This window comes from Ornithodoros turicata, chromosome 9 (assembly GCF_037126465.1).
Source record: "Ornithodoros turicata isolate Travis chromosome 9, ASM3712646v1, whole genome shotgun sequence".
Lineage (NCBI taxonomy): Eukaryota > Metazoa > Arthropoda > Arachnida > Ixodida > Argasidae > Ornithodoros > Ornithodoros turicata.
Window position 1 is genome coordinate 3540765 of NC_088209.1, and position 62686 is coordinate 3603450.

General features: G+C 51.0%; 3 protein-coding genes across 3 annotated transcripts; 2 read left to right on the forward strand and 1 right to left on the reverse strand.

Annotated features, from left to right (window-relative positions):
• The first annotated feature begins 9256 nt into the window (after positions 1-9256).
• On the forward strand, positions 9257-10180 carry LOC135369138 (uncharacterized). The gene has a single exon (XM_064602799.1). It carries the CDS (start codon positions 9257-9259, stop codon positions 10178-10180), a length of 924 nt encoding a protein of 307 aa, XP_064458869.1.
• Positions 10181-14810: 4630 nt separating this feature from the next.
• Positions 14811-17059, reverse strand: LOC135369139 (uncharacterized). Its single transcript, XM_064602800.1, has 3 exons — positions 16132-17059; positions 15703-16039; positions 14811-15552 (listed from the first exon to the last, which is right to left on the reverse strand). Exons 1-3 carry the CDS (start codon positions 17057-17059, stop codon positions 14811-14813), a joined length of 2007 nt encoding a protein of 668 aa, XP_064458870.1.
• A 12236-nt stretch (positions 17060-29295) lies between these two features.
• LOC135369141 (serum response factor homolog A-like) lies at positions 29296-54832 on the forward strand. The gene is made up of 5 exons (XM_064602801.1): positions 29296-29343; positions 29635-29693; positions 31800-32005; positions 36312-36451; positions 54536-54832. Exons 1-5 carry the CDS (start codon positions 29296-29298, stop codon positions 54830-54832), a joined length of 750 nt encoding a protein of 249 aa, XP_064458871.1.
• The last annotated feature ends 7854 nt before the right edge of the window (positions 54833-62686 follow it).

Below are 62686 nucleotides of genomic sequence, written 5' to 3' on the forward strand. Positions count from 1 at the left end.
TCCTTGTTGATATTTGGCCAGACGTAGCGGGTTGCAATGGCCTTCTGTGTAGCGCGCACGCCGGTGTGGACGAGGCTGTGGTACTCGCTGAAGATCTGGCGGCGTAGCGGCTCGGGTACGAAGGGGCGAGGATGCGCAGTGGACACGTCGCAGAAAAGAGGGTCGACGCAACCAGGGAGGTGTATCTTTTGAAGGACGAGGGAGGATTCGCCAGCGAGGTAATCCTTGATCTCAGCGTCATTAGCCTGGGCGTTGAGGAGATCACTGACACTCACCGGGTATGGTAAGTAGGGAACAGCATTGATGCGTGAAAGAGCGTCAGCTGCCGAGTTGTCAACGCCGGGGATATGGCGAACGTCGGTGCAAAACTCTGAGATAAAAGCAAGCTGGCGGATCTCACGCTCACAGTAGCCGGAGTGGTTGCCAGAGAATGCATATGACAACGGCTTGTGGTCGGTCAGAATGTGGAAGTCACGCCCTTCCAGGTGAGAGCGGAAGTGTCGCACGGCCGCGTATACAGCGAGAAGCTCGCACCCAAACGTGCTGTAGTGGGTCTCGGCGGTCTTGAGGCGGCGAGAGAAAAAACCAAGCGGCTGCCACATGCCATCAACGAACTGTGGGAAACGTAGGTGAAGTAATCCCAAAACGGTAGCGGAGAATGCTGTTTATTGCGTGGCCGTCAGAGCCAGACTGATATTAGTCTCATGGCGGCCAAAACCGTCGAAGAATTTCAAAGCTCGCGCCTTGCGATGTGCTGCTGGTGGCGCATCAACTTCGTCTTCTGCTGCGTGTCGCTACAGGGCCCCCCTGCTGGAAACGACGAAGAGCGGTCTGCCCAGGTGACGCGCTTGGTGGAGCTGGTGGAACCAGCGTAGACAGGCGATGGGCCGGGGAGCGACGAGGCGATAAGGTTAGGATTCTCCAAAAAAGCTGGTTTCAGCCTATCGACGCTGACCGTATCCTGCCTGCCGTTGATGGCTATACGGAAGGTCTTGTCCGATCTCTGAAGTACAGGATAAGGGCCGGAGTAGGGGGGGGAAAGAGATTTGTTGATGGCGTCGGAACGGAGGAGAACGTGGGTGGCGGTGGATAACTCCTGCGGAATGTAGGGCTGAGCTGAAGAGTTTGCACGCGTGGGAACTGGGCGGAGGCTATCGAAGGCATGCCGCAAGCGATCGAGCAGCACGGAAGGCTGGAGTTCTCGTTCTTGTGGTGTGAGGAACTCAGCGGGAAGGCGCAAGGGGCAGCCGTAGACGAGCTGAGCGGAGCTGCAGCTGAGGTCCGGTTTGTAGGCCGCACGGATGCCCAGAAGCACCAGTGGCAAAATGGCTGTCCAGTGAGAGCGGTGATCATGGGCCATCAAGGCGGCTTTCAGAGGACGGTGGAGCCTTTCGACCAGGCCATTCGATGCAGGATGATATGATGTTGTTCTGATGCGAGATGCGCCAAGCAGGTTAGTGAAAGCCGTGAATAGCCTGCTTTCGAACTGCGGGCCCCTGTCAGTAGATATACGAGACGGCACTCCAAAACGGGAAATCCAGGTGGAAAGGAAAGTGGAGGCAATGGTCTCAGCTGTGGTGTCCCTGATAGGTGTTGCCTCAGGCCATCGGGTATACCGATCGACGATGGTTAGCAGGTACCGGAAACCGTCGGATGGAGGCAGGGGGCCGACAATGTCCATATGAAGAGAGTCGAAACGGGCGTCTGGCAGGGCAAACTTGCCGAGCGGGGTGATGGTATGCCGCTGTATTTTGCATTGCTGGCATGGAAGGCAGGCTCGGACCCATAAACGGATGTCTGCGTTCATTGAAGGCCAGACATAACGTTCCGCTATGAGCTTCTGAGACGCTCTGGCGCCAGGATGAGAGAGGTCGTGAAGGGCGGCAAAAACTGCGCGGCGGAGCTCTGATGGGAGGAACGGTCTGGAACGGCCGGTAGAAGTGTCGCAGCAGAGGCTTAAACCCGTGCCTGGCGGGGGAAAATCTTCAAACTGGAGAGAGGTTGAATGGTTGGTGCGGAGCAGAGGAAGTTCTTTGTCTGCATTCTGCGCGACAGCTAGAGCTTCGGGAGAAATGGATGTTGACGGAGCAGACAGGGGAGCGATGCGGCTGAGGGCATCTGCGGGGCAGTTCTTGCGACCGGGCACGTATTGTATATCTGTGCAGAACTCTGCCAGGAAAGACAGATGCCGAATCTCGCGGGGAGAATAACGGCTACTGGCCGACCGGAAAGCGTAGATGAGCGGTTTGTGATCCGTCAGGATAGTGAAGTTGCGGCCTTCCAGGAAGTGTCGAAAGTGCCGGACTTCAAGATAGGCGGCTAACAGCTCCCGTCCGAATGTACTGTATTTCTGCTCAGTGGGCTTGAGAGCCTTGCTGAAGAAGGAGATTGGGTTCCAGACACCGCTGAGCTCCTGTTGCAGAGCTGCCCCAACCGCTTCGACAGACGCGTCTACCATAAGCGTAGTTGGAGCGCCATGTTTGGGATGGGAAAGGAGCGTCTGCGCAGAAAGGGCGGTCTTGATTTGGGAAAATGCATCCTGAGCCTCTGCGTTCCAAGGAAGAGGGTTGGCGCGGGTCGCCCGCTGGCTGAGGAGCGATTCCAGGGGACGGAGGATGGTGGCACAATGCGGAATGAATCGCCGGTAGAAATTCACCAGGCCGAGAAACCTGCGCAGCTGCCGGATGGATTGGGGCTGGGGATAACTGTTAATGGCGGCAACCTTGTTGGCTAGTGGGGCGATTCCGGTGCGAGAGACCAGGTGGCCGAGGAATTCAGTTGACTCAACGCCAAACTCGCACTTCTGAATGTTTACGACAATGCCATGGGCGTCCAGGCGAGTGAAGAGTTGGCGGAGATGGTCTGCGTGCTCCTCGGGGGTCGAGCTCGCGACAAGAATGTCGTCAATGTAAGCAAAGACGAAAGGAAGGCCTCTTGTGACGGAATCGATAAATCGCTGAAACGTCTGCGCCGCGTTGCGTAATCCGAAAGGCATCCTTTGGAATTCAAAAAGGCCGAATGGGGTGGTAATCGCTGTCTTTTTGACGTCTTCGGGTGCGACGGGAATTTGATGATAGGCGTTCATTAAGTCGATTTTGCTGAACAGTGTGGCGCCGTGCAGATTGACCGCAAAATCCTGCAACCGTGGTAGAGGGTAGCGGTCGGGAACGGTGGCGATGTTAAGTGCCCGATAATCGCCACATGGGCGCCAATCTCCGGTTTTCTTTGGCACCATGTGCAATGGAGATGACCAATCACTCGAAGAGGGCCGTGCGACACCGATGGCGAGCATGTGCTCAAACTCGGTGCGTGCGATTTTGAGTTTCTCGGGCGCTAGCCGTCGTGGTCGTGCGAATACGGGTGGTCCAGTAGTGGAGATATGATGGACCACATCATGAGCGACAGGCCTTGACCAATTCGGCGGCTGAGTAAGGGAAGGGAACTCCCTCAGGATGGAGGTGTGGCGCAGGAAAGGACTGACAACCGTACCCGGTGACTGGCGGAGAACAACTAGTTTAATCGCGCTCTGCGCGCTCACGTTCAAACTGAGCTGCCATCATCCGATGGCACTAGTGCTGCTACAGGCCTCCCCCCCTAGACCCTGGTGGTAACCAGGGGAGAATGCCAGGAAACATTGCGCCGAGGGACAGAGCGTGGGCGTTGAGGGCCTGCACAGTTGGGGGGAAGGTCGGGGAGATGCACAGGGGCGACGAGTGTCTCAAGATGAGCGGGCTTGACCCTGTCGAGGGAGATGGTTTCGCGGCGGCCATTAAGGTGGACTGTTACGGTCTTGTCGCTGCGGGCCAGTATCTTGTAAGGGCCAGCATATGCAGGGGTCAAGGGTGGCTTGGCATGATCCACCCGGACGAAGGCGTGAGAGGCATTGGCCAAATCCGGGTGCACGAAAATCTTCCTATGGGAAGGCTGACGAGGTAGGGCGGGTTTGACGGCCTGGAAATGCTGACGGAGTTGCGTTGCGAAGTCGTCACCGGCGAGGGGAGGCTTCGGGCTGGGATCGAGGAAGTCACCAGGCAAGCGCAAAGGGGAGCCGAAGACTAACTCCGCCGAGCTACACTTGAGATCCTGCTTTAGCGAGGAGCGTAGGCCGAGGAGCACCCATGGCAAATGGTCAACCCAGTTAGTGGGCTCAGGCTGGGAACAGAGAGCGGCTTTTAGCTGGCGGTGCAGCCGCTCCACCATCCCGTTTGCGGCGGGGTGGTAGGCCGTCGTCATCATGTGCTTGGCTCCGATAGCTTTCAGAAGAGACGTGAAGGAGCGGGATGTGAACTGGCGTCCCCTGTCGGTGGTCACAATGTCAGGGCACCCGAAACGGGCGACCCAACCGAGTAGAAACGCGCGGCCGACCGTGTCCGCCGTCGCGTCTGGGATGGGTACAGCCTCTGCCCAGCGCGTGAAGCGGTCCACGCAGGTGAAGAGATACCGGCAGCCGAGTGAAGAGGGAAGTGGGCCAACGAGGTTCAAATGAACGTGGCAGAACCGGCCTGCGGGCGTGGGGAACGCTTTGAGTGGCGTCTGGATGTGGCGTCCAACTTTGGTCCGCTGGCAAGCAAGACAGGAGCGGGTCCAGCTTCGGATGTCCTTATTGATATTTGGCCAGACGTAGCGGGTTGCAATGGCCTTCTGTGTAGCGCGCACGCCGGTGTGGGCGAGGCTGTGGTACTCGCTGAAGATCCGGCGGCGTAGCGGCTCGGGTACGAAGAGGCGAGGATGCGCAGTGGACACGTCGCAGAAAAGAGGGTCGACGCAACCAGGGAGGTGTATCTTTTGAAGGACGAGGGAGGATTCGCCAGCGAGGGAATCCTTGATCTCAGCGTCATTAGCCTGGGCGTTGAGGAGGTCAGTGACGCTCACCGGGGATGGCAAGTAGGGAACGGCATTGATGCGTGAAAGAGCGTCAGCTGCCGAGTTGTCAACGCCGGGGATATGGCGAACGTCGGTGCAAAACTCGGAGATAAAAGCAAGCTGACGGATCTCACGCTCACAGTAGCCGGAGTGGTTGCCAGAGAATGCATATGACAACGGCTTGTGGTCGGTCAGAATGTGGAAGTCACGCCCTTCCAGGTGATAGCGGAAGTGTCGCACGGCCGCGTACACAGCGAGAAGCTCACGCCCAAACGTGCTGTAGTGGGTCTCGGCGGGCTTGAGGCGGCGGGAGAAAAAACCAAGCGGCTGCCACATGCCATCAACGAACTGCTGTAGAACGGCGCCAGCAGCCGTGGTAGAGGCATCAGTCATGAGGCGGGTTGGTGCCGAAGGAAGTGGATGGACGAGCAGTGTTGCATTGGCAAGGGCGATTTTCGCTTCGACAAATGAGGCCCCGACTTCCGGCGTCCAGGACAACAGGGAGGTCGCCGACTTGGGCGCCCGGAGAAGGTCCGTGAGTGGTTGGACAATGCGTGCGCAGCCGGGGATGAACCTCCGATGAAAATTCAGCAGTCCAAGGAACTGTCGCAACTGCCGTACCGATTGCGGACGGGGAAATTCACGAATGGCCTCCACCTTGGTTTCGAGAGGACGAACGCCGTGCTGATCGATATGGTGTCCCAGAAACTTCGCTTCGCTCTGCCCGAAACTGCACTTCTTAACGTTAATGACAAGGCCGTGGTCTTGGAGACGTGCGAATACCTGCCGGAGATGCACAATATGCTCCTCCTGCGAGGCGCTTGCAATGAGGAGGTCGTCAATATAGGCGTAGACGAAAGGCAAGCCTCGCAGGACGTTGTTAATGAAGCGTTGGAAGCTCTGTGCAGCATTGCGTAACCCGAAAGGCATCTTGACGAATTCAAAGAGTCCAAAGGGTGTTATGACGGCCGTTTTAGGTATGTCAGGCGGGTGCACCGGAATCTGGTGATAGGCTTTCACCAAGTCCAGGGTCGTGAAGACGGTGCAGTCCGCAAGACTGGCAGTAAAATCGTGGATGTGAGGTAGAGGGTATCTGTCTGGAATAGTCCTGGTGTTGAGAGCCCTATAATCGCCGTCATGGCCTCCAATCGCCTGGGTCCTTCTTCGGCACCATATGTAGCGGGGATGCCCAGCTGCTGGAGGATTGCCGAATGATGCCTAAGTCCAGCATGTGGTCAAACTCGCGTTTGGCGATAGCCAGGCGGTCACCGTGGAGGCGGCGGAAGCAGGAGGAGATTGGAGGACCGGTGGTAGTAATATGATGGGTCACGTCGTGCTTGACCGGTGCCTTCAAGTTGCAGGGCTTGGTGATGTCCGGAAACTCGTCCAAGAGCGCGTCATACGGGGAAGCGGACGCAGCGCGCGGATACCAGTTGGGACTTCCGGAGAAGACAGGCCCTTCACTGCAAGCGTTGTGGTGTTGTCAAGAAGGCGTCGATGGCGGACGTTAACGGACAGGTTGAAGGCAGCCAAGAAATCGGCGCCTAGAATAGGCAGCGAGACGTCCGCAAGAGCGAAGACCCACCGAAATGTCCTCCTCAGGCCAAGGTCCAACGTCAAAGAGCGTAGGCCGTACGTTTTGATTGCGGTACCGTTGGCAGCTTGAAGGTTAAAGCCGCTGGGCGAATGGCGACGATCTGCGGCCGATGCTGGGAGCACGCTTATCTCAGCGCCGGTATCAACCAGGAGGCGGTATCCAGCAACGCGGTCACATACGACGAAAAGGCGGCTGGGGGTTGGGCCATGATCGCTTGCCACCATCAGGGATCGGCCCGCGAGTTTCCCTGCCAGGCGCAGGGCGAAATGCAGCGCTGGGCTCGATGTCGGAAGCGGTGGTGGTACCAACAAAGGGTGGCACGGGAACGAGTATCTTCTGACGGCGGAGGCGGAGGGGTGGACGATTGACGACGGGCCGGTGGAGGTCGAGAAGTGGAGCGGCGATGACGTCTTGAGCGACTTGCAGAGAGTGAGTGGAACGCGTCCGTTAGCTCTTGAAGCTTCTCTTCTATGCGGTCTAAGCGTGAAGGCTGAGCGGGTGTTGCCGCTGCCACCATCGGCGGATGCCCAGGCGCAGAATAGTCTGCGATCCGATCTGCCAAAGCAGCAAGCTTGTCAAGGCCGAGGTCTTCGGATCCTGCCAGAACCATGCGCATTGCCTGCGGCAAACGCTGAAGAAATAATTCCCGCAAGAGCGGCTGCTGGTTCTGACTGGCGGAATCTCCGAGCAGCTGCTTCATTCGGTGTAGCAGCTGTGATGGCTTACGGTCACCAAGGTCTTCTTCAGAAAGTAGCTGCTGAAACCGGGCACGTTCGGAAACTTCCAGGCGATCCAAAATGGCGCTCTTAAGAACGTCGTAGGCCTCAGTAAGCGAGACTGTGGCGAGGACATCATCCAGCTCGGCCGCAATTTCCGGAGGAAGGCCTGCAAGGACGTGGAAGTACTTCGACTGTTGGCTCTGTATGTGCCGAAGCGCAAATTGTGCCTCCACTTGCCGGAACCACGACCGAGGGTTCTGTCGCCAAAAAGGGGGAAGTCGCAGCTGTGGCGGGGCGGCGGCCGAAATGGCCGGGTCCGCTGTCGAAGTTGCGGGCAGCGGTGTGCCAGCAACGGGGACAGTTTGCGGCGGAAGAGGTTCTTGAAACCAGACGAAGGTTTGCGTATGTCCAGGTTCGGGTCACCAAATGTGGCGCAGGAAAGGACTGACAACCGTACCCGGTGACTGGCGGAGAACAACTAGTTTAATCGCGCTCTGCGCGCTCACGTTCAAACTGAGCTGCCATCATCCGATGGCACTAGTGCTGCTACAGAGGCATAAGGCGACGTCATGGCAGGAAAGGTAGAAGTGGAGGCCACGACGGGAGACGACGGGGCGCTCTTGACAAAGACTGAAAGGTTTGTTGTCGAGTCGAGAAGTCTCTTGTGTAGAACGGCAGGCAGGATACGGTCAGCGTCGATAGGCTGAAACCAGCTTTTTTGGAGAATCCTAACCTTATCGCCTCGTCGCTCCCCGGCCCATCGCCTGTCTACGCTGCTTCCACCAGCTCCACCAAGCGCGTCACCTGGGCAGACCGCTCTTCGTCGTTTCCAGCAGGGGGGCCCTGTAGCGACACGCAGCAGAAGACGAAGTTGATGCGCCACCAGCAGCACATCGCAGGGCGCGAGCGTAGAAAGGGTAGAAAAAGCGTAGAAAGGGTCGCCGCCATTAACAGTTATCCCCAGCCCCAATCCATCCGGCAGCTGCGCAGGTTTCTCGGCCTGGTGAATTTCTACCGGCGATTCATTCCGCATTGTGCCACCATCCTCCGTCCCCTGGAATCGCTCCTCAGCCAGCGGGAGACCCGCGCCAACCCTCTTCCTTGGAACGCAGAGGCTCAGGATGCATTTTCCCAAATCAAGACCGCCCTTTCTGCGCAGACGCTCCTTTCCCATCCCAAACATGGTGCTCCAACTACGCTTATGGTAGACGCGTCTGTCGAAGCGGTTGGGGCAGCTCTGCAACAGGAGCTCAGCGGTGTCTGGAACCCAATCTCCTTCTTCAGCAAGGCTCTCAAGCCCACTGAGCAGAAATACAGTACATTCGGACGGGAGCTGTTAGCCGCCTATCTTGCAGTCCGGCACTTTCGACACTTCCTGGAAGGCCGCAACTTCACTATCCTGACGGATCACAAACCGCTCATCTACGCTTTCCGGTCGGCCAGTAGCCGTTATTCTCCCCGCGAGATTCGGCATCTGTCTTTCCTGGCAGAGTTCTGCACAGATATACAATACGTGCCCGGTCGCAAGAACTGCCCCGCAGATGCCCTCAGCCGCATCGCTCCCCTGTCTGCTCCGTCAACATCCATTTCTCCCGAAGCTCTAGCTGTCGCGCAGAATGCAGACAAAGAACTTCCTCTGCTCCGCACCAACCATTCAACCTCTCTCCAGTTTGAAGATTTTCCCCTGCCAGGCACGGGTTTAAGCCTCTGCTGCGACACTTCTACCGGCCGTTCCAGACCGTTCGTCCCATCAGAGCTCCGCCGCGCAGTTTTTGCCGCCCTTCACGACCTCTCTCATCCTGGCGCCAGAGCGTCTCAGAAGCTCATAGCGGAACGTTATGTCTGGCCTTCAATGAACGCAGACATCCGTTTATGGGTCTGTGGCAGCCGACGAAGAATAAGTTGCCACCGCTACGCGCCGCGCGACATGCGCTTCCCTGGCATTCTCTGCCAGTCAGTTCAGTCCTCTGGCAGCCACTGATCGCGCTGCCCAATAAACTGTGGCTTCCTACTTTGCTGCCTGCCTTTCTTCACCACACGCCCACAGTTTTTGGTGACCCGGTACTTGCAGCGTTCCATGGCGCACGTTCCCTCCACCGATGCATCAGCAGGCCCACCGCCTCCCACTGAGCCTCCCAACGCAGGTGCCACAGCGTCGTCGATCCATCACTACGCCATTCGCTTACCACCTTTCTGGAGCCACAACCCCACCGTGTGGTTTTTACAAGTCGAATGCCAGTTTGCGTTGAGCGGCATCACCTCCCAGCTGGCCAAGTTTCGGCATGCGGTGAGCGTCCTGCCCCAGGAAGTTGCCGCCCAGCTCATCGATGTTCTCACCGCGCCCCCCGCCGCAAACCCGTACGACGCTCTCAAGGCTGCCTTGCTCGAACGGACCACCGCCTCCGAGCGAAAGCGCTTCCAGGAGCTTTTGTCAGCCGAAGATCTGGGCGACCGCCGACCAACAGAACTCCTGCGTCACATGCAGAACCTCCTCGGAGAGCGAGCAGTGACGTTCGATGCAAGCTTCCTGAAGCAGCTGTTCCTACAACGACTCCCACCAACGGTCCAGATGATCCTCACGTCCGCTTCAACACTCTCGCTTCCGGAATTGGCACTCCTGGCCGACAAAGTAATGGAGGTTGCCCCCCATTCCATCTCTGCAATTCCACCTGCGGCAATCACAAATCCTCCCATCCGTCCACACCCTCAGGCCTGTCCACCCACTGCTCTGCCGCCCGCGGACCCCATTGTCCAGCTCCGCGAGGATTTGGAGCGCCTATCTGCTATGGTGGCGTCCGCTGTTGCGCCGCGCAGCCCTCGACCGCGCCATCGTAGTCCACGGCGTTTCGGCTCCCGTTCATCCAGCCGCAGGCGTTCACCTCGACGTACTGCCGAAGACCCGCCTATCGGCCCGTGCTGGTACCACCAGCGCTTTGGTACCGAAGCCCGCCGCTGCACGAGGCCCTGTACCTGGTCGGGAAACGCGACCGGAGACCGGTAATGGCTGCGACCGTCTCCACCACGGCGAGCAGCCGCCTCTTCTACGTCGTTGACAGGGTGTCCCGTACCCGGTTTCTCGTCGACACCGGTGCCGACGTGAGCGTACTCCCTGCCTCTCCCGCAGACCGCCGCAGGCCTCCACTTTTCTACCTCACCGCTGTCAACGACACCGGCATACCAGTTTTCCGACAGCAGTCCGCCACGCTGAACCTCGGCCTTCGCCGAAATTTTCCGTGGCTGTTCCTCGTGGCTGGCGTCAAGCAGGCCATCCTGGGCGCGGATTTCCTTCACCGCTTCAACCTCGCTGTGGACGTTGCTCGCAAGCGTTTGGTCGACACCTGCACCCATCTGTCTGTCCAAGCCCTTTCCGTCGACGCCGTCTCCTGTGAACAAGGCGTGCCCATTTCTGCCTTATCCTCTCCTTACGCTGCCGTCATTAAGGAATTTCCATCTCTCACGCAACCACCCGACTGGAACCGACCCGTTATTCATGATGTCGTTCACTACATCGAAACGACAGGACCACCCATCTTCTCCCGCGCCCGTCCTCTTGCTCCTGAGAAGCTAAAGATCGCTCGATCAGAGTTCGACCATATGCTCTCCATCGGCGTCGCGAGACCATCCTCAAGCAATTGGTCCTCAGCGTTACATATGGTACCCAAAAAGACCGGCGACTGGCGGCCATGCGGGGACTACCGTGCCCTAAATCTCGTCACCGTGCCCGACCGATATCCTCTGCCCCGGTTGCAGGATTTCACGGTGAATTTGCACGGCACGCGCCTTTACAGCAAGATCGACCTCATGAAGGCGTACCACCAAATCCCCGTCGCAACCGAAGATATCCGGAAGACCGCTATAACAACCCCCTTCGGTCTATTCGAGTTCCCGCGTATGCCCTTCGGACTCCGCAACGCGGCTCAAACCTTTCAAAGGTTCATTGATTCCGTCGTCCGAGGCCTCCCATTCGTGTTCGCCTACATGGATGATTTACTGGTTGCGAGCACGAGTTCCGAAGAGCACGTTCAACACCTTCGACAGCTTTTCGCGCGCCTCGAGTCCCACGGCATCGTCGTGAACCTCCAGAAATGCGAATTCGGCGTCTCATCCATCGAGTTCCTCGGCCACACAGTCTCTCCCGCCGGCATCGCACCACTCGCCAACAAGGTCGATGCCATCACCAACTATCCGAAGCCTACATCCATCCGCCAGCTCCGCCGATTCCTGGGTCTGATTAATTTTTATCGGCGCTTCCTTCCACACTGCGCCGCCACCCTCCGCCCCCTGGAATTTCTCCTGGCCAAGACGAAAGTACAATCAAGAACTTTCTCCTGGAATGCCGAAGCTGATGAAGCCTTCGCCAAGATCAAGGCCGATCTTGCGGCATGCACCCTTTTGTTCCACCCGAAGCACGATGCTCCCACCTCACTGATGGTGGATGCTTCAGGAACAGCTGTTGGTGCAGTCCTCCAACAACGGATTGATGACTCCTGGCGCCCGATCGCTTTCTTTTCAAAAGCCCTCAAACCTCCCGAACAACGGTACAGCACTTTCGGACGAGAGCTGCTGGCCGCGTACCTTGCCGTGAAGCACTTTCGGCATTTCCTGGATGGTCGACCGTTCACTATCTTCACTGACCATAAGGCCCTCACGTATGCCTTCCGCTCTGCCAGCAGTCGCTACTCTCCCAGGGAAATTCGGCAACTGGCCTTCCTTGCGGAGATGTGTGCCGATATCCAGCACGTCAAAGGCACCCTGAACAGCCCGGCCGATGCTCTCAGCCGATTCCCGTCCCTGTCTGCCGTCTCCCAGCCCGTGTCTCACGCTGCCCTCACCGCAGCCCAGGCTGACGACGACGAGCTCAAGCAGCTACGCCTCAATCAAAACACCTCCCTCCACCTCCAGGATTTTCCTGTCCCCGGCGAACCGCATACCATCTCCTGCGACCTATCAACCTCACGCCCAAGACCTTTCGTTCCTGCCGCATTAAGGCGTCCCATCTTCGCCTCCATGCACGATCTCGCACATCCTGGGATACGCGCAACCCAGCGACTTATCGCAGACCGTTTCGTCTGGCCATCAATGAACCGCGACGTCCGCGATTGGGTCCGCGCCTGCCAATCCTGCCAGCGCTCAAAGGTCCACCGTCATACTTTCACACCCATCGGCAAGTTCGACGTACCCGACATCCGCTTCGACCATGTTCACCTTGACATCGTCGGCCCCCTACCTCCATCGTCCGGGTATCGTTACCTACTCACTGCTGTGGACAGGTACACCAGGTGGCCCGAAGCTACGCCCATGGCGGACATGTCAGCGGAAACCGTGGCATCGGTCTTCCTATCATCCTGGGTGTCCCGTTTCGGCGTCCCGTCCCAGATCACCACTGACAGAGGGCGTCAGTTTGAGAGCAGCCTCTTCAACGCCTTCACAAAGCTGCTCGGCACCACCAGGCTCCGCACCACTTCATACCATCCTGCATCAAACGGCCTCGTCGAGCGCCTTCACCGACACCTCAAGACCGCGCTCATGGCTCGCGAGGACCGTGACCATTGGGTTAACCACTTACCCCTGGTGCTCCTGGGCATCCGTGCCGCCCTGAAGCCCGACCTAGGCTGCAGCTCCGCCGAACTTGTGTACGGGTCTGCTCTTCGGCTCCCCGCGGATTTCTTCGTCCCTCCACAACACCCGCCCGCCCCCGCGGAGTATCTCCAGCGCCTCCAACGTTTCTTCGCCTCCCTTCGGCCGACCCCCACCCGTACGGACTCCTCCCGCAAGGTCCACGTCCCGCAGGAGCTCGCCCCAGCGACACACGTCTTTCTCCGCACAGACGCCGTCCGTCGGGCGCTCACGCCTCCATATTCAGGGCCACACACCATCCTCAGCAGGGGCGAGAAGACTTTCCGCATTTCCATCCGTGGAAAGCCTGAAACCGTATCCGCTGATCGAGTCAAGCCTGCCTTCGTCGAATGCCCTACCATTGCGGCCTCCTCAGCTCCGGAAGACGCCTCCGACACCCCACCACGGACACCTACACCGACGTCGCCACCCTCCACATCCGCTCCGCCTGCCCCCTCTCCTAAACGGGTGCACTGGTCGGACAGCCCTTGTCTGTCTCTAGCGGGGGGGCCTTGTGGCAGCCGACGAAGAATAAGTTGCCACCGCTACGCGCCGCGCGACATGCGCTTCCCTGGCATTCTCTGCCAGTCAGTTCAGTCCTCTGGCAGCCACTGATCGCGCTGCCCAATAAACTGTGGCTTCCTACTTTGCTGCCTGCCTTTCTTCACCACACGCCCACAGGTCCGAGCCTGCCTTCCATGCCAGCGATGCAAAATACAGCGGCATACCATCACCTCGCTCAGCAAGTTTGCCCTGCCAGACGCCCGTTTCGACTCTCTTCATATGGACATTGTCGGCCCCCTGCCTCCATCCGACGGTTTCCGGTACCTGCTAACCATCGTCGATCGGTATACCCGATGGCCTGAGGCAACACCTATCAGGGACACCACAGCTGAGACCATTGCCTCCACTTTCCTTTCCACCTGGATTTCCCGTTTTGGAGTGCCGTCTCGTATATCTACTGACAGGGGCCCGCAGTTCGAAAGCAGGCTATTCACGGCTTTCACTAACCTGCTTGGCGCATCTCGCATCAGAACAACATCATATCATCCTGCATCGAATGGCCTGGTCGAAAGGCTCCACCGTCCTCTGAAAGCCGCCTTGATGGCCCATGATCACCGCTCTCACTGGACAGCCATTTTGCCACTGGTGCTTCTGGGCATCCGTGCCGCCTACAAACCGGACCTCAGCTGCAGCTCCGCTCAGCTCGTCTACGGCTGCCCCTTGCGCCTTCCCGCTGAGTTCCTCACACCACAAGAACGAGAACTCCAGCCTTCCGTGCTGCTCGATCGCTTGCGGCATGCCTTCGATAGCCTCCGCCCAGTTCCCACGCGTGCAAACTCTTCAGCTCAGCCCTACATTCCGCAGGAGTTATCCACCGCCACCCACGTTCTCCTCCGTTCCGACGCCATCAAGAAATCTCTTCCCCCCCCCCCTACTCCGGCCCTTATCCTGTACTTCAGAGATCGGACAAGACCTTCCGTATAGCCATCAACGGCAGGCAGGATACGGTCAGCGTCGATAGGCTGAAACCAGCTTTTTTGGAGAATCCTAACCTTATCGCCTCGTCGCTCCCCGGCCCATCGCCTGTCTACGCTGCTTCCACCAGCTCCACCAAGCGCGTCACCTGGGCAGACCGCTCTTCGTCGTTTCCAGCAGGGGGGCCCTGTAGCGACACGCAGCAGAAGACGAAGTTGATGCGCCACCAGCAGCACATCGCAAGGCGCGAGCTTTGAAATTCTTCGACGGTTTTGGCCGCCATGAGACTAATCAGTCTGGCTCTGACGGCCACGCAATAAACAGCATTCTCCGCTACCGTTTTGGGATTACTTCACCTACGTTTCCCACACTGGTGACCCGGACGTGTGGGAAACGTAGGTGAAGTAATCCCAAAACGGTAGCGGAGAATGCTGTTTATTGCGTGGCCGTCAGAGCCAGACTGATTAGTCTCATGGCGGCCAAAACCGTCGAAGAATTTCAAAGCTCGCGCCTTGCGATGTGCTGCTGGTGGCGCATCAACTTCGTCTTCTGCTGCGTGTCGCTACAAACTGCTGTAGAACGGCGCCAGCAGCCGTGGTAGAGGCATCAGTCATGAGGCGGGTTGGTGCCGAAGGAAGTGGATGGACGAGCAGTGTTGCATTGGCAAGGGCGATTTTCGCTTCGACAAATGAGGCCCCCACTTCCGGCGTCCAGGACAACAGGGAGGTCGCCGACTTGGGCGCCCGGAGAAGGTCCGTGAGTGGTTGGACAATGCGTGCGCAGCCGGGGATGAACCTCCGATGAAAATTCAGCAGTCCAAGGAACTGTCGCAACTGCCGTAACGATTGCGGACGGGGAAATTCACGAATGGCCTCCACCTTGGTTTCGAGAGGACGAACGCCGTGCTGATCGATATGGTGTCCCAGAAACTTCGCTTCGCTCTGCCCGAAACTGCACTTCTTAACGTTAATGACAAGGCCGTGGTCTTGAAGACGTGCGAATACCTGCCGGAGATGCACAATATGCTCCTCCTGCGAGGCGCTTGCAATGAGGAGGTCGTCAATATAGGCGCAGACGAAAGGCAAGCCTCGCAGGACGTTGTTAATGAAGCGTTGGAAGCTCTGTGCAGCATTGCGTAACCCGAAAGGCATCTTGACGAATTCAAAGAGTCCAAAGGGTGTTATGACGGCCGTTTTAGGTATGTCAGGCGGGTGCACCGGAATCTGGTGATAGGCTTTCACCAAGTCCAGGGTCGTGAAGACGGTGCAGTCCGCAAGACTGGCAGTAAAATCGTGGATGTGAGGTAGAGGGTATCTGTCTGGAATAGTCCTGGTGTTGAGAGCCCTATAATCGCCTCATGGCCTCCAATCGCCTGGGTCCTTCTTCGGCACCATATGTAGCGGGGATGCCCAGCTGCTGGAGGATTGCCGAATGATGCCTAAGTCCAGCATGTGGTCAAACTCGCGTTTGGCGACAGCCAGGCGGTCACCGTGGAGGCGGCGGAAGCAGGAGGAGATTGGAGAGCCGGTGGTAGTAATATGATGGGTCACGTCGTGCTTGACCGGTGCCTTCAAGTTGCAGGGCTTGGTGATATCCGGAAACTCGTCCAAGAGCGCGTCATACGGGGAAGCCGGACGCAGCGCGCGGATACCAGTTGGGACTTCCGGAGAAGACAGGCCCTTCACTTCAAGCGTTGTGGTGTTGTCAAGAAGGCGTCGATGGCGGACGTTAACGGACAGGTTGCAGGCAGCCAAGAAATCGGCGCCTAGAATAGGCTGAGAGACGTCCGCAAGAGCGAAGACCCAACGAAATGTCCTCCTCAGGCCAAGGTCCAACGTCAAACAGCGTAGGCCGTACGTTTTGATTGCGGTACCGTTGGCAGCTTGAAGGTTAAAGCCGCTGGGCGAACGGCGACGATCTGCGGCAGACGCTGGGAGCACGCTGATCTCAGCGCGGTATCAACCAGGAGGCGGTATCCAGCAACGCGGTCACATACGACGAAAAGGCGGCTGGGGGTTGGGCCGGGATCGCTTGCCACCATCAGTGATCGGCCCGCGAGTTTCCCTGCCAGGCACAGGGTGAAATGCAGCGCTGGGGTCGATGTCGGAAGCGGTGGTGGTACCAACAAAGGGTGGCACGGGAACGAATATCTTCTGACGGCGGAGGCGGAGGGGTGGCCGATTGACGACGGGCCGGTGGAGGTCGAGAAGTGGAGCGGCGATGACGTCTTCAGCGACTTGCAGAGAGTGAGTGGAACGCGTCTTCGGAGGTCTTCGGATCCTGCCATAACCATGCGCATTGCCTGCGGCAAACGCTGAAGAAATAATTCCCGCAAGAGCGGCTGCTGGCTCTGACTGGCGGAATCTCCGAGCAGCTGCTTCATTCGGTGCAGCAGCTGTGATGGCTTACGGTCACCAAGGTCTTCTTCAGAAAGTAGCTGCTGAAACCGGGCACGTTCGGAAACTTCCAGGCGATCTAAAATGACGCTCTTAAGAACGTCGTAGGCCTCAGTAAGGGAGACTGGGGCGAGGACATCATCCAGCTCGGCCGCAATTTCCGGAGGAAGGCCTGCAAGGACGTGGAAGTACTTCGACTGTTGGCTCTGTATGTGCCGAAGCGCAAATTGTGCCTCCACTTGCCGGAACCACGACGGAGGGTTCTGTCGCCAAAAAGGGGGAAGTCGCAGCTGTGGCGGGGCGGCGGCCGAAATGGCCGGGTCCACTGTCGGAGTTGCGGGCAGCGGTGTGCCAGCAGCAGGGACAGTTTGCGGCGGGAGGGGTTCCATGAAACCCGACGAAGGTTTGCGCAAGGGCCCGAAACTCGCCAGTTCCTTTGCGGGATAAAGTGAGGCGCTTCATGCGTTTCACGTCATCGGACGTCAAAAAACGTCACAAATTGAACGTCATGGAGACATCCTTTGGCTAGTGATTGCTGATTGGTTCCCATGAGGATGAATCCGTTTTCTGAGCGATGATTGGCTGTTTTCAAATTTGTTCGCGAGCGCTCGAACAGGCCACAGCGCGGCGGCTGTGCCGGTTGGAACCGGCGTCCACGGAGTCGCCGGCGTCCGTTTCGGGCGGCTCGTGTTGTGTAGCGATTGTGTTGGACTATGAGTTCTGATTTTTCCTGTTTAAAAACGCAAGCTGTATCTTGTGAGCGCCCTTGAACAGTCACAGCTGCCAGGGAAGATGCCTGCGCAACATTTCTGCTCTGATTCTTGGTGTAGAAACTATTCGAGCGTCCGAACGCCTCGTACCCGATACCTGGTCAACGACTGCCGAGAGGTAAGTCATTTGTCGTTGCTTGTTGCCTTACAACACCGCATTCACTTCGTGTATTGTGAATAAGTTGCTTAACAGTTACCGGAATACGTGGTGACCGAGACAGACAGCGTAGCTTTGCAGATACGATGGTAGACTATATTTCTTTTCGTAAAACAATATCATCTAAACGTTATGATTAAATACCCGTTCACGTCGTACTGTATAAAGGTATGACGCTACTGTAAGTCTGATTCTTCGTGATTTCGCACAACAAGTTTCGTCAGAGGCGTTGGCTTAGTAGCTGTTCTGTACGTAGCGCCAAAGCCAAGATTGTCAGGCTAATCGGTCTGAATATGTAATTGTGAAGTAGCGCAATAAAAGGTATTTTTCGTACTAAGGTCGCTCATCACACCCCATGACTGCGAGCTTCTCACAACCCTACCACCGTTCTTATTTTTCGCGTTCAATAGCACATTTATTCTTTCTATTTACATTGCAACTTTCACATGCATAACCGTATATCTGATACCAATTGTTTTTATCTTGCAGCCACTGAGCTCCAGTTCCCAGTAGCAGTCCTTGCCAGAGGCAGTCCGACATCGTCAGGCTTCAAGCAAATTCTGGAGCAATATTAATGTCATCCTGTGTACGTCTTGCTTGCATAACCGTATGTCGCACAATAAAATGCTTCATGTGACAAAAACAACCAAGGCTCAGTCGTATTCCTGTAACTCTCACTGCATTCCGACAAACGCGAAAAAAAAAACAGTGCATGGAATGGCATGGAAGCACATGGAAGAAAAAAAGGAACAACAAAAGAGGACGGGAAGCAGAGCAGAGAGGAGGAAAGTAGTAAGAGAGAAACGGATGACACGTCATTTACGTCATTCGCGACATAATCAAAAAAGAAAAAAAAACAGGGTGGCTAGTCCTCAGTCATTGGTCGAGCTCCGGAGGTCACGTGAGTTTTCTGCTACAATAGATTTCTACTACAGCTTCGCACCCCTGGTTTGCGTATGTCCAGGTTCGGGTCACCAAATGTGGCGCAGGGAAGGACTGACAACCGTACCCAGTGGCTGGTGGAGAACAACTGGTTTTAATCGCGCTCTGCGCGCTCACCTTCAAACTGAGCTGCCATCCTCCGATGGCACTAGTGCTGCTACACTACATACGCGAAGACGCCGATACGGCGTTAGTACCAGACCGTTACGCACGAAATCGCTACGGGTGTCTCTGTCAGTCAAGCGAGCGCAGCGCCCTCCAGCTAGTGCACGGTGCCCGTAAGAGTAATAAACCAAAATCGCGCGGGTTTAAATGTTTAAAATGCTGCGTGCAAACAAAATGTAATATTGTGGAGAAATTGCTCAATTATTTTCTGCATACGGCAAGGGGGAAAAAGTAAGTATGAGAACGTGCAATGTTGGAACTTGGAACGACGTTGGACGATTCAATAACGTGTCGGCTGGGCTGCCCGCTGCCTTGCACGGTAACAAGTTACTTTTTTTCCCGTAACGAAGTAACGACCTAGTTCCTTTGCTAAAAATTTTAACCAAAAACGTATTCAGTTACAAATATCGGCAACTCGTTACTCACTAGTCGTTCCTTTCCTATTTGTTTTTACGCTCGGCTTGAACATATGGATGAGATACATAGTTAAATTACTGTGGGGAAATTCCCGAAATTCGGTACGCGTCTAACATGAGATGACCTGACCTGGATGTTCAGCTCCTGGGTGCCTCTGGTTGACAGTCATTCCTTTGTTGGGTCACTCCGGCGATGAAGGAAAAAATGCACAGTCCAGCCTGGTACAGAGCCGTGGGGTAGCAGCGGTCCAGGGAATGAAGCACTCATTGTAATAAAACTTTAATATCCACAAGCTATCGTGCAGAACCTGCATGAAAGCTTGTGCATGTTAAAGTTTTATTACAAAGAGTGCTTCATTCGCTTATGTTGCTATTTTTTTTAATCCTAAGGTGACCGGTATGCAGTGGCGTCGCCACACCTCCAAGGTAGAGGGAGCTCGATACGAAAACTCGCCCCGCCCCTCCCGCTGATCCTGGGTGACATACCTGTGCACACTGCGAAATGCGGACGAAAAAAAGAGTTAAAAAAATGGAACGAAAATAATTGATTTGGACGTTCACAATACGGTTACATGTATAGGCTGTCATGACCAGGGTTGGCTAACGGAAACGGAAACGAGAAAAGGTAATCACCGAAATTCAACAGGAAACAAAAATGGAAACGGAAACAAAATTGTTTCAGTTTCCACTACCAGAAACCGAAACGGAAACGAAATTCAAAAGTGGTAACGTTAACGGAAACCAAATTCGCATGACGTTTCCCTCCGTCTTTTCGCCTTAATATGAAAATTATATATATCCGCACTATTCTTCCGGTCATCATTCATTCATTCATGGACGCGAAAGTTTTGGATGACGTGTTATTTTTGCGCACGAGCGGGTACTTTTGAAACTTAAAGGCATGTATTTCCGCAACCTAGAGAGGCATCTACTTGCGGTGTATAATATTCGTTACGAACTTTGCATTAAAGTCTTTAGTGTTTGTGTTTGGTGTGGCTGTTTTTTTACATCCATTATGTAACTAGAATATCTTACATGAAAAAGCCAAAACCAGACAGTGCGAGTTCCGGATGAAGAACAGAAACCAGTACCGGAAATTACCTCGGAAACGGAAACGAAATTCTTAAAAAGAAACAGAAACCGCTACCGAAAATGAAACGGAAACAGAAACGGGAACGAAAAGCCGAGTTTTTCAGTTACCGGAAACGGAACCGGAAACAATCATATTTTCGGTAACAAACCCTGTATTTTGAAAGTATTTTGAAAAGCTAATAGTTTGCAAACTATTCAACAGTGCTGCTTAGATAGACGCCATGAACAGCAAGAACTTTCGCGATCGTCACACTGTCCCCCCCCCCCCCACACACACATATATTATATTCTCCTCGGATTTGCACGATTTGCGTCGGTCGGTTCGTGGCAGGTAGGTGTAGCGGTAGTGGCCGGTAGTGGCGTAGCCAGAGGGGGGGGTCGAGCCCCCCCCCCTCTACGTCACTGCCGGCATGACGAAAGCCTCAACGCTTTCCGGTCGTGTCATCGACCTTGAAAGCATTCCTGGAAAAAGACCCTGTATTTTTTTTAGATGTGTGCGTTTTCTCCCGGCGCCTGCCAATGGATATATGCTAGAGTAACTAAACTCGCTATATGATAATGAGATCACGGGATGTCATTGTCGTTCTCTGCTGATTCGCCGAGTTATTATAAGGTGTGTTCACCTGATCTGGAGAACGACATCCCGGGTTTATTATATGCAGCTCGTGCGTGTCATTAGGCTAGCAGCGTATCCCGGGAGGAAGTCAAAGACCCTGTATTTTCTCTCGCACTTCCACACCTGTGGGCTTCAGTGAGGATCACTCGTTGGTTATGTGTTGTAGCACGATGCCCTCTACCCAACTCCCCCGTCTTATTTCCTCCACGCCGTCTCCCCCTTGTGTCAATTGCCCCTAGGACAATTCTGATTTCAGGAAAAAAGATCCAAAGGGAAAAAAGATCCATAGGAATCCCTATGGATCTTTTTGCCGCATGGATCTTCTTTCTCGCTTGGATCTTCTTTCCTTATGGATGTTTCTTCCGTATGGATCTTTATTCCCTCTGTCACGTGACCACGTGGAACTTCTTTGTGTTGTACAGTTGCAGTTTGCATTGCGACATGGCTCACTGCGTACATGTTTTCCTCCTAAGAAGTAATGTAGTACCTATCCACGGCATTGTTTGCATTCGCCCCTGCCTCCAGCCAACCCAGCGAATCAGTTACGAGCTCTTCAAGCCCTCATCACATTTTTCAACAGCAACAGGGCTCCTGCGTGAGCTCTGAACATTCATTATCATTCACCATCACCCCTCAAGCAATGCGATAGGTTGCCGCCTCAGCACGAAGCATCCCACTACATCGCCGTCACTTAAGCATTCCGAGTAGGGTTATTCGTTTTCCGGTTTTATGATTTTTCAAATTCGGGAGGGAAACATCGCGTGCTATTTACAACCGAGAAACCGGGGACAAATTGGACGCCATGATCTCCGTTTGATATGTCACCAGGGAAGTTTCGTGTGAAACGAATGGCATATGAAGCAAGCCGCTGCTGTGACACGGGGACGTTTATACTCAAGAATGTTTATACTTCCGACCGGAAGTAGGGCAGTGAATGACAGTGGTATTCAAGCACTTGCCCGAGCTCCACAAAAGCTCGTCTTTGACTCATGCAGAAGGTGATCATAAATAGAGGACACAAATAGGTTGTCACAAATAGCTCTTAGCTGGTATTATGATTTACTTTTCCGACAGTTTACGGAGAACGACAAGTTCAAGGACCACAAGAATTTCGGCTGTATAGATATCGGGTTTTATCCGAATTCTTGAAAACTTGTTCGGGACGGAACTATCGTGAAAAATCGGGCTTAACCCGAACACGAAGTACCCTAAGCACTCGTTGTTATTGTTGTTGCTTACTGTATTTCATAAATTCTTCACAATCAATATCTTTAGAATAAGCAAATAATAATAAGTAATAATATCCTTAATATGTAAACTGCAAGAAAGATGTTATAAAAAATATGTCGCTAATACCGCCAAAAGCCGTCTGCTGGTTCCCTGTCCGAATGACAATCCATCAGTTCAGTCGAAGCGATTCCGATCACCCGGTACTTCTCCTGGTATTTCGAGAGCTTCTGGATCGAAAATGCTATCATCAAAGACATATGGGGTCAATTCAAGAATACCGGGCCTCGAACCACGAACATGGTAGAAGACTGACACAACGGCCCACTAAGTCGAATCGACAGGCCGCACCCCAGTTTGGCAGAGCTGTTGCAGTGGCTTCGAACCTCGCAGCATGCCACTCAGAGTCAGATGCATGCTCTGAGGCTTGATCCCCTCGCCATAGGAAGACCACGGTGCCCAAGCGTGACAGTATGATACGATGGCCAGTTTATTAAGCATTCTTTTCAATCCGATATACACATTCACGCGCTTCCTCGCTTGGATTCCCTTTCCCTATTGACCTTTTAGGCGCGTGGATCTTCTTTCCCTATGGATCTTTTTTCCATCTGTCACGTGACCCCGATGGATCTTTTTTCCCGTTGGATCTTTCTTCCACAAGCGGACAATTCTCCCGTGTCAGTTCCCCCTCGACAGTTTCGGCGCGCTTCCGGTCAAGAGATCCAGCGAGTAAAGAGATCCATCGGGTCAGGAGATCCAACCGGTCGCGTGACAGGCGAGAGTCGAAAGATCGAAAGTGTCAAGAGTTCCAACCCGGTCAAGAGATCTAACGAGTCAAGAGATTCAATCGGTCACGTGACAGGCGGGTCAAGAGATCCAACCAGTCAAAGCGTCATACTGGTCAGGATCCTGATCTTGGTAACAAGCTTCAGTTCTGACATAACGCCTAAATGCATAAATGAGCTTTGTCTTTGTCCTTTTGTGGACGTCGGGAAAAATTAATCGAAAACTTGATACAAAAAAAAAGAAAAAGAAAAAAGCAGATGCTTGGGTTAATGAAGCTATCTTTCGTGCCCTGACAGAGTCCATGATCAGACTGTTCGGCCATGTAATGTAGTTCGGCCAGATGTTCGGCAGTGTCTGTCCGCAACAGCGACATGGCTCTTCGATTAAGTGCCTGCTGTGATACGCGTCGTAATCAACGTGTTTGAAACAGCAGCCGGCCCACCAACATGAGTGTAAATAGCCCACGCTAACCGTACAAATAATCTACTAGAAAGAGAAAGAAGACAAGAGAAGAGTAGAAATAATAATAACACAAGGCGCTGTCAAAAAAAAGAAAAAGAAAGTGAGGGCACTACTATAAATATTGTGTTTCAAACAGGTTGACCTTGCGATGCAACCACCTGTTTTTAACGCAAATTACATAAGAGAACTGTCGGCTATGTGTTACAAAGTAAGTAACTACGTCAATAAAAATGAGATGTTGATTTGCCACCTGCATTTGTATTCTATTTATACCGCCCGTAAAGCGAGTCCCTCGTATTCCGATACGAGTAATTTCTGCTTAGCGATGTTAGAGTTAAGAGGCCACACCAGCCGGGGAGCAACTCCGATTCACGATTTTCCAGATTCTAGTTGGAGCCACACTCGGCGTCCTTATCACGCCGTTTGCCTCCGACTATCGAAATAATCCCCATTGTGCATGGTTGGCCTCGCGAGTTTAAGGCGGCCCGCGCCCTCAGCGCTGTTTGTCGAGAGATAAAGTGTCGAACTTTGCCACGAAAGGTCCGCAGTTCGATTCGAGACATTCACGTTATTTTTCCTTGTCTCCTATCGCTATATGAGTACTTTATTTTTATTTTGTTGTCATATATTTATCCTACAATTGTTTTCACAAGTCACTGGCGCCTATACTGACTGATTATGGAATTTTCAGTTGCTCTTCGTATTGTTTTACTAGTGCATACTTACTGTATGCCGACGTACAAGTGTGATCGGATAGTACGGATGCCGGTATCTCCGAGGCTCTCAACTGGATCTACCAGCGGCTGTAAATTAGGCTATAAACATTGCCTACACACAGCGCTTACAATGGCAGTCTGGAAAATCTAGTGCTCGAAACGGTATTCCTTTTTTTTTCTGCACTCGCTTACATGCAATTTACATTGATAATAACTCTATTATTCATGCAAAAATGACATTTTGATGTGTATATTTCGGGTAAGTAAGCATTATCAAATATCTGAATTCATTTACAAGGCGTTGGTGCAAGACTTTTCAAAATTTCCCTCGTAGAACAGACTACTTATTATTACCCGGAAACTTCAGTAACGTATTTGAAAGGCCCATTTCCCCCATGTTCTTCCTTCTTTTTCTTTCACATTACACCCGCTCAGAAAAATGATGTCAGTCGACAACCCCAGTGACAGGGGACTCCCTTCCTTCTGGTGTGCCAGTTTGCAAAATCGTACATAACAGTTGAAGGGCGATAAAGGCTTCGGGTCGACACATGGAAACCAACCAAAGAACATATGGAAAGGTCGAGCGGCAAGGCCTCGCAGCGGGGGTCGCGATATCCTTCGCGTCTTTTTTTTTTCCTGGACGCCAAGAGGAACGATTCGACCAAAAATAGAAAGACACAGAGGAGAAAAATAATAACAATAGTCACCTAACAGGTTCTTTTTTTAGTGTTGCAAAAAAGTGCAGTTCGGCCTCCTTATTATGTGGGACAGGACCTTCTTTTCTTTTCTTAGAAGAACTTCTGAAGTGTAAATTTTTACTTCAGATTTCGTTGTGTTGGATGCTGAGGTCTCAGTTAATTCAATCCAAACTTGAAAACGTGAAATTCGGTCGTGGAAAAGCTGAAGAACTGGACACCATGTGAGCCAAATTTATGCGTATTTTAGGAAAATCACTATTCTTGAAGGGCAACACAGATGCAATTACAAAACTGGGGTTTCCAGAGATGAATATCAGCGCTAGTTGCCAACTGAAGGAATGATCACGGAGATGTCGTTTCATATAATCAAAGCTCGCCCGAGATGCCGGATTTTCCTCCCCGAAAAAAAAATTTCCCCAGGAAGAACCGTCCCCAGGAAAAAAAGTCCCCCGGAGAAATCGTCTCCGCAAGAATGAAAGCCGTTTGATCGAACGCGGGTCGTTATGTGTATTATGGACGGTATGTGTCCTACTGCTACGGATACTGCGCATACTTCCGCATTGTTCTATTCAATCCAATTCAATTTTATTCAATTTTATTTCCTTTCGGATAGGAGAGAGTAAAAAGCCAGAAGGCTGTGCTGTTCGTGAATGGCAAAGGTCTGCGAATAACCAGTGGTCTCCCCTCTTTAGCTGAAAAAAAAACAAGAAACAAACAAACAAAAACGAGAGGACACTGATTGCCTCATGCTCATAAATGTTCAAGTCAAAGTTACAGAAAGAGAGGTGCTAAGGACACGCTGCGAGCTTCGAACTCCCTTCGAAAAAACGTCTTTCGAACAAACAGCGTCGATCATCCGGCTTTCGATCGAACGGCTTGGGAGCGACCCAGCCGTCTTCGATCAAACGCCTTCTCCAAACAGCTTAGGATTTCGGAATAACTCCTTGAACTCCATCTTTATGTATAAATGCACAAGATAAAATGAAAGAACTGGACGCGCGGCGAGGTCTCGGAGGACGATTTCCGTCTCATAATTGCGCTGATTATTACCCGGAAACTTCAGTACTATATTTTTAAACACTCCTTGGTTTTCACAGGGTACTTCACATTACACCAGACTTTTCTTTCAGCGTAGACGCTAGTTCGGCGGAGAATCCCCAGTGATCCGGAGCTTCTCCTTATCCTCCTCAGAAGGCCTCCCTTTGTTCGCCGTGCAAAGACAGACGGGTACAGGTTTTGGGCCAGCGAACGTGCAACTGGCAAGGATTGTCGAGAAATGGAAAATCCAGGGAACCGGTATCGAAAAATTGGCCGTATCTCAAAATAACGTGATCGAAGTCCCCGTTGAAAAATAAACTACTGTAAATAAATGTTATCTGGCTATTTCTGCGCGGAAACTGCCAAAGCCCAGACGCAAAGTCTAAGGACTAACCTGAACATGAAAATGCAAACGCCGAACTTTTACTAACATAATAATCAACTAACTAACGTGCTGTTCCGTCGCGTCCGTTTCATTTATCTCTTATTTCCTAATTTTATTTATGTATTTCCGGAATACAAAGCCGGCGTCCCGTTTGGCTGACCTTTAGCCCGTTTTATTTCTTTTCGTCTAATAAATATATCCCCCTCCCTCGTCGCTGTCGTTGGTTTTCCTTGCTTCGCGAACGTGAATTTGGGTTCCGGAAAATACTGTTACTCATTGCGTGGGCGGAAATAATTGTGCAGCGGCCGCTTGATCGATTTTTCTTATTGGTTCACGTGGAGCGCTCAAAAAAATAATCAAGATAAAATTTAAAATAAATCAATCAATAAAAGAAAGAAAGAGAAAGAAAAATAAAGCTGGCAGTTTTAAGTGCCGTTATCCTCAGAAACATTTATCTGTGCGTAATCCGCTTGCCGGCTGTTTCAACATTACGAACATTAAAGGGACTATGAAATTTCCCGAACCCCCATACTTTTTTTCGATGGAAGCTGTTCTTCCCGCAGAGAAACTAATATGCCACAAATTTTTCCGGACGAAATCGCTCCACTCTGCGAGGAGCGCGCGCTGGAAATGTCTCTTCCGCGTTCCTCCTCTCCCGCACATATTTCCCTGCCGATGGTGTAACTGTACGGACCGCTCTTCGGTTCCCCGTTACGTCACCGGTGTTGCACAATAGCAAGTAATGCCGGGAGCTCGCGCTGTGGCTGCCGCCACTGCCGAAATCTGCCGATCGCGCGAAAGCTGCTGTCATGGAGATTTCCACTCCCGATGAACGCATACGCGGGATCCTACGGCGCATGCTCCTGGCGGGATTCCTCGGCTCGGCAACACGTCACGATGACGTGTTGCTGAGCCGGCCGTGGTCGCGTCAAGTTACCCGTTGTGTCTCCGCTCGGCAGCTCGTCACGGCGCGGCGCCAGCTGTCCTCCCTTCGCCGCTCCGTTTAAATTCGCTGCCGAGAAATCCGCTCGCGCGACGAAAGTAAAGTTTCGGTTCTCGACCCAGAAAAATGTCTTCTTTCGAACGAAACGAAGAAAAAAATCGTTTCATAGTCCCTTTAAAGGGCAGTCCTGTTGAACGTTATTGGAATGTTTGTGAAGTCGGCCTTTCACTAACCGTAAATACGAGAGATCCTAGTTAGCCTGATGAGACAGTTGACTGAGTAAATTGATGTTTCATGTGAAGCAAATAAACTCATCTCAGTTCTCTATAAGCGCACCGAAAAAAGAAGAGGTCTCGGTGGTCTCCTACACGGGCCACGACAATGCTGGCTGACGATACTCCCTTTACGAGCAGCTAAGTAAGCTTTTGTTCTGGTCTACAAGACCATGCCCTAAGTCAGCTGTTCATGAAAGTAAAGAGGTGAGAGGGAGCTCTACGGTGCGCGTTCACGCCCCATGGTCGGCGGATGGATACGGTCAAAACGTTCCGCGCATTTTTTCCTGTGCTACGGCTAGAAGGCGACACAGAATGACGCGTGTAAAGGAAGATGAGTCACCGCTGGCTTCGTGACCTCGCGCCTTGCATCCCCCACCGACATTACCTTTTCGTTTTGGCAATAAACCCGAACGGTTCCTTCGGTACGGACGTCTTGGCTTCACTTCTTGCTATATTTGGTGCCGAAACCCGGGAGCCCCGGACTACAGACGACCAAGGAGCGTTGACAAGACTTGGAAGGAGGGACCGTACCGAAACTGGACAATGGCGAATCTCGAGCACCTAAAGAAGCTTCGAACGTCAGCACGATCTTCGGTTACTCGCACTATCACCGAACTGAAGACTCTTCTGACTACGACGCCTTTGCCTCGCGATCAACTACGAGATAAACTAGGCTTCCTGGATGAGAAGTTTCGGCACCAAATATAGCGAGAAGTGAAGCCAAGACGTCCGTACCGAAGGAACCTTTTCGTTTTGGCAATAAACCCGAACGGTTCCTTCGGTACGGACGTCTTGGCTTCACTTCTCGCTATAACGCGGTTCACGGGGCTTTGAGACGGTATTTATCCGTACTCACATTTCATACTTTCTTATAAAAATGGAAAGTGTAGACATATAAATTTGATGTCTATCAATTCCTGAAATATTTCCAGAGAAAGTAAATAGAAAGTTTTTTTTTCGAAATTGCTATAGAAGTTTAATAAAAACCTGTTCATACAGGGAGGAGAAAAATTGTGTATTATTTTCGCATTCGTGACGTCGCCGTAAAATACATACGACATGTATGAGAAATCTAGTAGCATAATTCTCTTCAACTCGTCTTCCTCTTTATGATGAAACCACCTGCGTCAAAATCTGCGTGGTGGTACCGAGAAAAAGCATAAAAACTGTTCCATAGGAAATACATTGGGACGGAGAGCTGGTCTGCCCTGTTAACAGCATGGATATATTGTATTGTAGGGTACAGTAGTATTGTACTAATATGTATTCCAGATATCTTATTGGCGTTACTAAACACAACAACTCAGGGAAAACAAGTTCTGCCGGTACAGGTGGGACGGACAGTCCATGCACAACCAACAGCGCCATTCCCTTTCTCTCCTACATCTTTCCTTCTCACTCTCTGATTCACACACGAGGCAGGGCGATTTCTGCCTTACCAAATGTGTTATCAATTTTTTTACTTATTCTCCCATGGAGTTCATAGGTCAAATTGTCGACATTTGTCGTTGTACAGCTGACATTTGCGTATTATCAGTTCTTGTTCAGCTAAGGGCTTACCTTATGTTTGAGGGTTGCTATATATCAATACAGAAGTGGCTGCACTAATGATGGCTGATGGAGTGTATGTCCACAACGATGCGATATGGATCAGTGATAATCCTACGTTGCCAAAACAAACATAAGAGAGCACGCGGGTTACGCGCGAGCACATGTCACACCTTGAACCTATCCATTGGTGGTGGTGGTGGTGAAAGGGTGGTCACCGCTGTCGGCCTCACAGAGGTGGGCAACGTCGCGACTCACGCCCCACGAGAATGTGCGTCCTGGGCTGACCCCTAAAGGAACTGTAGCGACGTATCTCTGAAAGCATCTAAGCAAAATCCCAGACAGCGCTGCGGGATTCGAACCCAGGTACCTCCCAGTCTGGATCTGACATGGCCAGCACGCTACGCACTGAGCCACGGGAGCTATCCATTGACGATGTAAACGCCACCCAGCGTTAGGCAAAATTTATCCCCCAATGATATTCGCTATTAGAGGGATCGCCTCACCTGTATCCACTCTCCTACTCATATAATTTATGGTAGTATTATGTTCATATCACGATCGAGGCTAATAAAAATTAAAATACGTCCCGCCTCTATCCAATGGTGCAACTTGTTTCGAATGGTAGCGCATTCCGTTATGGTGAATTGCAGAACTAGCGTTTCACCAAAGACAAAAAGGAGCTTATAAGCGATTGCGATCCAATATACCTCTGTTTATTCTTGCAGCTTGCAGCCTTGGATTGTACACTTGGAGCTTGGTGCCGCCTCGATGCCTATGCAGCCTGGTATCCTACTTGCCTTTTTCGACAGCTACTGGCTTATATATGCCATGCCATGCCATGCCATCCAAAGTTGCCTGCTTACCCCGTTTGCAGCCTTGTGCATTTCTGTTCCAGAAATTCGCTCTGTGTGACTTGATATCCAATTTGATGTCGATATTTATGTTCTTTGCGTTTCTAACGTTCACCAGTCTTAGACTGTTGGTTTTTTACGACTGCCATGTTCCTATATTTTTATTAGATGTAAGTTGCTTGGATTAGCTGCCCTGATTTGTTGAAAACTTCTGCCTTTGTCCTTTAACTTCTGTACGTTGTTAATGTAACATATTCTTCAATGTTCTACTGTTGCAGGAGATGGAGGAGCAGAAGGTCCTAACTCATTCCATCTGCATTTCCCAGCCTTGACAGGAACACAGGCGTTAAATTTCCCACTGTTGAAAGGAGCAGGAACCCAGAGATTCCCTCCGCAGTGACAACAGTGGCCTAATTTGCCCTAGATTTCCCACTGTTGAGAGGAGCAGGAACCCAGAGATTCCCTCCCCAGTGACAACAGTGGACTAATTGCCCTAGATTTCCCATTGTTGAGAGGAGCAGGAACCCAGAGATTCCCTCCGCAGTCGCAAGAGCGCAGTAGCATAGCGGTATGGCATGCAGCTGGTAAGGCATATACAGTAAGGCATGTAGCTGTGAGACGTGTGGCAGTAAGGCATGCCGCTGTGAGGCATGTAGCTGTAAGACCTTTCTTAAGGCAGTAAGTCTCCATGTCCTCATTGTAAGTCGTCATGTCCTTATCGTAAGTCCCCACGTCCTCATTGTAAGTCTCCATGTCCTTACTGTAATCCTCTATGTCCTTACTATGCCAGTCTGCCACTAACATCTCCATAACTAATTTGCCCTAGATTTCCCACTGTTGAGAGGAGCAGGAACCCAGAGATTCCCTCCGCAGTGACAACAGTGGACTAATTGCCCTAAATTTCCCACTGTTGAGAGGAGCAGGAACCCAGAGATTCCCTCCGCAGTGACAACAGTGGACTAATTGCCCTAAATTTCCCACTTTTGAGAGGAGCAGGAACCCAGAGATTCCCTCCGCAGTGACAATAGTGGACTAATTGCTCTAAATTTCCCACTGTTGAGAGGAGCAGGAACCCAGAGATTCCCTCCGCAGTGACAACAGTGGACTAATTTGCCCTAGATTTTCCACTGTTGAGAGGAGCAGGAACCCAGAGATTCCCTCCGCAGTGACAACAGTGGACTAATTGCCCTAAATTTCCCGTTGTTGAGAGGAGCAGGAACCCAGAGATTCCCTCCGCAGTCGCAAGAGCGCAGTAGCATAGCGGTATGGCATGCAGCTGGTAAGGCATATACAGTAAGGCATGTAGCTGTGAGACGTGTGGCAGTATGGCATGCCGCTGTGAGGCATGTAGCTGTAAGACCTTTCTTAAGGCAGTAAGTCTCCATGTCCTCATTGTAAGTCGTCATGTCCTTATCGTAAGTCCCCACGTCCTCATTGTAAGTCTCCATGTCCTTACTGTAATCCTCTATGTCCTTACTATGCCAGTCTGCCACTAACATCTCCATAACTAATTTGCCCTAGATTTCCCACTGTTGAGAGGAGCAGGAACCCAGAGATTCCCTCCGCAGTGACAACAGTGGACTAATTGCCCTAAATTTCCCAGTGTTGAGAGGAGCAGGAACCCAGAGATTCCCTCCGCAGTGACAACAGTGGACTAATTGCCCTAAGTTTCCCACTTTTGAGAGGAGCAGGAACCCAGAGATTCCCTCCGCAGTGACAATAGTGGACTAATTGCCCTAAATTTCCCACTGTTGAGAGGAGCAGGAACCCAGAGATTCCCTCCGCAGTGACAACAGACTCTAATTTGCCCCAGGTTTCCCACTGTTGAGAGGAGCAGGAACCCAGAGATTCCCTCCGCAGTGACAACAGTGGACTAATTGCCCTAAATTTCCCACTGTTGAGAGGAGCAGGAACCCAGAGATTCCCTCCGCAGTGACAACAGTGGACTAATTGCCCTAAATTTCCCACTGGTGAGAGGAGCAGGAACCCAGAGATTCCCTCCGCAGTGACAACAGTGGACTAATTGCCCTCAATTTCAGCAGCAGCCAGCAGCCAGAAGCAGCCAGAAGCAAGCAGCAGCAAGCAGCAGCCAGCAGCAGCAAGCAGCAGCAAGCAGCAGCAAGCAGCAGCCAGCAAGCAGCAGGTAACAGCAGCAAGAAAGCAGCCAGCAGCCTGCAGCAGCAAGCAGCCAGCAGCAGCAAGCAGCCAGCAGCAGCAAGCAGCCAGCAGCAGCAAGCAGCCAGCAGCAAGCAGCAGCAAGCACCAGCAAGCAGCAGCAAGCACTAGCAAGCAGCAGCAAGCAGCAGCCAGCAGCAGCCAGCAGTAGCCAGCAGCAGCAAGCAGCAGCCAGCAGCCAGCAGCATCAAGCAGCAGCCAACAGCAGCAAGCAGCCAGCAGCAGCCAGCAGCAGCAAGCACCAGCAAGCAGCAGCAAGCACCAGGCAGCAGCAGCCAGCAAGCAGCAGCAAGCAGCAGCAAGCAGCAGCCAGCAGCAGCCAGCAGTAGCCAGCAGCAGCAAGCAGCAGCCAGCAGCAGCAAGCAGCAGCCAGCAGCATCAAGCAGCAGCCAACAGCAGCAAGCAGCCAGCAGCAGCCAGCAGCAGCAAGGAGCAGCAAGCAGCAGCCAGCAGCCAGTCAGCAGCAGCAGCAAGCAGCAGCCAGCAGCAGCCACCAGCCAGCAGCAGCCACCAGCCAGCAGCAGCCACCAGCCAGCAGCAAGCAGCAGCCAGCAGCAGCACCACCACCACAACCACCTATGATTAGGTTGCCGCAGCATTCGCTAACCGGGGCCCTATATGAGGGGTCCCAAAAATGTTTTTACAATATGCAAGTTACCTTGATAATAACTCTATTATTCATGCAAAAATGACATTTTGATATGTATATTTCTGGCAGAGATGGGCATAAATACTGCCGCTGTGAGGCATGTAGCTGTAAGACCTTTCTTAAGGCAGTAAGTCTCCATGTCCTCATTGTAAGTCGTCATGTCCTTATCGTAAGTCCCCACGTCCTCATTGTATGTCTCCATGTCCTTACTGTAATCCTCTATGTCCTTACTATGCCAGTCTGCCACTAACATCTCCATAACTAATTTGCCCTAGATTTCCCACTGTTGAGAGGAGCAGGAACCCAGAGATTCTCTCCGCAGTGACAACAGTGGACTAATTGCCCTAAATTTCCCAGTGTTGAGAGGAGCAGGAACCCAGAGATTCCCTCCGCAGTGAAAACAGTGGACTAATTGCCCTAAATTTCCCACTTTTGAGAGGAGTAGGAACCCAGAGATTCCCTCCGCAGTGACAATAGTGGACTAATTGCCCTAAATTTCCCACTGTTGAGAGGAGCAGGAACCCAGAGATTCCCTCCGCAGTGACAACAGTGGACTAATTGCCTTAAATTTTCCACTGTTGAGAGGAGCAGGAACCCAGAGATTCCCTCCGCAGTCGCAAGAGCGCAGTAGCATAGCGGTATGGCATGCAGCTGGTAAGGCATATACAGTAAGGCATGTAGCTGTGAGACGTGTGGCAGTAAGGCATGCCGCTGTGAGGCATGTAGCTGTAAGACCTTTCTTAAGGCAGTAAGTCTCCATGTCCTCATTGTAAGTCGTCATGTACTTATCGTAAGTCCCCACGTCCTCATTGTAAGTCTCCATGTCCTTACTGTAATCCTCTATGTCCTTACTATGCCAGTCTGCCACTAACATCTCCATAACTAATTTGCCCTAGATTTCCCACTGTTGAGAGGAGCAGGAACCCAGAGATTCCCTCCGCAGTGACAACAGTGGACTAATTGCCCTAAACTTCCCACTGTTGAGAGGAGCAGGAACCCAGAGATTCCCTCCGCAGTGACAACAGTGGACTAATTGCCCTAAATTTCCCACTTTTGAGAGGAGCAGGAACCCAGAGATTCCCTCCGCAGTGACAATAGTGGACTAATTGCTCTAAATTTCCCACTGTTGAGAGGAGCAGGAACCCAGAGATTCCCTCCGCAGTGACAACAGTGGACTAATTTGCCCTAGATCTCCCACTGTTGAGAGGAGCAGGAACCCAGAGATTCCCTCCGCAGTGACAACAGTGGACTAATTGCCCTAAATTTCCCACTGTTGAGAGGAGCAGGAACCCAGAGATTCCCTCCGCAGTGACAACAGTGGACTAATTTGCCCTAGATTTTCCACTGTTGAGAGGAGCAGGAACCCAGAGATTCGCTCCGCAGTGACAACAGTGGACTAATTTGCCCTAGATTTTCCACTGTTGAGAGGAGCAGGAACCCAGAGATTCGCTCCGCAGTGACAACAGTGGACTAATTGCCCTAGATTTTCCACTGTTGAGAGGAGCAGGAACCCAGAGATTCCCTCCGCAGTCGCAAGAGCGCAGTAGCATAGCGGTATGGCATGCACCTGGTAAGGCATATACAGTAAGGCATGTAGCTGTGAGACGTGTGGCAGTAAGGCATGCCGCTGTGAGGCATGTAGCTGTAAGACCTTTCTTAAGGCAGTAAGTCTCCATGTCCTCATTGTAAGTCGTCATGTCCTTATCGTAAGTCCCCACGTCCTCATTGTAAGTCTCCATGTCCTTACTGTTAACCTCTATGTCCTTACTATGCCAGTCTGCCACTAACATCTCCATAACTAATTTGCCCTAGATTTCCCGCTGTTGAGAGGAGCAGGAACCCAGAGATTCCCTCCGCAGTGACAACAGTGGACTAATTGCCCTAGATTTCCCACTGTTGAGAAGAGCAGGAACCCAGAGATTCCCTCCGCAGTGACAACAGTGGACTAATTGCACTAAATTTCCCACTTTTGAGAGGAGCAGGAACCCAGAGATTCCCTCCGCAGTGACAACAGTGGACTAATTGCCCTAAATTTCCCAGTGTTGAGAGGAGCAGGAACCCAGAGATTCCCTCCGCAGTGACAACAGTGGACTAATTGCCCTAAATTTCCCACTTTTGAGAGGAGCAGGAACCCAGAGATCCCCTCCGCAGTGACAATAGTGGACTAATTGCCCTAAATTTCCCACTGTTGAGAGGAGCAGGAACCCAGAGATTCCCTCCGCAGTGACAACAGTGCACTAATTTGCCCTAGATTTCCCACTGTTGAGAGGAGCAGGAACCCAGAGATTCCCTCCGCAGTGACAACAGTGGACTAATTGCCCTAAATTTTCCACTGTTGAGAGGAGCAGGAACCCAGAGATTCCCTCCGCAGTGACAACAGTGGACTAATTGCCCTAAATTTCCCACTGTTGAGAGGAGCAGGAACCCAGAGATTCCCTCCGCAGTGACAACAGTGGACTGATTTGCCCTAGATTTTCCACTGTTGAGAGGAGCAGGAACCCAGAGATTCCCTCCGCAGTGACAACCGTGGACTAATTGCCCTAAATTTCCCACTTTTGAGAGGAGCAGGAACCCAGAGATTCCCTCCGCAGTGACAATAGTGGACTAATTGCCCTAAATTTCCCACTGTTGAGAGGAGCAGGAACCCAGAGATTCCCTCCGCAGTGACAACAGTGCACTAATTTGCCGTAGATTTCCCACTGTTGAGAGGAGCAGGAACCCAGAGATTCCCTCCGCAGTGACAACAGTGGACTAATTGCCCTAAATTTTCCACTGTTGAGAGGAGCAGGAACCCAGAGATTCCCTCCGCAGTGACAACAGTGGACTAATTGCCCTAAATTTCCCACTGTTGAGAGGAGCAGGAACCCAGATATTCCCTCCGCAGTGACAACAGTGGACTGATTTGCCCTAGATTTTCCACTGTTGAGAGGAGCAGGAACCCAGAGATTCCCTCCGCAGTGACAACAGTGGACTAATTGCCCTAAATTTCCCGTTGTTGAGAGGAGCAGGAACCCAGAGATTCCCTCCGCAGTCGCAAGAGCGCAGTAGCATAGCGGTATGGCATGCAGCTGGTAAGGCATATACAGTAAGGCATGTAGCTGTGAGACGTGTGGCAGTAAGGCATGCCGCTGTGAGGCATGTAGCTGTAAGACCTTTCTTAAGGCAGTAAGTCTCCATGTCCTCATTGTAAGTCGTCATGTCCTTATCGTAAGTCTCCATGTCCTCATTGTAAGTTCCCATGTCCTTATCGTAAGTCCCCACGTCCTCATTGTAAGTCTTCATGTCCTTACTGTAATCCTCTATGTCCTTACTATGCCAGTCTGCCACTAACATCTCCATAACTAATTTGCCCTAGATTTCCCACTGTTGAGAGGAGCAGGAACCCAGAGATTCCCTCCGCAGTGACAACAGTGGACTAATTGCCCTAAATTTCCCACTGTTGAGAGGAGCAGGAACCCAGAGATTCCCTCCGCAGTGACAACAGTGGACTAATTGCACTAAATTTCCCACTTTTGAGAGGAGCAGGAACCCAGAGATTCCCTCCGCAGTGACAACAGTGGACTAATTGCCCTAAATTTCCCACTGTTGAGAGGAGCAGGAACCCAGAGATTCCCTCCGCAGTGACAACAGTGGACTAATTGCCCTAAATTTCCCACTGGTGAGAGGAGCAGGAACCCAGAGATTCCCTCCGCAGTGACAACAGTGGACTAATTGCCCTCAATTTCAGCAGCAGCCAGCAGCAAGCAGCAGCAAGCAGCAGCCAGCACGCAGCAGCCAGCACCAGCCAGCACCAGCAAACAGCAGCAAGCAGCAGCCAGCAGCAGCAAGCAGCAGCAAGCAGCAGCCAGCAGCAGCCAGCAGCAGCAAGCAGCAGCAAGCAGCAGCCAGCAGCAGCCAGCAAGCAGCAGCCAGCAGCAAGCAGCAGCAGCCAGCAGTAGCCAGCAGCAAGCAGCAGCAGCCAGCAGCAGCAAGCAGCAGCAAGCAGCAGCAAGCAGCCAGCAGCAAGCAGTAGCAAGCAGCCAGCAGCAGCAAGCAGCCAGCAGCCAGCAGCCAGTCAGCAGGCAGCAGCAGCCAGCAAGCAGCAGCCAGCAAGCAGCAGCCAGCAGCAGCCACCAGCCAGCAGCAGCCACCAGCCAGCAGCAGCCAGCAGCAGCAGCACCACCACAACCACCTATGATTAGGTTGCCGCAGCATTCGCTAACCCTATATGAGGGGTCCCAAAAAAGTTTTTACAATATGCAAGTTACCTTGATAATAACTCTATTATTCATGCAAAAATGACATTTTGATATGTATATTTCTGGCAGAGGTGGGCATAAATACTGCCGCTGTGAGGCATGTAGCTGTAAGACCTTTCTTAAGGCAGTAAGTCTCCATGTCCTCATTGTAAGTCGTCATGTCCTTATCGTAAGTCCCCACGTCCTCATTGTAAGTCGTCATGTCCTTATCGTAAGTCCCCACGTCCTCATTGTAAGTCTCCATGTCCTTACTGTAATCCTCTATGTCCTTACTATACCAGTCTGTCACTAACATCTCCATAACTAATTTGCCCTAGATTTCCCACTGTTGAGAGGAGCAGGAACCCAGAGATTCCCTCCGCAGTGACAACAGTGGACTAATTGCCCTAAATTTCCCACTGTTGAGAGGAGCAGGAACCCAGAGATTCCCTCCGCAGTGACAACAGTGGACTAATTGCCCTAAATTTCCCGTTGTTGAGAGGAGCAGGAACCCAGAGATTCCCTCCGCAGTCGCAAGAGCGCAGTAGCATAGCGGTATGGCATGCAGCTGGTAAGGCATTTACAGTTAGGCATGTAGCTGTGAGACGTGTGGCAGTAAGGCATGCCGCTGTGAGGCATGTAGCTGTAAGACCTTTCTTAAGGCAGTAAGTCTCCATGTCCTCATTGTAAGTCGTCATGTCCTTATCGTAAGTCCCCACGTCCTCATTGTAAGTCTCCATGTCCTTACTGTAATCCTCTATGTCCTTACTATGCCAGTGTGCGACTAACATCTCCATAACTAATTTGCCCTAGATTTCCCACTGTTGAGAGGAGCAGGAACCCAGAGATTCCCTCCGCAGTGACAACAGTGGACTAATTTGCCCTAGATTTCCCACTGTTGAGAGGAGCAGGAACCCAGAGATTCCCTCCGCAGTGACAACAGTGGACTAATTGCCCCAAATTTCCCACTTTTGAGAGGAGCAGGAACCCAGAGATTCCCTCCGCAGTGACAATAGTGGACTAATTGCCCTAAATTTCCCACTTTTGAGAGGAGCAGGAACCCAGAGATTCCCTCCGCAGTGACAATAGTGGACTAATTGCCCTAAATTTCCCACTTTTGAGAGGAGCAGGAACCCAGAGATTCCCTCCGCAGTGACAACAGTGGACTAATTGCCCTAAATTTCCCACTGTTGAGAGGAGCAGGAACCCAGAGATTCCCTCCGCAGTGACAACAGTGGACTAATTTGCCCTAGATTTTCCACTGTTGACAGGAGCAGGAACCCAGAGATTCCCTCCACAGTCGCAAGAGCGCAGTAGCATAGCGGTATGGCATGCAGCTGGTAAGGCATATACAGTAAGGCATGTAGCTGTGAGACGTGTGGCAGTAAGGCATGCCGCTGTGAGGCATGTAGCTGTAAGACCTTTCTTAAGGCAGTAAGTCTCCATGTCCTCATTGTAAGTCGTCATGTCCTTATCGTAAGTCCCCACGTCCTCATTGTAAGTCTCCATGTCCTTACTGTTAACCTCTATGTCCTTACTATGCCAGTCTGCCACTAACATCTCCATAACTAATTTGCCCTAGATTTCCCACTGTTGAGAGGAGCAGGAACCCAGAGATTCCCTCCGCAGTGACAACAGTGGACTAATTGCCCTAGATTTCCCACTGTTGAGAGGAGCAGGAACCCAGAGATTCCCTCCGCAGTGACAACAGTGGACTAATTGCACTAAATTTCCCACTTTTGAGAGGAGCAGGAACCCAGAGATTCCCTCCGCAGTGACAACAGTGGACTAATTGCCTTAAATTTTCCACTGTTGAGAGGAGCAGGAACCCAGAGATTCCCTCCGCAGTCGCAAGAGCGCAGTAGCATAGCGGTATGGCATGCAGCTGGTAAGGCATATACAGTAAGGCATGTAGCTGTGAGACGTGTGGCAGTAAGGCATGCCGCTGTGAGGCATGTAGCTGTAAGACCTTTCTTAAGGCAGTAAGTCTCCATGTCCTCATTGTAAGTCGTCATGTCCTTATCGTAAGTCCCCACGTCCTCATTGTAAGTCGTCATGTCCTTATCGTAAGTCCCCACGTCCTCATTGTAAGTCTCCATGTCCTTACTGTAATCCTCTATGTCCTTACTATACCAGTCTGTCACTAACATCTCCATAACTAATTTGCCCTAGATTTCCCACTGTTGAGAGGAGCAGGAACCCAGAGATTCCCTCCGCAGTGACAACAGTGGACTAATTGCCCTAAATTTCCCACTGTTGAGAGGAGCAGGAACCCAGAGATTCCCTCCGCAGTGACAACAGTGGACTAATTGCCCTAAATTTCCCGTTGTTGAGAGGAGCAGGAACCCAGAGATTCCCTCCGCAGTCGCAAGAGCGCAGTAGCATAGCGGTATGGCATGCAGCTGGTAAGGCATTTACAGTTAGGCATGTAGCTGTGAGACGTGTGGCAGTAAGGCATGCCGCTGTGAGGCATGTAGCTGTAAGACCTTTCTTAAGGCAGTAAGTCTCCATGTCCTCATTGTAAGTCGTCATGTCCTTATCGTAAGTCCCCACGTCCTCATTGTAAGTCTCCATGTCCTTACTGTAATCCTCTATGTCCTTACTATGCCAGTGTGCGACTAACATCTCCATAACTAATTTGCCCTAGATTTCCCACTGTTGAGAGGAGCAGGAACCCAGAGATTCCCTCCGCAGTGACAACAGTGGACTAATTTGCCCTAGATTTCCCACTGTTGAGAGGAGCAGGAACCCAGAGATTCCCTCCGCAGTGACAACAGTGGACTAATTGCCCCAAATTTCCCACTTTTGAGAGGAGCAGGAACCCAGAGATTCCCTCCGCAGTGACAATAGTGGACTAATTGCCCTAAATTTCCCACTTTTGAGAGGAGCAGGAACCCAGAGATTCCCTCCGCAGTGACAATAGTGGACTAATTGCCCTAAATTTCCCACTTTTGAGAGGAGCAGGAACCCAGAGATTCCCTCCGCAGTGACAACAGTGGACTAATTGCCCTAAATTTCCCACTGTTGAGAGGAGCAGGAACCCAGAGATTCCCTCCGCAGTGACAACAGTGGACTAATTTGCCCTAGATTTTCCACTGTTGACAGGAGCAGGAACCCAGAGATTCCCTCCACAGTCGCAAGAGCGCAGTAGCATAGCGGTATGGCATGCAGCTGGTAAGGCATATACAGTAAGGCATGTAGCTGTGAGACGTGTGGCAGTAAGGCATGCCGCTGTGAGGCATGTAGCTGTAAGACCTTTCTTAAGGCAGTAAGTCTCCATGTCCTCATTGTAAGTCGTCATGTCCTTATCGTAAGTCCCCACGTCCTCATTGTAAGTCTCCATGTCCTTACTGTTAACCTCTATGTCCTTACTATGCCAGTCTGCCACTAACATCTCCATAACTAATTTGCCCTAGATTTCCCACTGTTGAGAGGAGCAGGAACCCAGAGATTCCCTCCGCAGTGACAACAGTGGACTAATTGCCCTAGATTTCCCACTGTTGAGAGGAGCAGGAACCCAGAGATTCCCTCCGCAGTGACAACAGTGGACTAATTGCACTAAATTTCCCACTTTTGAGAGGAGCAGGAACCCAGAGATTCCCTCCGCAGTGACAACAGTGGACTAATTGCCTTAAATTTTCCACTGTTGAGAGGAGCAGGAACCCAGAGATTCCCTCCGCAGTCGCAAGAGCGCAGTAGCATAGCGGTATGGCATGCAGCTGGTAAGGCATATACAGTAAGGCATGTAGCTGTGAGACGTGTGGCAGTAAGGCATGCCGCTGTGAGGCATGTAGCTGTAAGACCTTTCTTAAGGCAGTAAGTCTCCATGTCCTCATTGTAAGTCGTCATGTACTTATCGTAAGTCCCCACGTCCTCATTGTAAGTCTCCATGTCCTTACTGTAATCCTCTATGTCCTTACTATGCCAGTCTGCCACTAACATCTCCATAACTAATTTGCCCTAGATTTCCCACTGTTGAGAGGAGCAGGAACCCAGAGATTCCCTCCGCAGTGACAACAGTGGACTAACTGCCCTAAACTTCCCACTGTTGAGAGGAGCAGGAACCCAGAGATTCCCTCCGCTGTGACAACAGTGGACTAATTGCCCTAAATTTCCCACTTTTGAGAGGAGCAGGAACCCAGAGATTCCCTCCACAGTGACAATAGTGGACTAATTGCTCTAAATTTCCCACTGTTGAGAGGAGCAGGAACCCAGAGATTCCCTCCGCAGTGACAACACTGGACTAATTTGCCCTAGATTTCCCACTGTTGAGAGGAGCAGGAACCCAGAGATTCCCTCCGCAGTGACAACAGTGGACTAATTGCCCTAAATTTGCCACTGTTGAGAGGAGCAGGAACCCAGAGATTCCCTCCGCAGTGACAACAGTGGACTAATTTGCCCTAGATTTTCCACTGTTGAGGGGAGCAGGAACCCAGAGATTCGCTCTGCAGTGACAACAGTGGACTAATTTGCCCTAGATTTTCCACTGTTGAGAGGAGCAGGAACCCAGAGATTCGCTCCGCAGTGACAACAGTGGACTAATTGCCCTAGATTTTCCACTGTTGAGAGGAGCAGGAACCCAGAGATTCCCTCCGCAGTCGCAAGAGCGCAGTAGCATAGCGGTATGGCATGCACCTGGTAAGGCATATACAGTAAGGCATGTAGCTGTGAGACGTGTGGCAGTAAGGCATGCCGCTGTGAGGCATGTAGCTGTAAGACCTTTCTTAAGGCAGTAAGTCTCCATGTCCTCATTGTAAGTCGTCATGTCCTTATCGTAAGTCCCCACGTCCTCATTGTAAGTCTCCATGTCCTTACTGTTAACCTCTATGTCCTTACTATGCCAGTCTGCCACTAACATCTCCATAACTAATTTGCCCTAGATTTCCCGCTGTTGAGAGGAGCAGGAACCCAGAGATTCCCTCCGCAGTGACAACAGTGGACTAATTGCCCTAGATTTCCCACTGTTGAGAAGAGCAGGAACCCAGAGATTCCCTCCGCAGTGACAACAGTGGACTAATTGCACTAAATTTCCCACTTTTGAGAGGAGCAGGAACCCAGAGATTCCCTCCGCAGTGACAACAGTGGACTAATTGCCCTAAATTTCCCAGTGTTGAGAGGAGCAGGAACCCAGAGATTCCCTCTGCAGTGACAACAGTGGACTAATTGCCCTAAATTTCCCACTTTTGAGAGGAGCAGGAACCCAGAGATTCCCTCCGCAGTGACAATAGTGGACTAATTGCCCTAAATTTCCCACTGTTGAGAGGAGCAGGAACCCAGAGATTCCCTCCGCAGTGACAACAGTGCACTAATTTGCCCTAGATTTCCCACTGTTGAGAGGAGCAGGAACCCAGAGATTTCCTCCGCAGTGACAACAGTGGACTAATTGCCCTAAATTTTCCACTGTTGAGAGGAGCAGGAACCCAGAGATTCCCTCCGCAGTGACAACAGTGGACTAATTGCCCTAAATTTCCCACTGTTGAGAGGAGCAGGAACCCAGAGATTCCCTCCGCAGTGACAACAGTGGACTGATTTGCCCTAGATTTTCCACTGTTGAGAGGAGCAGGAACCCAGAGATTCCCTCCGCAGTGACAACCGTGGACTAATTGCCCTAAATTTCCCACTTTTGAAAGGAGCAGGAACCCAGAGATTCCCTCCGCAGTGACAATAGTGGACTAATTGCCCTAAATTTCCCACTGTTGAGAGGAGCAGGAACCCAGAGATTCCCTCCGCAGTGACAACAGTGCACTAATTTGCCCTAGATTTCCCACTGTTGAGAGGAGCAGGAACCCAGAGATTCCCTCCGCAGTGACAACAGTGGACTAATTGCCCTAAATTTTCCACTGTTGAGAGGAGCAGGAACCCAGAGATTCCCTCCGCAGTGACAACAGTGGACTAATTGCCCTAAATTTCCCACTGTTGAGAGGAGCAGGAACCCAGAGATTCCCTCCGCAGTGACAACAGTGGACTGATTTGCCCTAGATTTTCCACTGTTGAGAGGAGCAGGAACCCAGAGATTCCCTCCGCAGTGACAACAGTGGACTAATTGCCCTAAATTTCCCGTTGTTGAGAGGAGCAGGAACCCAGAGATTCCCTCCGCAGTCGCAAGAGCGCAGTAGCATAGCGGTATGGCATGCAGCTGGTAAGGCATATACAGTAAGGCATGTAGCTGTGAGACGTGTGGCAGTAAGGCATGCCGCTGTGAGGCATGTAGCTGTAAGACCTTTCTTAAGGCAGTAAGTCTCCATGTCCTCATTGTAAGTCGTCATGTCCTTATCGTAAGTCTCCATGTCCTCATTGTAAGTTCCCATGTCCTTATCGTAAGTCCCCACGTCCTCATTGTAAGTCTTCATGTCCTTACTGTAATCCTCTATGTCCTTACTATGCCAGTCTGCCACTAACATCTCCATAACTAATTTGCCCTAGATTTCCCACTGTTGAGAGGAGCAGGAACCCAGAGATTCCCTCCGCAGTGACAACAGTGGACTAATTGCCCTAAATTTCCCACTGTTGAGAGGAGCAGGAACCCAGAGATTCCCTCCGCAGTGACAACAGTGGACTAATTGCACTAAATTTCCCACTTTTGAGAGGAGCAGGAACCCAGAGATTCCCTCCGCAGTGACAACAGTGGACTAATTGCCCTAAATTTCCCACTGTTGAGAGGAGCAGGAACCCAGAGATTCCCTCCGCAGTGACAACACTGGACTAATTTGCCCTAGATTTCCCACTGTTGAGAGGAGCAGGAACCCAGAGATTCCCTCCGCAGTGACAACAGTGGACTAATTGCCCTAAATTTCCCACTGTTGAGAGGAGCAGGAACCCAGAGATTCCCTCCGCAGTGACAACAGTGGACTAATTTGCCCTAGATTTTCCACTGTTGAGGGGAGCAGGAACCCAGAGATTCGCTCTGCAGTGACAACAGTGGACTAATTTGCCCTAGATTTTCCACTGTTGAGAGGAGCAGGAACCCAGAGATTCGCTCCGCAGTGACAACAGTGGACTAATTGCCCTAGATTTTCCACTGTTGAGAGGAGCAGGAACCCAGAGATTCCCTCCGCAGTCGCAAGAGCGCAGTAGCATAGCGGTATGGCATGCACCTGGTAAGGCATATACAGTAAGGCATGTAGCTGTGAGACGTGTGGCAGTAAGGCATGCCGCTGTGAGGCATGTAGCTGTAAGACCTTTCTTAAGGCAGTAAGTCTCCATGTCCTCATTGTAAGTCGTCATGTCCTTATCGTAAGTCCCCACGTCCTCATTGTAAGTCTCCATGTCCTTACTGTAATCCTCTATGTCCTTACTATGCCAGTCTGCCACTAACATCTCCATAACTAATTTGCCCTAGATTTCCCACTGTTGAGAGGAGCAGGAACCCAGAGATTCCCTCCGCAGTGACAACAGTGGACTAACTGCCCTAAACTTCCCACTGTTGAGAGGAGCAGGAACCCAGAGATTCCCTCCGCTGTGACAACAGTGGACTAATTGCCCTAAATTTCCCACTTTTGAGAGGAGCAGGAACCCAGAGATTCCCTCCACAGTGACAATAGTGGACTAATTGCTCTAAATTTCCCACTGTTGAGAGGAGCAGGAACCCAGAGATTCCCTCCGCAGTGACAACACTGGACTAATTTGCCCTAGATTTCCCACTGTTGAGAGGAGCAGGAACCCAGAGATTCCCTGCGCAGTGACAACAGTGGACTAATTGCCCTAAATTTCCCACTGTTGAGAGGAGCAGGAACCCAGAGATTCCCTCCGCAGTGACAACAGTGGACTAATTTGCCCTAGATTTTCCACTGTTGAGGGGAGCAGGAACCCAGAGATTCGCTCTGCAGTGACAACAGTGGACTAATTTGCCCTAGATTTTCCACTGTTGAGAGGAGCAGGAACCCAGAGATTCGCTCCGCAGTGACAACAGTGGACTAATTGCCCTAGATTTTCCACTGTTGAGAGGAGCAGGAACCCAGAGATTCCCTCCGCAGTCGCAAGAGCGCAGTAGCATAGCGGTATGGCATGCACCTGGTAAGGCATATACAGTAAGGCATGTAGCTGTGAGACGTGTGGCAGTAAGGCATGCCGCTGTGAGGCATGTAGCTGTAAGACCTTTCTTAAGGCAGTAAGTCTCCATGTCCTCATTGTAAGTCGTCATGTCCTTATCGTAAGTCCCCACGTCCTCATTGTAAGTCTCCATGTCCTTACTGTTAACCTCTATGTCCTTACTATGCCAGTCTGCCACTAACATCTCCATAACTAATTTGCCCTAGATTTCCCGCTGTTGAGAGGAGCAGGAACCCAGAGATTCCCTCCGCAGTGACAACAGTGGACTAATTGCCCTAGATTTCCCACTGTTGAGAAGAGCAGGAACCCAGAGATTCCCTCCGCAGTGACAACAGTGGACTAATTGCACTAAATTTCCCACTTTTGAGAGGAGCAGGAACCCAGAGATTCCCTCCGCAGTGACAACAGTGGACTAATTGCCCTAAATTTCCCAGTGTTGAGAGGAGCAGGAACCCAGAGATTCCCTCTGCAGTGACAACAGTGGACTAATTGCCCTAAATTTCCCACTTTTGAGAGGAGCAGGAACCCAGAGATTCCCTCCGCAGTGACAATAGTGGACTAATTGCCCTAAATTTCCCACTGTTGAGAGGAGCAGGAACCCAGAGATTCCCTCCGCAGTGACAACAGTGCACTAATTTGCCCTAGATTTCCCACTGTTGAGAGGAGCAGGAACCCAGAGATTCCCTCCGCAGTGACAACAGTGGACTAATTGCCCTAAATTTTCCACTGTTGAGAGGAGCAGGAACCCAGAGATTCCCTCCGCAGTGACAACAGTGGACTAATTGCCCTAAATTTCCCACTGTTGAGAGGAGCAGGAACCCAGAGATTCCCTCCGCAGTGACAACAGTGGACTGATTTGCCCTAGATTTTCCACTGTTGAGAGGAGCAGGAACCCAGAGATTCCCTCCGCAGTGACAACCGTGGACTAATTGCCCTAAATTTCCCACTTTTGAGAGGAGCAGGAACCCAGAGATTCCCTCCGCAGTGACAATAGTGGACTAATTGCCCTAAATTTCCCACTGTTGAGAGGAGCAGGAACCCAGAGATTCCCTCCGCAGTGACAACAGTGCACTAATTTGCCCTAGATTTCCCACTGTTGAGAGGAGCAGGAACCCAGAGATTCCCTCCGCAGTGACAACAGTGGACTAATTGCCCTAAATTTTCCACTGTTGAGAGGAGCAGGAACCCAGAGATTCCCTCCGCAGTGACAACAGTGGACTAATTGCCCTAAATTTCCCACTGTTGAGAGGAGCAGGAACCCAGAGATTCCCTCCGCAGTGACAACAGTGGACTGATTTGCCCTAGATTTTCCACTGTTGAGAGGAGCAGGAACCCAGAGATTCCCTCCGCAGTGACAACAGTGGACTAATTGCCCTAAATTTCCCGTTGTTGAGAGGAGCAGGAACCCAGAGATTCCCTCCGCAGTCGCAAGAGCGCAGTAGCATAGCGGTATGGCATGCAGCTGGTAAGGCATATACAGTAAGGCATGTAGCTGTGAGACGTGTGGCAGTAAGGCATGCCGCTGTGAGGCATGTAGCTGTAAGACCTTTCTTAAGGCAGTAAGTCTCCATGTCCTCATTGTAAGTCGTCATGTCCTTATCGTAAGTCTCCATGTCCTCATTGTAAGTTCCCATGTCCTTATCGTAAGTCCCCACGTCCTCATTGTAAGTCTTCATGTCCTTACTGTAATCCTCTATGTCCTTACTATGCCAGTCTGCCACTAACATCTCCATAACTAATTTGCCCTAGATTTCCCACTGTTGAGAGGAGCAGGAACCCAGAGATTCCCTCCGCAGTGACAACAGTGGACTAATTGCCCTAAATTTCCCACTGTTGAGAGGAGCAGGAACCCAGAGATTCCCTCCGCAGTGACAATAGTGGACTAATTGCACTAAATTTCCCACTTTTGAGAGGAGCAGGAACCCAGAGATTCCCTCCGCAGTGACAACAGTGGACTAATTGCCCTAAATTTCCCACTGTTGAGAGGAGCAGGAACCCAGAGATTCCCTCCGCAGTGACAACAGTGGACTAATTGCCCTAAATTTCCCACTGGTGAGAGGAGCAGGAACCCAGAGATTCCCTCCGCAGTGACAACAGTGGACTAATTGCCCTCAATTACAGCAGCAGCCAGCAGCCAGCAGCAGCAAGCAGCAGCCAGCAGCAGCAAGCAGCAGCCAGCAGCAGCAAGCAGCAGCCAGCAGCAGCAAGCAGCAGCAAGCAGCAGCCAGCAGCAGCCAGCAAGCAGCAGCCAGCAGCAAGCAGCAGCAGCCAGCAGCAGCCAGCAGCAGCAAGCAGCAGCAAGCAGCCAGCAGCAAGCAGTAGCAAGCAGCCAGCAGCCAGCAGCAGCAAGCAGCCAGCAGCCAGCAGCCAGTCAGCAGGCAGCAGCAGCCAGCAAGCAGCAGCCAGCAAGCAGCAGCCAGCAGCAGCCACCAGCCAGCAGCAGCCACCAGCCAGCAGCAGCCAGCAGCAGCAGCAGCACCACCACAACCACCTATGATTAGGTTGCCGCAGCATTCGCTAACCCTATATGAGGGGTCCCAAAAAAGTTTTTACAATATGCAAGTTACCTTGATAATAACTCTATTATTCATGCAAAAATGACATTTTGATATGTATATTTCTGGCAGAGGTGGGCATAAATACTGCCGCTGTGAGGCATGTAGCTGTAAGACCTTTCTTAAGGCAGTAAGTCTCCATGTCCTCATTGTAAGTCGTCATGTCCTTATCGTAAGTCCCCACGTCCTCATTGTAAGTCGTCATGTCCTTATCGTAAGTCCCCACGTCCTCATTGTAAGTCTCCATGTCCTTACTGTAATCCTCTATGTCCTTACTATACCAGTCTGTCACTAACATCTCCATAACTAATTTGCCCTAGATTTCCCACTGTTGAGAGGAGCAGGAACCCAGAGATTCCCTCCGCAGTGACAACAGTGGACTAATTGCCCTAAATTTCCCACTGTTGAGAGGAGCAGGAACCCAGAGATTCCCTCCGCAGTCGCAAGAGCGCAGTAGCATAGTGGTATGGCATGCAGCTGGTAAGGCATTTACAGTTAGGCATGTAGCTGTGAGACGTGTGGCAGTAAGGCATGCCGCTGTGAGGCATGTAGCTGTAAGACCTTTCTTAAGGCAGTAAGTCTCCATGTCCTCATTGTAAGTCGTCATGTCCTTATCGTAAGTCCCCACGTCCTCATTGTAAGTCTCCTTGTCCTTACTGTAATCCTCTATGTCCTTACTATGCCAGTGTGCGACTAACATCTCCATAACTAATTTGCCCTAGATTTCCCACTGTTGAGAGGAGCAGGAACCCAGAGATTCCCTCCGCAGTGACAACAGTGGACTAATTTGCCCTAGATTTCCCACTGTTGAGAGGAGCAGGAACCCAGAGATTCCCTCCGCAGTGACAACAGTGGACTAATTGCCCCAAATTTCCCACTTTTGAGAGGAGCAGGAACCCAGAGATTCCCTCCGCAGTGACAATAGTGGACTAATTGCCCTAAATTTCCCACTTTTGAGAGGAGCAGGAACCCAGAGATTCCCTCCGCAGTGACAATAGTGGACTAATTGCCCTAAATTTCCCACTTTTGAGAGGAGCAGGAACCCAGAGATTCCCTCCGCAGTGACAACAGTGGACTAATTTGCCCTAGATTTCCCACTGTTGAGAGGAGCAGGAACCCAGAGATTCCCTCCGCAGTGACAACAGTGGACTAATTGCCCTAAATTTCCCACTCTTGAGAGGAGCAGGAACCCAGAGATTCCCTCCGCAGTGACAACAGTGGACTAATTGCCCTAAATTTCCCACTGTTGAGAGGAGCAGGAACCCAGAGATTCCCTCCGCAGTGACAACAGTGGACTAATTTGCCCTAGATTTTCCACTGTTGACAGGAGCAGGAACCCAGAGATTCCCTCCGCAGTCGCAAGAGCGCAGTAGCATAGCGGTATGGCATGCAGCTGGTAAGGCATATACAGTAAGGCATGTAGCTGTGAGACGTGTGGCAGTAAGGCATGCCGCTGTGAGGCATGTAGCTGTAAGACCTTTCTTAAGGCAGTAAGTCTCCATGTCCTCATTGTAAGTCGTCATGTCCTTATCGTAAGTCCCCACGTCCTCATTGTAAGTCTCCATGTCCTTACTGTTAACCTCTATGTCCTTACTATGCCAGTCTGCCACTAACATCTCCATAACTAATTTGCCCTAGATTTCCCACTGTTGAGAGGAGCAGGAACCCAGAGATTCCCTCCGCAGTGACAACAGTGGACTAATTGCCCTAGATTTCCCACTGTTGAGAGGAGCAGGAACCCAGAGATTCCCTCCGCAGTGACAACAGTGGACTAATTGCACTAAATTTCCCACTTTTGAGAGGAGCAGGAACCCAGAGATTCCCTCCGCAGTGACAATAGTGGACTAATTGCCCTAAATTTCCCACTGTTGAGAGGAGCAGGAACCCAGAGATTCCCTCCGCAGTGACAACAGTGGACTAATTTGCCCCAGATTTCCCACTGTTGAGAGGAGCAGGAACCCAGAGATTCCCTCCGCAGTGACAACAGTGGACTAATTGCCCTAAATTTCCCACTGTTGAGAGGAGCAGGAACCCAGAGATTCCCTCCGCAGTGACAACAGTGGACTAATTGCCCTCAATTTCAGCAGCAGCCAGCAGCCAGCAGCAGCCAGCAGCCAGCAGCAGCCAGCAGCAAGCAGCAGCAAGCAGCAGCCAGCAGCAGCAAGCAGCAGCAAGCAGCAGCCAGCAAGCAGCAGCCAGCAGCAAGCAGCAGCAGCCAGCAGCCAGCAGCAGCAGCCAGCAGCAGCCAGCAGTGGCCGGCAGCAGCAAGCAGCAGCAAGCAGCAGCCACCAGCATCAAGCAGCAGCCAACAGCAGCAAGCAGCCAGCAGCAGCCAGCAGCAGCAAGGAGCAGCAAGCAGCAGCCAGCAGCCCCAACAGCCAGCAAGCAGCCAGCAAGCAGCAAGCAGCCAGCAGCAGCCAGCAGCAGCAGCAGCAAGTAGTAGCAAGCAGCCAGCAGCAGCCAGCAGCCAGCAGCCAGCCAGCAGCAAGCAGCAGCCAGCAGCAGCACCACCACCACAACCACCTATGATTAGGTTGCCGCAGCATTCGCTAACCGGGGCCCTATATGAGGGGTCCCAAAAATATTTTTACAATATGCAAGTTACCTTGATAATAACTCTATTATTCATGCAAAAATGACATTTGGATATGTATATTTCTGGCAGAGATGGGCATAAATACTGCCGCTGTGAGGCACGTAGCTGTAAGACCTTTCTTAAGGCAGTAAGTCTCCATGTCCTCATTGTAAGTCTCCATGTCCTTACTGTAATCCTCTATGTCCTTACTATGCCAGTCTGCCACTAACATCTCCATAACTAATTTGCCCTAGATTTCCCACTGTTGAGAGAAGCAGGAACCCAGAGATTCCCTCCGCAGTGACAACAGTGGACTAATTGCCCTAAATTTCCCACTGTTGAGAGGAGCAGGAACCCAGAGATTCCCCCCGCAGTGACAACAGTGGACTAATTGCCCTAAATTTCCCACCTTTGAGAGGAGCAGGAACCCAGAGATTCCCTCCGCAGTGACAATAGTGGACTAATTGCCCTAAATTTCCCACTGTTGAGAGGAGCAGGAACCCAGAGATTCCCTCCGCAGTCGCAAGAGCGCAGTAGCATAGCGGTATGGCATGCAGCTGGTAAGGCATATACAGTAAGGCATGTAGCTGTGAGACGTGTGGCAGTAAGGCATGCCGCTGTGAGGCATGTAGCTCTAAGACCTTTCTTAAGGCAGTAAGTCTCCATGTCCTCATTGTAAGTCGTCATGTCCTTATCGTAAGTCCCCACGTCCTCATTGTAAGTCTCCATGTCCTTACTGTTAACCTCTATGTCCTTACTATGCCAGTCTGCCACTAACATCTCCATAACTAATTTGCCCTAGATTTCCCACTGTTGAGAGGAGCAGGAACCCAGAGATTCCCTCCGCAGTGACAACAGTGGACTAATTGCACTAAATTTCCCACTTTTGAGAGGAGCAGGAACCCAGAGATTCCCTCCGCAGTGACAATAGTGGACTAATTGCCCTAAATTTCCCACTGTTGAGAGGAGCAGGAACCCAGAGATTCCCTCCGCAGTGACAACAGTGGACTAATTTGCCCCAGATTTCCCACTGTTGTGAGGAGCAGGAACCCAGAGATTCCCTCCGCAGTGACAACAGTGGACTAATTGCCCTAAATTTCCCACTGTTGAGAGGAGCAGGAACCCAGAGATTCCCTCCGCAGTGACAACAGTGGACTAATTGCCCTCAATTTCAGCAGCAGCCAGCAGCAGCCAGCAGCCAGCAGCAGCAAGCTGCAGCAAGCAGCAGCCAGCAAGCAGCAGCCAGCAGCAAGCAGCAGCAGCCAGCAGACAGCAGCAGCAGCCAGCAGCAGCAGCCAGCAGCCAGCAGCAGCCAGCAAGCAGCAGCCAGCAGCAGCCAGCAGTGGCCGGCAGCAGCAAGCAGCAGCAAGCAGCAGCCACCAGCATCAAGCAGCAGCCAACAGCAGCAAGCAGCCAGCAGCAGCCAGCAGCAGCAAGGAGCAGCAAGCAGCAGCCAGCAGCCCCAACAGCCAGCAAGCAGCCAGCCAGCAGCAAGCAGCCAGCAGCAGCCAGCAGCAGCAGCAGCAAGCAGTAGCAAGCAGCCAGCAGCAGGAAGCAGCCAGCAGCAGCAGCCAGCAGCCAGTCAGCAGCGAGCAGAAGCCACCAGCCAGCAGCAAGCAGCAGCCAGCAGCAGCACCACCACCACAACCACCTATGATTAGGTTGCCGCAGCATTCGCTAACCGGGGCCCTATATGAGGGGTCCCAAAAATATTTTTACAATATGCAAGTTACCTTGATAATAACTCTATTATTCATGCAAAAATGACATTTTGATATGTATATTTCTGGCAGAGATGGGCATAAATACTGCCGCTGTGAGGCACGTAGCTGTAAGACCTTTCTTAAGGCAGTAAGTCTCCATGTCCTTACTGTAATCCTCTATGTCCTTACTATGCCAGTCTGCCACTAACATCTCCATAACTAATTTGCCCTAGATTTCCCACTGTTGAGAGAAGCAGGAACCCAGAGATTCCCTCCGCAGTGACAACAGTGGACTAATTGCCCTAAATTTCCCACTGTTGAGAGGAGCAGGAACCCAGAGATTCCCCCCGCAGTGACAACAGTGGACTAATTGCCCTAAATTTCCCACCTTTGAGAGGAGCAGGAACCCAGAGATTCCCTCCGCAGTGACAATAGTGGACTAATTGCCCTAAATTTCCCACTGTTGAGAGGAGCAGGAACCCAGAGATTCCCTCCGCAGTGACAACAGTGGACTAATTTGCCCCAGATTTCCCACTGTTGAGAGGAGCAGGAACCCAGAGATTCCCTCTGCAGTGACAACAGTGGACTAATTGCCCTAAATTTCCCACTGTTGAGAGGAGCAGGAACCCAGAGATTCCCTCCGCAGTGACAACAGTGGACTAATTGCCCTCAATTTCAGCAGCAGCCAGCAGCAGCCAGCAGCCAGCAGCAGCAAGCTGCAGCAAGCAGCAGCCAGCAAGCAGCAGCCAGCAGCAAGCAGCAGCAGCCAGCAGACAGCAGCAGCAGCCAGCAGCCAGCAGCAGCAGCCAGCAGCCAGCAGCAGCCAGCAAGCAGCAGCCAGCAGCAGCCAGCAGTGGCCGGCAGCAGCAAGCAGCAGCCACCAGCATCAAGCAGCAGCCAACAGCAGCAAGCACCCAGCAGCAGCCAGCAGCAGCAAGGAGCAGCAAGCAGCAGCCAGCAGCCCCAACAGCCAGCAAGCAGCCAGCCAGCAGCAAGCAGCCAGCAGCAGCCAGCAGCAGCAGCAGCAAGCAGTAGCAAGCAGCCAGCAGCAGGAAGCAGCCAGCAGCAGCCAGCAGCAGCAGCCAGCAGCCAGTCAGCAGCGAGCAGAAGCCACCAGCCAGCAGCAAGCAGCAGCCAGCAGCAGCACCACCACCACAACCACCTATGATTAGGTTGCCGCAGCATTCGCTAACCGGGGCCCTATATGAGGGGTCCCAAAAATATTTTTACAATATGCAAGTTACCTTGATAATAACTCTATTATTCATGCAAAAATGACATTTTGATATGTATATTTCTGGCAGAGATGGGCATAAATACTGCCGCTGTGAGGCACGTAGCTGTAAGACCTTTCTTAAGGCAGTAAGTCTCCATGTCCTCATTGTAAGTCTCCATGTCCTTACTGTAATCCTCTATGTCCTTACTATGCCAGTCTGCCACTAACATCTCCATAACTAATTTGCCCTAGATTTCCCACTGTTGAGAGAAGCAGGAACCCAGAGATTCCCTCCGCAGTGACAACAGTGGACTAATTGCCCTAAATTTCCCACTGTTGAGAGGAGCAGGAACCCAGAGATTCCCCCCGCAGTGACAACAGTGGACTAATTGCCCTAAATTTCCCACCTTTGAGAGGAGCAGGAACCCAGAGATTCCCTCCGCAGTGACAATAGTGGACTAATTGCCCTAAATTTCCCACTGTTGAGAGGAGCAGGAACCCAGAGATTCCCTCCGCAGTGACAACAGTGGACTAATTTGCCCCAGATTTCCCACTGTTGAGAGGAGCAGGAACCCAGAGATTCCCTCCGCAGTCGCAACAGCGTGTAGAGGAGGTGGAGTTCCTCCACATGAGCCCCGACCGGCGATGATGGTATGCCACGGAGAGGCGATGACGGTGGCCTATCTCCATGGCCGCGCCGGTGGAACTGAGGCAGGTGCTCCAGGCGCGTGGCCATCTTCGTCGTTGTCCACGGCCCGCTACAGGGCTCCCCCCTCAGACGCGGAGCGGCGATAAGAAAGATGGAAGAATCACGTCCGGGTCACCAAATGTAGAGGAGGTGGAGTTCCTCTACATGAGCCCCGACCGGCGATGATGGTATGCCACGGAGAGGCGATGACGGTGGCCTATCTCCATGCCCGCGCCGGTGGAACTGAGGCAGGTGCTCCAGGCGCGTGGCCATCTTCGTCGTTGTCCACGGCCCGCTACAAGCGCAGTAGCATAGCGGTATGGCATGCAGCTGGTAAGGCATATACAGTAAGGCATGTAGCTGTGAGACGTGTGGCAGTAAGGCATGCCGCTGTGAGGCATGTAGCTGTAAGACCTTTTTTAAGGCAGTAAGTCTCCATGTCCTCATTGTAAGTCGTCATGTCCTTATCGTAAGTCCCCACGTCCTCATTGTAAGTCTTCATGTCCTTACTGTAATCCTCTATGTCCTTACTATGCCAGTCTGCCACTAACATCTCTATAACTAATTTGCCCTAGATTTCCCACTGTTGAGAGGAGCAGGAACCCAGAGATTCCCTCCGCAGTGACAACAGTGGACTAATTGCCCTAAATTTCCCACTTTTGAGAGGAGCAGGAACCCAGAGATTCCCTCCGCAGTGACAATAGTGGACTAATTGCCCTAAATTTCCCACTGTTGAGAGGAGCAGGAACCCAGAGATTCCCTCCGCAGTGACAACAGTGGACTAATTTGCCCTAGATTTCCCACTGTTGAGAGGAGCAGGAACCCAGAGATTCCCTCCGCAGTGACAACAGTGGACTAATTGCCCTAAATTTCCTACTGGTGAGAGGAGCAGGAACCCAGAGATTCCCTCCGCAGTGACAACAGTGGACTAATTGCCCTCAATTTCAGCAGCAGCAAGCAGCAGCAAGCAGCAGCCAGCAGAAAGCAGCAAGCAACAAGCAGCAGCCAGCAGCAGCAAGCAGCAAGCAGCAGCAAGCAGCAGCAGCCAGCACGCAGCAGCACGCAGCAGCCAGCACGCAGCAGCACGCAGCAGCAGTCAGCAGCAAGCAGCAGCCAGCAAGCAGCCAGCAGCAAGCAAGCAAGCAGCAAGCAGCTGCTTGCAGCTGCATACCAGCAGCAGCAAGCAGGTTCCAGCAGCAGCAAGCAGCCAGCAGTCAGCAGCAGCCAGCAGCCAGCAGCAGCTAGCAGCAGCCAGCAGCCAGCCGCAAGCAGCAGCAAGCAGCCAGCAGCCAGCAGCAAGCAGCAGCCAGCAGCAGCAAGCAGCAAGCAGCAGCCAGCAGCAGCCAGCAGCAAGCAGCAGCCAGCAGCCAGCAGCAAGCAGCAGCAAGCAGCCAGCAGCAGCAAGCAGCAGCAAGCAGCAGCCAGCAGCAGCAAGCAGCAGCCAGCAGCAGCAAGCACCAGCAAGCCGCAGCCAGCAGCAAGCCGCAGCAGCAAGCACCAGCAAGCAGCAGCCAGCAGCAGCCAGCAAGCAGCACCCAGAAGCAGCCAGCAAGCAGCGGCCAGCAGCAGCCAGCAGCGGCCAGCAGCAGCCAGCAGCAGCCAGTCAGCAGCCAGTCAGCAGCCAGCAGCAGCCAGCAGCCAGTCAGCAGCCAGCAGCCAGCCAGCAGCCAGCAGCAGCAGCAGCACCGCCACCTATGATTAGGTTGCCGCAGCATTCGCGCAGCAGCAGCATTTTTTTTTCCTGAACGCCAAGAGGAACGATTCGACAAAAAATGAAAGGACACATCGTAGAAAAATAATAACTGTGGTCACCTGACAACAAGAAGTTCTTCGATGAAAGATGACCCGGCCGAAAGATGTTCCAGCCTCAGAACATCAGTTTATCTATTGTTCAAGAAGTTCTTGTTTGAGTGTGGCAAAAAAGTACAGTTCGGCCTCCTTATTATGTGCGACAGGATAATATATGTCTTGTTTTCTTTTTTTAGAAGAATTTCTTAAGCGTAAATTTTTGATTGAGGCAGCGGTCGCGGCAGCGGTCGTTTGATTGAGTTTTTTATTGCTTCGTTTGGAGCAGATGCATACTATAAACAGGATGGAACTAAAGTTTTATATGGCTGTTAATACAATATCTGTATTTTATACTATGGCTATTCCTTCTTAGCATTCAGACTTCGAGTGCCTTTCGTGCACATATCACTATCCCATTTCGGATCCCAGCAACGAAAAGGGTACCCAGAAGAAGCACAGAGTATTGGCTGCTCCCAACTTGAAGACATTTTCTTCGGTATGTATCCTACAGCTACGGGGGATGCTTCCGCATTGTTCTATTCAATTCAATTCAGTTTTATTCAATTTTATTTCCTTTCAGATGGGACAGAGTAAAAAGCCAGAAAGCTGTGCTGTTCGTGAATGACCAATAAAACCTTTCTGCAAATGACCAGTGGTCTTCCCTCTTAAACTGAAAAAATAGCAAGAAACAAACAAAAAGGACAGGACACTGATTGCCTCATGCTCCATATGTTCGAATCAAAAGTTACAGAAAAAGAGGTGCTAAGGACACGCTGGGAGCTTCGAACTGCCTTCGAAAAAACGTCTTTCGAACAAACGGCGTCGATCAACCGGCTTTCGATCGAACGGCTTGCGACGAAGCGGTCTTCGATCGAACGCCTTCTCCAAACAGCTTAGGATTTGGAATAACTCCTTGAACTCAATCTTTTTGTATAAATGGGCAAGATAAAATGAAAGGAACTTGACGGGCGACGAGGTCTCGGAGCACGATTTCCGTCTCATAACGCTCTGATTATTACCCGGAAACTTCAGTACTATATTTTTAGACACTCCTTGGTTTTCACAGGGTAGTTCACATTACACCAGACCTTTCGTTCAGCGTAGACACTAGTTCAGCGGAGAATCCCCAGTGACCGGAGCTTTTCCTTATCTTCCTCAGAAGGCCTCCCTTTGTTCGCCGTGCAAAGACAGACGGGTACAGGTTTTGGGTCATCCAACGTGCAACTGGCAAGGATTGTCGAGAGAAGGAAAATCCAGAGAACCGGTCTCGACAAATTGGCCGTATCTCAAAATAACGTGATCGAAGTCCGCGTTGAAAAATAAACTACTGTAAATAAATGTTATCTGGCTGCACGGAAACTGCCAAAGCCCACTTAGACTAACCTGAACATGAAGATGCAAACACCGAACTTTTACTAACCTAATAATCAACTAACTAACGTGCTGTTCCGTCGCGTCCGTTTCATTTATCTCCTATTTCTTAATCTTATTTATTTATTTAAGTATTTTTGGAGTAGCAAGCCGACGACCCGTTTGGCTGACCTTTAGCCCGTTTTTTTTTCCTTTTCGTCTAATAAATATATCCCCCTCCCCCGTCGCTGTCGTTGATTGTCGTTGGTTTTCCTCGCTACGCGAACGTGAATTTGGGTTCCGGAAAAGACTGTTGCTCATGGTTACTGTTGCTCATTGCCACAAATAAATAAAATAATAAAGATGAAAATAAAAATAAATCGATCAATAAAAGAAAGAAATTGATTGATTGATTGATTGATTATGTCTTTAATGGCACAAAGGCAACAAAGGCCATAAGCGCCAAAACCATGGTGAGTGTGTCGGAGATGATTATGGGAAAGATGATGTGAGAGAGAGTGTGAGTGAAAGCTGCAGTTTAAGGCGCCGTTATCCTAAGAAACATTTATATATGTGTAATCCGCTTGCTGGCTGTTTCAACATTACGAACATTACAGGGCTGTCCTGTTGAACGTTACTGGAATGTTTGTGAAGTCGGCCTTCCACTAACCGTAAATACGAGAGATTCTCGTTAGCCTTATGAGACAGTTGACTGAGTAAGCACAAACCCGAAATGGCTGTGATGTTCGTGAATGACAAAGGTCTGTAAATAAGCAGTGGTCTCCCCTCTTTAGCTGAAAAAAAGCAAGTACAAACAAACAAACAAAAAAGGAGAGGACACTGATTGCCTCATGCTCCATATGCTCGAGTAAAAAATTACAGAAAAAGAGGTGCTAAGGACACGCTGCGACCTTCGAACTCCCTTCGAAAAAACGTATTTCAAATAAACGACGTCGATCAACCGGCTTTCGATCGAACGGCTTTCGACCAAGCGGTCTTCGGTCCTTCTCCAAACAGAATATCCAGTTATAATGTGATGAGGAAGATGAGATGGACTGTGAACGGTGAACTGTCAAAAACAAGCCTAAACTAACCTAGGACCCGGTTCTAACCGGTCTGGGGACGCTACGTCCAACAAGACGTTACATCCATCGGTGGACGTAACGGCGCATTGGATGCAACGGCTCATTGGCTATAATGGCACGGTATCGATGTACCGACACGTTGGATGCAACCGCACGGTCTTTTGGATGTAAATGCTCGATGGATAAGCGGCTTCAGGATATGTCGGTCGTGAACTAATATGGCATTGATATAGTTTTGGAATCAGCCACTGCATAACACATATTTCGCGGCGTATCCTCCGAATGTTTTTGTTTGTTTATTTTCATGATGTCATGTGATGTGACAAAGAAAAAAAAAATGGGGATGCGAGTTTCGACGACGTCGAACTGGCTACCCCAGTACTCTTACACAAACACATGATGAGATGATGAAAAATAGAGATGATGATTTTTGTTTTCGTGAGAGTCCGTCAAATTACGATGTTTTATGATTTGATATGTTCACAAGTTACAGACAGAGTTGCTGTCGTGAGAGAATAAATTAGGTCAGGTTCTAAATTACGAGGTTGGTCCACAAGTTGAAATCCTCAAATTTCAAAACATTCACGAAATAATATAGTATTAGGTAAAAAAGGTAAAAGCGCATTAGGTAAAAAAGCTGCTGGTCGTGTGTGTCATGTTCTGCTTGTCGTCCCAAGCAGCACGCCAATATTGGTCCAATATTGGACCCATATGGGTTGCCAAGATTGCCAATATTGGCCCAATATGGGCTGCCAATATTGGACCAATATGGGGTGTGCAACAGGCTCCATATTGGACCAATATGGGCTGCCCATATTGGCAAGCCCATTTTGCGCCAATATTGCCAATATTTCTGTGATAACACCTACGGGGAGCCCGTGTAATAATAAAGCATTATGCTGTATAATATTCACTACTTTTGTATGATTTTTGCTTTTTTATTTCTGCGGATCTAATTGATCCACGTTCACATCACCGAAAAAAAAAAGAACGAAAAAAAAGGAAAGAAACACGGCATTGCCCAAACACACACAAAAAAACGAAGAACAGGTGCTACGCCCGCGCTGAAGATCACAAGCAGTCCCACAGAACTGCCAATACCTAAGATCCCTCAGAAGCCTTCATTGGGATCGCAATATTCTGTGGACTAACAATTTCCACACCCGCTCCGAGAATACAAAGCAGCGAAACACTTTCGTGGCGGTGACGGACACACGCCAGAGCAATTTACACTGCTTGCAGCAACTTGAAATCACCTAACTTTACAGAATAGCCATCCCTTCTTATCAAACATTGTGTTTTTTACTTGACCTGCCGCAATTTCGTTACCATTACAGCACCCAGCGACATTTTAGCCCTATGAAACGTCCGTTCAGGCTGTCGCGCATGCGCATTAGTTGTAGGACGCGTGATTACGCTCAAACAACTCGCTTGCTCACAGTCGGCTCGACCGATTGGCATTGGCATCGCGAAGGAATATGGCGGGACTTTCAAGACGTGGAATGTTGAGGTGTCGAACTCTAGCGAACTTTACGTTGGGAATGCCAAGTACGTTGACTGTTTCGAACAATGTGTATCATCTGGGCGAAGTTGTTGAATGTAACGATGTAGTGAAGTACGTCGTTGGCCTCGCTGAGGGCGGGCCGCTCGTCACGACCAACGCAACAGCGCGCGTCCTAGGCCGACTTCCAAGGAAACCGTACCGGCCGAACCGAACCGTCCAGGATGGCAAGTCGACGTCCCGTTTGGCTGACCTTTAGCCTGCTTTTTTTTCGTCTAATAAATATATCCCCCTCCCCCAATGCTGTCGTTGGTTGTCGTTGGTTTTCCTTGCTTCGCGAACGTGAATTTAGGTTCCGGGAAAGACTGTTGCTCATTGCGCGGGCGGAAATAATTGTGCAGCGGCCGCTTGATCAATTTTTCTTATTGGTTCACGTGGAGCGTTCATGAAAAACAAAATAAAGAAAATAATAACGATAAAAATAAAAATAAATCGATCAATAAAAGAAAGAAAGAGAAACAACAAATAAAGCTGCAGTTCTAAGTACCGTTATCCTAAGAAACATTTGCTTGTAATCCGCTTGCTGGCTGTTTTAACATTACAGACATTAGAGGGCAGTCCTGTTGAACGTTACTGGAATGTTTGTGAAGTCGGCCTTGCACTAACGTAAATACGAGAGATTCTCGTTAGCTATATGAGACAGTTGACTGAGTAGCACAAACCCGAAATGGCAAAATCGAGGAAATTGACGTTTCATGTCACGCTAATAAACTCATCTCACTTCTCTATAAGCGCACCGAAAAAAGAAGAGGTTTATTGGTCTCGGTGGTCTCTTACACGGGCCGCGACAATGCTGGCTCGTCTACCCAACGTTCCCCCCCCCCCGACAATGCTGACTGACGATAATCCCTTTGCGAGCAGCTAAGTAAGCTTTTGTTCTGGTCTCCAAGGTCATGCCCTAAGTCCGCTGTCCATGAAAGTAAAGAGGAGAGAGGGAACACTACAGTGCGCGTGCGCGCCGCATGGTCGGCGGATGGATACGGTCAAAATGTTCCGCGCGGTTTTTCCTGTGCTACGGCTAGAGGGCGACACAGAATGACGCGGTTTACGGGCTTTGAGACGGTATTTATCCGTACTCACGTTTCATGCTTTTTTATAAAAACTGAAAGTGGTAGACATATAAATTTGATGTCTATCGATTCCTGAAATATTTACAGAGAAAGTAAATGGAAGGCTTTTTCGAAATTTATATAGAAGTTTAATAAAACCTGTTCAAAGAGGGAGGAGAAAAATTGTGTATTTTTTTCGCATTCGTGACGTCGCCGTAAAATACATACGATATGTATGAGAAATCCTGTAGGCAAATATCTTCATCTCGTCTTCCTCTTTATAGTGAAACCACCCGCGTCAAAATCTTCGCGGTGGTTACCGAGAAAAAGCATAAAGACTGTTCCATAGGAAATACATTGGGACGGAGAGCTGGTATGCCCTCTTAACGACGCACCCTGGCGAACCTTCAGACGAGTCAAGAGATCCAACATTGGTTAAGAGATCCTCCGAGTCGAGAGGCCCATCGGTGGATCTCTTGACGTGGAATCCAGTTACGGCGTAGTCAGCGTTTCAAAAACAAAGGAAGGCTTTGCTAGGCGTTAACTGTGGCCCATTTAGGGACTCAGCGTCAGAGCCGGATTTAAGTCAGTCAGAGCAGTAACTTAAGCAGCAGTTAAGAGCAGTCAGTCAGAGCAGGATTTAAGCAGTCCTTTCATATCTAGGTGGCGCTGCATGTGGGCATTGTATCAGGAAAGGAGGTTTACAATACAATTTTCATTAACTTGTCGGACACTGACAGCAACTGCAATGTTATAAGTGCCAATGCCCCAATCAAGACTCACTTACATTTGATTTTATGAATGAAGTGTGGGTTTCCTTTAAAAGGCTCGGCAGAGCTACGAAGAAAGCTAGACAGGTGCGATCTGAAAGAGAGTTAAGAGTGAGTGACATCGAAAATCCATTTCAACTATACAGTGCTGAACAGACTGGAGGGTAACAAGTGTACCACAGTTACAGTTGACTCTTGCTAGCACAAACCGGCGACCCAAGCGAGCACAGATTTATTAAGGCTAAGCGAATATTTGATATTTTGGCAAAATACAGGAATTACATATTTGACACTAAATTCAAATAGTATTTTGTCAAACACGACGAATATACTTGAGTCGTCGACCACGCACCGTAACGACATGCACATCTGGCAGTTACGGCTTCTACTGGCTTAATCTGGCAGATTTTCGGTTCCAATATATCGGTCACTGGGATAAATCCAATGCAATCCGATACTACATCTGAAACTTTGTGGCAAGCATTTGTTCTGGTTTAGAGCAATAGTTAATAGTCAATAGCAAACTTTTTTGCACCGTGCACCCCTTTTGCCGTTCATCAAAACGTTATTCCCCCCATACACTGTGAACTTTTTCACACCTTCAAAGGTGTGCGCTATGAACATTCAACCTGGTTGCGTAACATTGCATCTCCAGGGTGATATTTTACAAAATTTGGAAAGCATTACTAAAGATCAAGTGTCAGTGCAAATCTTGTTTTCATTATGTCTTGGATATCGTAGGTACGAGCTAATGCATATATGCATCGCTAACGATAATCGAGCACGCGCAAGTGTCTACAATACTGTTGAACAACGTTGAGATGTCGCAAGACTGAATTTTTGGAGGACAGACAACACTCGAGTAAAGAAAATTTGTGCGAAACCGTGCTCCATTATGATGTTACCAAAATTACACCTAAAAAGGCGTGCGCCATGCACGTTGTTACACCTTTAAAGGTGTGAAAAGACTTAGAGTGTATTAACTCCAAGGCAATACACGCACAAAAAGAAAAATCTGAAGTATTTTGTTGCTTCTTCAGGGTTTCTTGAAAGCATTGTTAGTGGTGAGCGACCTTCCTGAAACATACTCCTTCCAGTACGGTGCACTCCCAGGGGCGACAATGACATACCATCGAGGCATTCCTGGCAAGGGGGATGTGCTGGGAATGATATACAGCCCCACAATAACGAAACTGCCGGGGAAGGAAGTTTTTTACTTCTCGTGAAGAACTTTGCTATTGCAAAAATTCATTTGCATGCAATTCATTTTATTTCTCACCAATCAGGTGTGGAGTAACAGACAAAAAAGCTGTAAAGTACAGCTTGACAAGGGCCCAGCCCCCGTACAGCATACAATCGGTACAACGTAAAAATAAACTAAATCTCTAGAATTAATAATGCATCCAAATAACACATATTGAGCACATGTGCTAAATAAACTAATGCGCTAAATAAAACTAATGAATGCTTATACTACATAAACTAACCTTACACAC

Bases quoted from the DNA above. Each gene is read 5' to 3' on its own strand.
- LOC135369138 (XM_064602799.1), top strand. From the start codon at position 9,257: ATGGCGCACGTTCCCTCCACCGATGCATCAGCAGGCCCACCGCCTCCC.
- LOC135369141 (XM_064602801.1), top strand. From the start codon at position 29,296: ATGGCCAGCACGCTACGCACTGAGCCACGGGAGCTATCCATTGACGAT. The intron at 29,344-29,634 runs GTAAACGCCACC...TTATTCTTGCAG, and splicing joins GGGAGCTATCCATTGACGAT to CTTGCAGCCTTGGATTGTAC. The intron at 32,006-36,311 runs GCAAGCAGCAGC...CCTCAATTTCAG, and splicing joins GCAGCAGCAAGCAGCCAGCA to CAGCAGCCAGCAGCAAGCAG.
- LOC135369139 (XM_064602800.1), bottom strand. From the start codon at position 17,059: ATGGAACCCCTCCCGCCGCAAACTGTCCCTGCTGCTGGCACACCGCTG. The intron at 16,040-16,131 runs GTACGGCCTACG...AGCCTATTCTAG, and splicing joins AACGGTACCGCAATCAAAAC to GCGCCGATTTCTTGGCTGCC. The intron at 15,553-15,702 runs GCAATCCTCCAG...TTTTACTGCCAG, and splicing joins CTGGACTTAGGCATCATTCG to TCTTGCGGACTGCACCGTCT.